The sequence below is a fragment of the Euphorbia lathyris genome, chromosome 2 (genome assembly GCF_963576675.1).
Source record: "Euphorbia lathyris chromosome 2, ddEupLath1.1, whole genome shotgun sequence".
Taxonomy (NCBI): Eukaryota; Viridiplantae; Streptophyta; class Magnoliopsida; order Malpighiales; family Euphorbiaceae; genus Euphorbia; species Euphorbia lathyris.
Genome location: NC_088911.1, coordinates 38643919 through 38716007, shown reverse-complemented (window position 1 = coordinate 38716007; position 72089 = coordinate 38643919). Strand labels below are relative to the sequence as shown.

General features: G+C 39.6%; 1 protein-coding gene across 5 annotated transcripts; it reads left to right on the top strand.

Annotated features, from left to right (window-relative positions):
* The first annotated feature begins 36894 nt into the window (after positions 1-36894).
* On the top strand, positions 36895-51204 carry LOC136217857 (uncharacterized). 5 transcript variants are annotated; one of them, XR_010683556.1, is made up of 17 exons: positions 36895-37156; positions 39671-39778; positions 39858-39992; positions 41593-41872; positions 41974-42179; positions 42349-42496; positions 42634-42905; positions 43075-43222; positions 43362-44009; positions 45049-45728; positions 45843-45928; positions 46023-46241; positions 46852-46980; positions 49088-49456; positions 50137-50252; positions 50436-50598; positions 50888-51204. XR_010683556.1 is itself a non-coding variant. In XM_066004532.1 (17 exons), the coding sequence occupies exons 1-17, from the start codon at positions 37046-37048 to the stop codon at positions 50540-50542; spliced, it is 3660 nt and encodes a 1219-aa protein (XP_065860604.1). In that variant the 5' UTR covers positions 36895-37045; the 3' UTR covers positions 50543-50727. The 5 variants fall into 5 exon arrangements, 4 of the variants coding, with proteins under 4 accessions (XP_065860604.1, XP_065860603.1, XP_065860602.1 ...); XM_066004532.1 differs by lacking the exon at positions 50888-51204 and having other exon boundaries at positions 41593-41671; positions 41774-41872; positions 50436-50727; XM_066004531.1 differs by lacking the exon at positions 50888-51204 and having other exon boundaries at positions 43362-43976; positions 45055-45728; positions 50436-50727.
* The last annotated feature ends 20885 nt before the right edge of the window (positions 51205-72089 follow it).

The following is a 72089-nucleotide window of genomic DNA, read 5'->3' as shown; positions in this document are numbered from 1 at the left end:
ACATGGTAAAGGGCCTCCATCCTTTTCCCATCCACCAATGCTAACTGTTCATACCGCTTCTTCACCCATTCCGTCTCGGGAATCTCTGCTTCTACTGCGATTCTCAACGATCGCTTTTCAACCTCAATCGGGAGAACGGCTTCTGCACCGTATACCAAGGAGAACGGCGTTGCCCTAGTTGACGTTCTAACTGTCGTGCGATAAGCCCATAAAGCGAGCAGAAGTTGTTCGTGCCAGTTCCGATGCGATTCTACTGTCTTTTCGAGAATCCTTTTAAGGTTCTTATTAGCTGCCTCTACTGCGCCATTAGCTTGCGGACGATACATAGAAGACCTATGATGTTCAATACCGTACTCTTGGAATAGACTTTTCACTTCTCCTTGAAACTGGACCCCATTATCCGTGATCATATGATGAGGCACTCCGAACCTGGTGATCAAGTGCTTTTCAATGAACTTCCTCATCTGTTTAGACCCCAACTTGCTAAATGATTCTGCCTCCACCCACTTGGTGAAATAATCAATAGCGACTACAATGAATTTGTGCCCGTTTGAAGCATTAGGCCTCACCTCTCCGATAATATTAATGCCCCAAGCCGCAAACGGCCAAATGGGTGCTAACACGTGCAGTTCCATAGCTGGTAAATGATTATAATCTCCGTGGATTTGACAATCATGGCATTTCTTCGCATATTCGTTACAATCTCTTTCCATGGTGAGCCAATAGAAGCCTTGCCTTATGATTTTCTTTGCCAATACCGCCCCTCCCATATGGGCTCCATAAATTCCTGAGTGTACTGACTCCATTGCCTCACGGGCTTCTCCCGCATCCAAGCACCTCAGTTGTAAACCATCGGTGTGCCTTTTGTAAAGCAAGTCGTTGTGGATGACGAACTGCTGTGCTAACCTTCTAATCACCGCCTGATCCCTAAGTTCTGATTCTGCCGGGTATGTTCCACTCTTTATGAAGTTTACGATATCGAAATACCAAGGTTTTTCATCTGCCCCCAACAGCATTACATCTTCGTAGCATGGTTTGTGAGACCTCTTCAATACCAAAGGCTTCGAGGCAAGGTTCCGAGGGTTATCCCATACTGATACCAAAGTGGCCAAAGCATCCGCTGCCTGGTTCTGTGCTCGAGGAATGTGAGAAAAACGACATTCATTGAATCTTTGTGCCAACCCTTCTAGCTGATCTAAGTATGGACGTAACCTTTCTTCCCTTACTTCCCAGTTTCCTTGTGCATGTTCGATGATCAGCTTTGAGTCGCCCCAGATTTCCACATACGATGCTCCCAATGTCGTTAGCGACTCTAACCCGTAGATGCATGCTTCATACTCGGCCATATTATTGGTGAGAGGGAAGGATAGCTTCTTTGCCATTGGGATCCTTTCTCCTTCTGGTGAGATGAGTAACACTCCTACTCCGGCTCCATTCGAATTAACTGCTCCATCAAAGAACATTTTCCATGGTATAACTTCTATTGCGTTTAAGTGCTCATCGGGGAAATCATAGTTTACCTCTTCCTCTTCTGCATTCAGAGGTTGGTTGGCCAGGAATTCTGCTACGGCTCTCCCCTTGATAACCTTCTTCGTTACATATTCGATATCAAATTCGGACAAAAGCAACAACCATCGGGCTAGCTTCCCTGTTAGAGACGGAGTTCGGTACAGATACTTCACGGGATCCATCCGGGAAATAATGATCACTTTGTAAGATTGGAAATAGTGCCGTAGTTTCTTTGTTAGCCATACTACTTCCACGCACGTCTTTTCGATTATGTTATACTTAAGCTCGTATTCCAGGAACTTCTTATTCAGATAATACACCGCGTGCTCCACACCGGTGTCCCCTTCCTGGGCCAGCATTGCCCCAATAGATCGCTCCTCGATCACTACATAGAGGAGAAGCGGTTTTCCAAGTTTAGGCGGTCTCAGAACCGGAGGATTAGACAAATAGTTCTGGACGCACTCCAATGCTTGCTGGCACTTATCATTCCAAACCGTGGGTTGATCTTTCCGTAGCAGCTTAAAGATCGGCTCGCAGATCGCAGTGAGTCGTGCTATGAACCGACTGATATACTGAACCTGCCCCAGAAATCCTTTCACTTCTTTCTCATTCTTGGGTGCTGGCATTTCCCGTATGGCCTTCACTTTGTCGGGATCTACCTCAATTCCCTTGTTACTGATCACATAGCCTAAGATATTCCCCGATGAAACGCCAAAGAAGCACTTTTTCAGGTTCCACCTTAGCTTGAACTCTGCAATTCGGGCCAAAAACTTTTCAATTGCCGTAAAATGCCCCTCTCTTGTCTCCGACTTGACCATCATGTCGTCCACATAAACTTCTACCTCTTTGTGTATCATATCATAGAACAGTGCCGTAGCCATCCGTTGATAAGTTGCCCCAGCATTTTTCAAACCAAACGGCATTATCCTATAGCAGTACGTTCCCCACTCAGTTGTGAACGAGGTCTTTGCCTTGTGCTTTTCTGCCATCTGAACTTGCATGTAGCCCATGAAGCCGTCAACATTCGTGTGCAAGATGCTCGATGCAGCACTGTCGATTAATACGTCGATGTGAGGCAATGCGAATTCATCTTTGGGGCACGCCTTGTTAAGATCTCTATAGTCGACGCCCATTCTCACTTTGCCGTCCTTTTTCACGATTGGCACTACATTTGCGACCCAAGGGGGATAGTCGATTACTTCGATGAACCCTGCTTCTAACTGTTTCTTTACTTCCTCTCGGATCTTATCTGCCCATTCCGGCCTCATGCGTTTGAGTTTCTATTTCACGGGCTTAGCATCGGGGTATGTCGGAATACGGTGAGTTACGATTGATTGATTGATTCCTGGCATGTCTTCGTATGTCCAAGCAAACACTATTTCGTAATTTTTTAATTATTCTCTCAAATTCTTTCCTCTCTTCAGTAGTTAATTCTTGAGCAATTTGTATAAGTTTAGGATTTTCATCCATGCCAAGATTGAAAGTTGACATTTCTATTGTATTGATTTCAAATGTAGGCATGTTATATGAATGAAAATGCATGGAATGATCAGAATCGACATCAAGCAAGTAAGCAAAATCAGAATTCGTTTCATTGATAGTATTGGTGAGTACATCATCAGATTCAAACAAAGCGGTAATCTAGTTGTCATCAACAGGGTTCTCGGGTTTCTCATAAGTCTTGGAGGTACTGGGCTCATCCACCGCTCCCACAGTGGCCTCAATAGTGATCACCTGCTCCTCGACATTAAGATCTAACATCATGATCTCCTCGATGAAACAGCTTGCTTCTCCTTTGCCCCAGTCGGTAACATCATTGAAGATCTCAAAACCTGGCAGAATCTTTCCTTCGGTGCTAGCAGCCATTTCCAGCTCATCATCAGACTCATCCCAGATATTGATCGGAACTCTCGGATTGATACCCTCCTCATCGGAGGAACTTCCCCAAATATCCACGACCATCAGATCCATTATGTGAGGGACGTTCGGATTTACGTAGGAAGGGTCCGACGATCCATACCGATCCCAGCCTATCAGTTCTTCATAGTCCCTGAGGAACACTCCATTCATTCTTCTAGCGATGAGTGGAATAGCACCCCTTCGGATACACATGAGTTGCTCCTGATCACTCAAGGTGACCCGACATGAGGCATACTTGAACCTCCATCTCCTAGCATAATCCACGAATGCTTCCTCGGGAAATTGCTTGATCCTTTCTAAATCTTCCAACGACCCAGTCCACGGGATGTACATCTCATATCTCTGCATGAAAGCCTCCATGAGGGACCCCCAGTCCCCTTTTGCCTTTGCCGAGAGCATTCGGTGCCACATCAAAGAAGAGACATATACCACACTAGTGACTCTCCCGCCAACGAGTTGCAAAACAAACTCGTGATTTCATCCTCTTTGAAGCCCAAAGGACCCATAACGGATAGGTAAAAATGCAAGTGCTCCATGGGGTCCTTGCCTTCATTATACTTGCTAACAGTCGGAAACAGACGTTTGAGAGGCCCAATTTGCATCGCGCTATGTTCCCCTGCCTGTGTTTTATCTCTTCGGTACTTCATCAAAAACAAGCTTGACATCAGTGACCAATCGTGCTTAGTCGAGTTAGGTAGCGATTGAAACCACTTCAAAGGTTCGCCCACCAGCAAAAGATAGAACCATGGAGCGACCTTTTCCACTTTGTATGACTCCCCAAACATAGCACATACGTATCCATACAAATGAGCTTCGGGGTCTTCTACCCCACTAAACGATTTCAACACAGGCATGATCCTCCGAGATGATACTTCCTCGGTTTCCTCAGTTTTAGTTATATCGTCCATCACTTCTTCCGTTGGCTCTTCCTCCAAAACAGACACGTATAAACCATTTCCCACATTTCTTTCCTCATTGGAGTCCAACAGCTCCTCCTTAAACTCGCAGAATGACTCCACCACAAAGCTCTCTTCCAACCCAGATCCAATTGCGCTCACCCTAAGGGGAGGGTTTGCTGACGATGGGTCGACTATTTTCTTTTTATCAATCAGATCCTGGATCTCATGCTTTAGCCTCACACAATTTTCAATGGTGTGCCCGTAGTTACTATGGAACTCGCAATACCCCCTGGTTATCATCCGTGGTGTGGGTCCTGTCTTGTTCTTGGGAGTAAGGGCTTTCAGCAACTCCTTTTTCTGCAATCGTTCGAAAACTTTTGCATAGGTCAGATCAAATTGAGCGAACTGCCTTTTCCCGATAGCGTTAAGTTCAAGCACTTTCACTGCGATAGGTTCTATATTAGTACTTAGCCCTCCGGCACTATACCCCGACTTCGTCCATTTAGTACAAGCTCTTTTCGGCTCTCCATCCCCCTCAACTGTCAAAGCGTAGCCATACATCTGATTAAAATCGGTGAAAGGCATGCACCGCAACTCATTCTTAACATACGGCAAAGTGTTGCTGATTACCACCCGGATCTGATCCTGCTCCGACGGCTTTTGTTTCATAACTGCTGCCTTAGCTCTCCACCTACTCACAAAGTCGGACAAAGACTCCCCAACCTGCTGCTTGGTGCTCTCTAGCTCCCTCAAAGTAACCTCAAACATAGTGTTGAAGCTAAATTGGGTGATGAATACCTTCGCTAGTTCTTTCCAATCCCTCTTCGTCACCATCGGCAATGCATGAAACCATGTGAGGGCATCCCCCTCTAGATAAGTGTTAAACAGCCCCAGGACTTGATCCTCAGTCAGGATCGTGTGCTTCATCACGGTAACATACTGATTCATGTGAGCAGTAGGATCTCCAGTTCCATCGAACTTTTTCATGTCCGGGAGCCGGAATTTCAAAGGCAAAGCAGTTGTCGATAAACAATTCTTCAAGTTATAAAAGTCTTGACTCCCGGAACTTCCCCCACGTAGATCCTGCACCTCCTAAGTGATATGTTGCTTCCACTCCTCTTCCTTAGCTTTTTCTTTCTCAAGCTGTTTCCGGATATAATCCTGATAGTCGTCCTCATTCCCAAAGCGGGGACCATCGTCCACCTCGTTCTCAGCATTCTTACTGCCACTCTTGTCATCCTTCATGGCCAACTTAGCTATCTGGGCCACTATCGCGACTAACTGCTCATTAATGTTGTTCACAGAGTTTTCCAATCCGGCCACTTTTTCGTCGGTCGCAGACATACTGACGGAAGAATGAGTATACCCGGATGAAGATGAATCAGAAGCCACAATTGCCGATTCGGAACTGTCAATCTGTAACTGATCAAACTGCCTAAATAGCCGGCTACTCTCGAGGTACCAAGACTTCTTAATGGTGACGTCTACGTAAGCAACACTCATTTCAGTATGTATGCATGATTTATATGCATGAGTCGTGGTGTGTACGTTTATTATTTTCGGATATATAAGATAAGAAGAACAAACGTCAGTCTAATTACACGTATCACAACATCTCTCTTCCACCCTTATTCCTCCACACACTCGATGGTCCAAGTTTCTTTCCTAGGATTTTAGTTTGGGGCTCACATTGCGGTCCAGGGGACGCGTGATGCCGACGATTATTGCGGAAAAATAAATCATTCATCAGACAATACAGTTCGTTTTGACGTATGAACATCCAGTGACTAAGAATCGACCAAATGGATTGTTCTTTCGAATAACTCGTCCCTCGTTATTTTTCGAGATGCATCAGTTCCGGTTTTGACACCCTTTGAACGCATCTCGGTTTTTTGACGTGGTACGAGTTATTCTTCTGGTTCAATCGTTCGTTATTGATAATGACTCGTTCCCTTTTATTCACGTGGGTTCGCGTCTCGATTTTTGGATTACGACGGGATCTTTTGGATCTATCGAGAGACGTAACCACGTGTTTATTTAGTGATGAAAGCACTTTTTATTTTAAGGAACGGACTCATCGCGTAACGTGTTTGTTTTTAGCGTTAAGAATCCGTTTGCTCGTTTTGGCTACGTAAAAAGATGGTGAGTCTTATTTGAGCGCACGGTAATCCTTCGGCTATTAACAAGTTTTTATTTCTTCCAATTTACGGGATATATCATCCTAGCGTGGTTATAGAAAGTCAACGTTTCGTTTAATCGCATGCTTGTTCGAAGCAGGGATATTACCATCCTTTTCACTTTGGCACGAACTGAACAAACACGCAGATCGGGCCATATTTCTTGTAGTTTTGGTAACGGTCGAAATGATCGAGCCATTAGTCAAATCCACAGTCTCGTCCATATGGCGCAATTATGTGGTTTGGTTTAATTCGGCTTCGTGATTTTTAAGCGGCGTATATACCAGTTCGAGGCACGTATTTAACGTCATTGGTTCATTTTCTTTAACTACTCTCGGGATTGACATATATCGTAGATACAGAAGGACTTTGGTCGTTTGTTTATTTTTGCTTTTCTTTTATTTTCTTAGTCACTTTTTGCGGATACGTCCATTTCTCTTTAGAACAACACAAGGCATAACGTAAGAGCTCGTCTTTTATTCGGAAGGGACGGGCCACGTTTGCGAAACTCTTTACGTTACAACGGGGTCGTTCAAAACAGAAATGTTCTTCGTTTTCATTTTGTCATAATCTCGTTTTATCCCAACCTATTTAAAGAATGTGAATAACGGCTACCGTTAATATAGTCTTTTGAATCGAGATATAATTATCCTTAATATCAAAGCGACTTGAACTAATACGTGCTTACGTCACAACGCATTTCCTGAACCTGTGCCTTCTTCGGGACACGGAAAGGGACCAGGCGGGTCGCACAAGTTCATTCATACGAGATGACTAAGTCGTCTTTGGTTCGAATCGTTTCGATGTTTTGGGGTAGTTTGTACATCGGTTTAAGAGTATATATTAACGTATCGTTTCATTTTCTTTATATATTTTAGGATTAGACACGTATCATGGCAATTTGAAAACATGAACTGATTCATTCATCACATAAAAAATGGTAACGGGTAATCCTATGGCAACTTCTAAGACTACTATATGCTGACATGGCTGATCGCGGGACCTCACAGGACCGCACAAATTCGCCCCTAACGAATGGATGGGGACCCTTTGGCACCTTACTGTAAGGGGGAACTTACACTAGCCTCTTTCGAGCGACGAATGGACTCTCACTAGAGGTTTCGCAGAAATTACCCAAAAGGTTTGCAATAATGCTTATGAATGCATACGAAAAGAAATAATACGATCCGTCCCCATTAAGGGCTTAATACACGCCTTCCGGAATCAAATTTCTCGCTTCCCCAGCAGAGTCGCCACTTGTTAGACGAGGTGCCGCGGCCTAATATCCCGGGCGGACCAGGGGGTGGACACCTCATGGCGACGTAAGCGGTGATTGGCGTCGAAAGCAACCAATCGTGGAATCAAGCTGCTCGGGACCGGATTAGACATACCGATGGCTTCTCTTAGTATGTTAAATTATTCACGAGCCAAAGGCTTGGTGAAGATATCTGCGAGTTGTTCATTTGTTGGTACATAAGTCAGCTTGATCTCACCCTTTAGTACGTGATCTCTGATGAAGTGATGCCTTATACTGACATGCTTCATCCTGCTGTGTTGAATAGGATTCTTGGATAGATCAATGGCACTTTTGTTGTTACATTTGATCTCTATTGTCTCAGTTCTTACTCCATAATCTTCAAGATGTTGCTTTATCCATAGGACTTGAGCTACACAGCTTCCAGCAGCAACGTACTCAGCTTCAGTTGTAGACAGAGCAACTGATGACTGCTTCTTGCTGAACCAGGATACTAGACAGCTTCCAAAGGAATGGCATCCTCCTGAAGTACTCTTACGCTCTAGCTTATCCCCTCCATAGTCAGCATCAGTGTATCCTATGAGTGTGAAATCATTTGAGGCTGGATACCATAAACCTGCATCAACTTTGCTCTGCAAATATCTAAAAATTCTTTTTACAGCAATTAAGTGAGATTCCCTCGGGTCAGCTTGATATCTTGCACAATAACATACTGAGTACTGTATATCAGGTCTACTAGCAGTGAGATAAAGTAAGGAGCCTATCATACCTCGATAAAGTTTACTATCTATTGACTTACTTTTCTCATCTTTGCATAGGACAATATCAGTACCCATAGGGGTTGATATGGGCTTACAATCTTCCATATCAAATTTCTTTAACATCTCCTTGGTGTACTTGGACTGACTAATGAAGATGTCGTTCTTACCTTGCTTTATCTGAAGTCCAAGGAAGAAGCTGAGTTCTCCCATCATAGACATTTCGAACTCAGTCTGCATCTGTTTGCTAAACTCTTGACACAAAGATTCGTCAGTAGCACCAAATATTATATCATCTACATAGATTTGTGCAAGTAGGGTATGTTTACCCTTTTTCTTAATGAACAAGGTTGTGTCAGCTTTTCCTCTGACATAATTCCTGGTCAGCAGGAAGTTGGTCAACCTTTCATACCAAGCTCTTGGAGCTTGCTTCAGGCCATATAAGGCCTTCTTAAGCTTATAAACGTGGTTTGGAAATTTTGGATCTTCAAAACCGGGAGGTTGATTAACATATACCTCTTCGTTTATAAAACCATTAAGAAATGCACTTTTAACATCCATTTGTTACAATTTAAAGTTCATGAAACTAGCATATGCACACAATATACGTATAGCTTCTAACCTAGCAACTGGTGCAAAGGTTTCACCATAATCAATGCCTTCTTGCTGACTATAGCCTTGTGCTACAAGCCGAGCTTTGTTCCTAATTACATTTCCATGCTCATCTAGTTTGTTTCTAAAAACCCACTTAGTTCCTATGGATTTTTTCCTAGGTTTAGGTACTAAATCCCATATCTCATTTCTCGTGAATTGGTCAAGCTCTTCTTGCATAGCATTGATCCAATACTCATCATGCTCAGCATCAGCAAAGTTCTTTGGTTCATGAATTGATACGAAAGCAACGTTGCTAAGGAACTTCCTAAGCTGATCTCTAGTCATTACTTTGTTGTTTGCATCATCAAGGATGGACTTTTCTGAATGTCCTCTTGGAATTTTTATCTCCTTGGGTAATGTTGAGTTGTTTGGAACAAGTGTTTCTACAATCTCTGCAGGGACAGATTGGTCAGCAAAGGTAATTTCAGTTTCGATTTTACCTTTGGTCAGTTCTTGTACTGATGACTCAGCATGTCCATTCTGGTCAGCAGGAGCTGAGTTAGGTTCTTCCTCTGTATGTTGAGTTGTTCTTCCTGCAGGGTCAGTTTCATCGAAATCTACATGGACTGACTCTTCTGCAACCTGGGTCCTTTTATTATAAATTCTATATGCTTTACTGTTTGTTGAGTATCCCAAAAAGATCGCTTCGTCAGCTTTGGCATCAAACTTTGCCAGATTATCCTTAGTGTTGAGTATAAAACATTTACACCCAAAGGCACGAAAGTATCCAATATTGGGCTTTCATCCTTTCCAAAGTTCATAAGGGGTTTTCTTTAATATAGGTCTTACCAATGCCCTATTCAATATATGACATGCTGTATTGACAGCTTCTCCCCAAAAGTACTTTGGAAGCCTATTTTCACTCAGCATTGTCCTAGCAATTTCTACTATTGTCCTATTCTTCCTTTCAACAAATCCATTCTGTTGAGGAGTTCTAGGGGCAGAGAAATTGTGGTCAATACCATTAGTTTCATAGAATTCATCAAACAATTGGTTTTTGAATTCTCCACCATTATCACTTCTAATGTGAGCTACTCTTAGGTCTTTGTCATTTTCAAGCCTTTTGACTAATGTGGTAAACATCTCAAATGTCTCATCTTTGCTACTTAGCAAGATGACCCAAGTATACCTAGAGAAATCATCTACAATAACTAAGGAAAATTTCTTACCTCCCATGCTGAGTGGCTGGATAGGTCCGAAAAGATCCAAATGTAGAAATTCCAATGGTCTTTTGGTTGAGACAACCTTTTTGCTATGAAATGACTTTTTTATTTGTTTACCTTGCTGACAAGCATTACAAAGTTGATCTTTTTCATACTTCAATTTTGGTAATCCCTCAACTAATTGCTTTCTAGCTAGTTTGGCAAGGAGGTCCATGCTGACATGCCCAAGTCTCCTATGCCATAGCCAGGAGTTGTCCTCTTTTGACACCAAACATATACTTTTTGAAAATTCCTTTTCCAAACTCAACATGTAAACATTCTCTACGAGGGGCTGTTAAAATCAAATCATTTGTTTTTCCCTCGAGTATTTGACACTTAGTATCATCAAATATAACCTTCCTTCCACTCTTGCAAAGCTGAGCTACGCTTAGAAGATTATACTTGAGACCTTTAACTAAGGAGACTGGCTCAATTTTAGGGTTACCTCCGATAGTTCCTGAGCCGACTATCTTGCCCTTCTTGTTGTCTCCAAAGCTTACACTACCTCCTCGTTTAAGCTCTAATGTGATGAACTGAGTTTCATCACCTGTCATATGTCTTGAGCATGCGCTGTCTATATACCAGAGTTTTGATTTCTCCACGCATGTCAAGCTGACCTGCATTTTAAACTATTCGTTTTTAGGTACCCAATTCTTTTTGGGTCCTTTCTTGTTAGTGTAAACAGGTGCAAAGTCATATTTTAACTTGTGACGACATACATTTGCAGTATGGCCACTTTTACCACAAAAGCCACACATAGTTACCCTTTGAGGGCGATGTTGAGTGTGGACAACATTGTTGTGCTGAGCATGCCAGCATACTTTGGTAGTATGACCTTTCTTACCACAGAAGTCACATTGGACAGTCTGTTTGTTATGCCAGCACACAGCTTTTGTGTATCCTTTCTTCCCACAGCAGTTACATTGAGTAAACTGTTTATGCTGACCAGTACCTGAGTACTCAGCATGGGGTTTATTCTTAGTTGAACCTTTTATTTGGTTCTGTAAGGTTGTGACATCCTTTCTAAGTTTCTTTGACTCAGTTTGAACCTCCGTGACAAACTTATGTAAGATTTGCATATTCGTATGCAAATCTGAGTTGTCCTGGAGGAGATATCGGAGGTCACTTAGCTTGACCTCCTCAATCTCGTCACAGCGCCTGCTGAGTGCCTTACTCCTTTTGTTACACTTCTTAGTTAGTGTATATAAGTCACTCAGGGCATTTACCATTTCGTTTCTAAGCAAAAGTAAGGATGTTACCTCATTGTTGTTTTCCTCCTGCTCAGAATCTCCAGAGAGGTCGGCTTGCTCAGATTGAGATTGGTCAGCTCCATCATCTACCATGAAACATATGTTGGCTGTTTCATTTTGCTCAGCTTCGGATGATGTTGACTCATCACTGTCACTCCACGTGGCCACCATTGTCTTTTTGCTTCCATTCTTATCTTTCTTCAGACTAGGACAGCTTGACTTAATATGCCCAGTTTGATGGCATTCATAACATGTGACAGGCTTGGAGCTGTCCTTTTTGTATCTGGTGTCACTGGACTCAGCTTTATATCTGTCTCCTCTCTTGTATGGCCGCTTACTATTTCTTTCATTTCTTCTGAACAGCTTTTTCATTTTTCTAGCAAACATGGCCATTTTCTCATCATCAGTTGACTCACCTTCTGTGGAGTCAGCTTTCATCACTAGTGATTTCTGTTTCTTATCCTCAGATTTTTCTTTAGCTTCAAAGTTTTTCATGGAAATTTCATGAGTCAGCAAGGAACCGATCAGCTCATCATATTTGTATGTGGTCAGGTCCTGAGCTTCCTCTACAGCTGTCTTCTTGGCTTGCTAGCTTTTGGGAAGGCTTCGTAAGATCTTCTTCACTTGTTCTTCTTCAGTGAAATTCTTACCGAGTCTTTTAAGCTCATTTATTATGTTGGTGAACCTGGCATTCATTGCTGAGATGTCCTCATTGTCAGTCATCTCGAACAGCTCATACAATCGCATGTGTTGGTTCACTTTGGATTCCTTGACCTTGCTGGTGCCTTCATAAGTTACTTCCAGCTTTTTCCAGATCTCCTGTGCTGACTCACAACCTGAAATCTTATTGTATTATGCAGCATCTAGAGCATAGTGAAGCATATTGATAGCCGAAGCATTATTTTGTAATTTTCTGAGGTCATCCTCTGTCCACTCAGTTTCACTCTTGATAACTTTCTCATTATCAACAGTTTTATAAGGTATATGTGGACCTTGAACTATTGCAAGCCTTGCACTCATATTTGTGGCTTGAATAAAGTTCTTCATCCTATTCTTCCAAAATGTATAATTAGACCCAAAGAATAGGGGAGGTCTAGTGATTGATAATCCCTCAGGGAGTATCTGTGTTGTTTGGTTTCATGGGAGGAAATGAGTGCTATTCTCACCCATTTTTCGGGATCAGCTCAAGATTGTTAGATCTTTGAGTAGTGAGCTTAGGCTCTGATACCACTTGTTGGTCCCTAGTAATTAGTTCCAAGGGGGGGGTTAGGAACTAATGTAACTTTTTCGCTTTTAATTATGTTGACTTAATGTTATTTTAAGAGTTTGATAACTCAGCGTGTTGGTCAGCATGAGCGTTTGATTAGTTAGACAGTTTTAGTTATATGCTGACTAAGACTGCTTGACTTGAGAGTTCGGAATTGACACTTGAGAGGTCAGCTTCCAACTTAGCACTCAGAGTTACTCAATTTCAGTTTTAACAATTTATAAGCTGAGTAAATACAACAAGCAACACACGCACATATATATATATATATATATATATATATTCAGAGAGAGAGTTTAGAAGTTACTCAGCACGACTTATCCTGGTTCGGCCTCTCTGCCTACGTCCAGTCCCCAGTTCCTCCTGGGATTTTCAATCCAATACTTAGCTCTTTCAAGGTAGAGCACAAACCCTTTACAAGGCAGTGAGCATGCAAGAGTACGTCCTCTATTCGTCTACTCAGCTCCTACTAAGTACTACAACCCAGCACTTAGATTTTTCTACCACTGAATACTTACAACCAAGTACTCAGCTCAACACTCTCAATATTCCTATTGATCACACACTTGTTCTTTTTCAACTAAAGAACACCTTATATGATTACAAAACAATCAATCTAGCATTTACACAGAGAATAAAAAAGTTGGTGTAAGATCTTTTTATATTTGAGTGCTTTCAGAATTTTCTCTCTTGTATTTTTCTTTTTGATACTTGGGCAAATGATCCAAGAACTACCATTGTCCTTTTATAGATGAATTTCTGAAGATTGGATCATTTGAGATGATTTAGCCGTTGTTAGACGAGGTGCCGCGGTCTAATCTCCCGGGCGGACCGGGGGGTGGACAACCTCATGGCGACGTAAGCGGTGATTGGCGCCGAAAGCAACCAATCGTGGAATCAAGCTGCTCGGCAGGACCGGAGCTCGGAGATATGGAAGAGTCGCCACCCACGAATGGGAAAATGAACACCGATCCCTTGCGGGAGACCGGTGTGGGTTCGGGAAACTTAGGTACGAGCCGAGAAGGCTAGCTCCTTTCCGGAGAAAGGCTACTAGGCACCCCGACATCGCCCGGTTATGAACCACCGGCCTCCTACTCAGCATGTTAGGCGATAATGGACTAATCGTATACTTCTTTAAGTTTAAAATTCATTTGAAACCCTTTTCTTTCTCTTTTTGGAAACCATTTTGAGCATATGATATTGAAGAGCCACATCAGTAAAGAATCACCCATTTATGTTTATACATACACAGAGAGGGGGAAGAAAGAAGTGATTTATTTACAACCGTATTTAAATGTTATGTTGTGTGTCTATTCTACATTAACTTATTTCCCCAAAATGATGTTTATTACATGGTTCGCACCTTAATCGCCGTTGGAACGATTTGGATGCGTTTTAAAACCCCGTTTGATAAAGCTTACCCGAATCGCCGTTGGAACGACTCGAGTAATTGCAAACGTTAAAGTAAAAGCCTTTTAATAAGAAAACGTGGTTAAACATACAAGTCAATTTTATTTTGTACAAATTCATTAAGAAAGCGATTCAAAATCTCCATTATTAACAAAGAAAACGATCTTGATTACAATGTTCGCTTAATCCGTCGTTGGAACGGACTAAGGTTTTAAAACGTGGTGTTTTGAAGACGATTTGAAATATCAACCAAAATGACTCTATTTATCTACATTAGAGATCTAAGAAAGCTCATTAGCTTAAATAATTTAATTGAAAACTCTCTTTTTGTGACTTATTTTCCCCACTTATTTAATGGACTCTCTAACTATTATAATTACATCAATAAACACATTTACGCCCAAAAATTAATTTTTCCAAGTGAAGCCCATTTGAAACATGGACTTATAAATGACCAAAAGAAATAAAGAAAATAATATAGATATATAATTACACATTCTAGCCCAAAAGACATAAAATGAGAGTAAAAGAAAATATACTAACTAATACATATATAAGAAAGAATAATGAAAATAATATATTTATACTTTAAACATAAGAAAATAGTGAATCAAATTCATAAATAAGAAAATAGAATTTATCACTCAAACTAATTTTATTTAACAATAATTAAGATAACCCAAATATACCCCAAAACTATATATATACATAACTAATATAATCCTAATGTCAAAAAGAATATATGTTCATCCCCCAATATCTACTAATTATCTCCCAAAATGCCCAAGTAAATAACATTTAAAATAGAATTTAATGTAATTTAAATGAGTAATAATAAAAAAGGAAGTAATATGTACATATATAAAAAAATTAGAATAAAAATGGAATACCAATCTCCTAAAATAATTATATATGTTAAAGTTTTAAAACAATTTGAAAAGAATATATTACATAATCATATATACTAAGGATTAAAAGTCTAAAACTTAAGAAAAAGGGACCGAAATGACATTTTTCACATTTTGGCAGATTTACCGACGGAAAATCTGTCGGTAAACAACCTTTAGTGACAGAATTGGCAAATTACAGCAGCACTCCAACATTTTCCAGATTTATTCAAAAGCATTAAATTAAATCTAATTCAATCGTTTTGGACTTCCGAACTACCAAAGATGGATCATAGTCGAAAACGGAAGTTCCTAAAACGATGTTTTTATTTTAAAACGTTATTTGGAAACCTCTTTTAAATTAAAAACTTATAATTACAACATTTTCGATACCCGAACTACCTTTTTATCGGATCACGGTTCGTATTGGGATATCTAAAACGAGGTTTTTATTTTAAAACAAAACCGAATTTTATTTAACACGAAACGAAAATTAAATAAATACGCTATCTAAATAAAACGTGACAAAATAAATAAATGACTAAAGGAATAAAAACTATAGCATAAAAAATAAATAGACGGAGAGGAATAAATTAAATAAAATAAAGAGTCTAGTCCTCGGATAATACCTTTGATTCGGTATCTGACAGTTGAAGCCGATTGATTCCACGAACCGCGAGCTCCCGATTTTAATAAAAATTTAGTAAAAATTGAACTTAGAAAATTTGGAATTTTTGAGAAAAAAAATATTTTTCTCAAAAAAATCCACTCTCTCTCTCTCTAAAAATGTTTAGAGTGAGAAAGTTTTTCCCCCAAAAAGGCCTCTTTTTCACCTTGGGATCCGTGCCTTTATATAGCGAAACGGATCCCGGAACAATGGGCGACGCCCAAAAAAAATTGGGCGTCGCCCATTGTGGTTGGGCGGCCGCCTAACATGAGTTGGGCGAGCGCCCAACGCGAGGTTGGGCGCCCGTGCCCAACCCTCGTCGGGCGTCCGCCCGACGCCTTGGGCGTTCGCCCGACGTAGTTGGGTGCCCGCCCGGCGACCCTCGGGGGGTGCCCCGCGCCGTCGGACGCGTGCACTCCGTGGCCGCCGAGCGCGCGTTCCGCACAGCTAGACGCTCGCACGTCGCGGCCGCCGAACGCGCGCCCCGCGCTGCCAGGCACGTGTGCTCAATGGCCCACGAGGGCGCGCACCGCCAGTGGTCCCAGGCATTGCTCGAGCGTCGAGAGCGTGCCACTCGCGGTGCGTCCGACGGACGTCGCGCGCACGTCTCGAGCCGTCAAGCGGGCGTTCGACCATCGTCGTCCGCGTGCGGGATGCCGTTGTGTGCCCGCACCGTGCCGTTAATTTTCCTCAGCTTATTATTCTTTATATATTTTTCAAAACTTCCGGAATCAATCGCTTCGACCGTCTTGTTTCAGGTTTTCGTCACAGGTCCTCCGACTCGGTGTCTACAGTTGCCCCTACTTTTCTATTTTGACAGTGATGTGTGTGGTTCGAAAACGTTTTTTGCTAACGTACACATGCAATGTAAAACATATAAAAGTAAAAGACACGTAACGAGTAGGAGGGAACATACCCGACCTTTGCGCTGCGCGCTCCGGCGTTGTTCTCTGACCTCTTCAGACTCTGCTTCGGGCTGCACCCTAATTCACGACTGCGGGGATAAAGGCTAAATAGCTACCCTATTTGTGACTGCGGGGATAATGGCTAAACAGCTACCCTATTTCAATATTGCGGGGATAATGGCTAAACAGCTACCCTATTTTAATATTGCGGGGATAATGGCTAAACAGCTACCCCATTTCAAGATTGCGGGGATAATGGCTAAACAGCTACCCTATTTCAAGATTGTGGGGATAATGGCTAAACAGCTACCCTATTTCAATATTGCGGGGATAATGGCTAAACAGCTACCCTATTTCAAGATTGCGGCGATAATGGCTAAACAGCTACCCTATTTTAAGATTGCGGGGATAATGGCTAAATAGCTACCCTGATTTGCGACTGCGGGTACAATGGCTAAATAGCTACCCCGATTTACGATCTTAGGTAAATATGGCTCAAAAGCAACTCCGGTGTGCGACCATGAGTCAAATGGCTCAAAAGCAACTCCGATCTGCGACCGTGAGTCAGATGGCTCAAAAGCAACTTCGGTCTGCGACCGTGAGTCAGATGGCTCAAAAGCAACTCCGATCTGCGACCGTGAGTCAAATGGCTCAAAAGCAACTCCGGTCTGGGACCGTGAGTCAGATGGCTCAAAAGCAACTTCGGTCTGCGACCGTGAGTCAGATGGCTCAAAAGCAACTCCGGTCTGCGACCGCGAGTCAGATGGCTCAAAAGCAACTCCGGTCTGCGACCGCGAGTCAGATGGCTCAAAAGGAACCCTGGTCCACAACCGCGGGTCAGATGGCTCAAAAGCAACCCTGGTCCACGACCGCGGGTAAAATGGCTCAAAAGCAACCCTGGTCTCTAAATCGACCGCAGGCAAAATGGCTCAATAGCAACCCTGGTCTCTAAATCGACCGCAGGTAAAATAGCTCTTTCTAGCGACCCTAGTCTCTAAATCGACCGCAGGCGTGTAGTGATGCATATAGATGGGTGAATGTAGCCTAGTCTATGGATGCATGTAAACACCTATGTGTGTGTGTGCAGGTGACTGTGCGTGTGTTTGAATGTGCATAAGTGTGGCTTATGTGTTTTGCTTTATGCGGATGTATGGACATGTGTGTATGCAAACTATGTATGTGTGGATGAGATGGTCGAATGGATTCCCTTTTCATAGGCTGGAGGATTTCGGTAGCTTTAGATCGATAAATGATGCTTCGGGCCATCCCCAAGGTGTGCAAGGACGAGGGTGAGGATAAGTTTGAAACCAAGGGTTATAAGGACGGGAATTTGGTTTCGATGAGCTTGTGTCAAGGAAAGGTATATGGCAATGCATAGAGATGGGTGGATGTAGCCTAATCTATGGATGCATGTAAACACTTATATGTGCGTATGCAGGTGACCGTGCGTGTGTTTGAATGTGCGCACGTGTGGCCTATGTGCTTTGCTTTATATGGATGTATGGACATGTGGGAATGCAAACTATGTACATGTGGATGAGATACTCGGATGGATTCCCTTTTCATAGGCTTGGAGGATTTTCGTAGCTTCAGATCGAGAAATGATGGTTCAGGCCGTCCCCCAGGAGTGCGAGGATGAGGGCGAGGTTAAGTTTGAAACTAAGGGTTGTAAGGATGAGGATTTGGTCTTGATGAGCTCATGTCAAAGGGCTCTCGCTTTTAACCAGAGTTTGACGTATTCATTTTCTCCCTAATTTTTGCCTGAGCTGCCCTTTTAGGGTTTTCAACTCAACGGGATCTCTCCGATATTCTCTATCTCTCCTTTTGCATGAACTGCCCCTAGGGGTTTTCAATTCATCTTTTCTATATCTCACTGATTTTCTCTATCTCTCCTTTTGCTTGGATCGCCTCTTTTGAGGTTTTCAATCCAACCTTTTTGTTCAATTTTCTTCTCCTTTTCTTTCTTTCTTGATTGTGAATGATACCGGATAGCACAGGGGGTTTATATTCACGGGCCATTTCTATGCTAATCATTTGACGATGAGTTCATGCCCGATGCCTTCGTTAATGGAGAAGCTTCCGGAGTGAGATGGACGTTGATCTGATTGTAGGGCCGTGCCCCCCCGATTAAAGTTACCGTCTTGGTGTAGGTTAGAAGTTGATGCGGGCGTATGCCCCTACCAACTCGAGGTGAGATTTCATGTGCGCCAAACTAGGGATACTGCCGTTGGGAGTAGCTATGGAGGAGAGACGCTTTGGTCGAAATTTGACCCTTGAGAGGACCACATAGGAGCAGAGGAACCCGACTTCATGGAGCATGAGAGAGAGGAACAGTCTTTTTTTTTTTTTTAGTTTTTCTTTTTTTATAGATTTTGGATCGGTTTATGGGTGTTGGGGTGATTTCAGTCGAGATGGGGTGTCTATTGATGCGGGTGTTGTCATTAGAAATGCAACCGTCTAGCTTAAATAAAGCACCTGGCAAAGATACATTGAATTGTTTACTGCTCAGTTTATTAACCACCGTCACCAAAGCATGCCCTTTCGGGTTTTCACACTTCAGTTATTTTAACTCTCTCCTTTTACCCCGGAATTTTCAAACAAGCGCCCCGTGGGGTTTTCACTTATTGGGGTGTCCCTTATTGTTGCATAGACCGTCCTTTGCGGATTTTCAACCTATCGGGATTTTCTTTCTTTCTTTTTTTTTTTTATTTTCATGAGATGGATTCCTCGGTTCCCTCGAGATTGATTAAAGTTCCGAACTTTGTTGCCGCCTTCGGCTTCCCTTGACTACGCATTTGATCTTTCTTCGTTACAGTGAGCTTTTCTCGTACATTTGATTACACATTTGTTGGACAATGTCAACCGCTCTTGCCACCTTCACGCCTCTTGGCTGATCACGTCAGCTTTTGATTTATTTTCTTTTACTTCCGATTGACTTGACTTTGCCCCAGGGCCTTTTTAGCATCATTTTTTTTCTTCTTCCTTTGTTTAACTTTGAGTCATCATAGGTCTAACCCTTTCGTTGATCCTGGAACAAAATACTTTATCGCTGATAGGTTAGTTGCCCCCGCCTCGTTCTAAATGGCGCACTCCTGTACTTGTGTCCCCCTTTGGGGGGAGAAATCTTTATCGGTGCCTCAGTGTAAGTATGGCTCTGAGGGCTTGTTGCTTGCTCCATATTTTCTTTTCTTTTTCTCTCTTTTGGACTTTGTTGATTGTCGCTCAATCTTCTTCTTGGCGAAAGCCGGTGAGAACCCTTCGTTTTATGGATCTACGTCCGACTTATCATTGTAGAGTCAGGGAATCGCTTCTCATGATTTATTTTGCTTTTTTTTATTCTCTTAATTTTCTCTCTTCAGTGGTTAAGTACTGAGCAATAAGTATATTCTAGAGCTTATGTCCGTGCCATGATAGAAGCGGGAATATCTCAATTAAGTGGATATCAAATGTAAGTACGTATGTTTAGGATAAACTTGCGGAAACGAAATTTCATTGAATTCAAAAGGAGGTTAATAACATCTTGTGGAATAGAAGATAAAATAAAAGACAAGGATAAAGACTACAAGTGCAATCCTCTCTCTCATACTACTTCAGGAAGCTTCAAGTTCTCCTGCTTCATAAGTGTCCTCAATCTAGAGAACCTCTTCTTTCGTTTATCCTGATCCGTGGTAGACCTCACCGTTCAAGGAACAAGTCGAAGACTTCATCCACTGAGAAGGATCTGGGTCACTTATCTTCCCAGCTTCGATGAGATCTTGGATTTCATGCTTCAACTTCATGCAAGTGCTTGTTTCGTGACCATATTTCTGGTGGAAGTGGCAGTAGCCCCTGCGTTTGACTAATTCAGTGGTTGGACCTCCCGTGGCTGGTAGGGGATGAAGTATATCATGCATTTGTAGAACCTCCAACACTTCTAATAAGGGTTGAGTGAAAGTGGAGAATTCCCTTCCCTCCCTTCTATACTGAGTGGGCGACGGAGGGCGAACAACCCTGGTAATCTCATGTCCCCGATGGTGTGGATCTTGTTGTGTTCATGAAATATGGTGTGAGACTACCCTTGGTGGAGTGAATGTTTGTGGATTAACTTGTGACGTGAGCTGGAACATAGGTTTCTCCATAGCAGCTTTCGGGATCTCCACGACTAGTGACTCGCTCAGGACCTCCCTGACCAACCTTTTCAGCTCTATCTTGAATTCATCTGAAGCAAGGATATCAGGAAGAACTCGCTCGATTTCTACTCTGAGATTGAAATCTCCTATCATCTCCTGGGAATTTTCAACCCCCTTATGCTTAACATTCTCCGGATCATTAAGAGCACGTTTGAACTCATTAGAAAAGATGTATTTGGCTAAAGCCCCTTGCACACGGCTCTCAAGATTATGGTTTGAATCGTTGGACTGGGCCATGAGTTGGGTTTCTAACAAGGAAAGAGAAAGGATCGATGAGTGGAGCTTTTTAGGCATTATGAATTTTGATGATGCAATGCACGTGCGATGCGAATGCTAAAGCTATCTATTTGTGCCTCCTATAGATGGATGTATGCATGATTCGTGATCTGCGCTTTATTTCTCACAACATAAACACGACTTGACTGGAGCTAAACCCCTTTTTTCTTTTTTCTTTTTATTTACCAGAGCCGTTGGCAGTACTTCGATCGTTTGTGCTAACTTACCTGTTTGGAAGTGCCGATGCTTGAAACCATTTCAACTGTTATACACACATTAGTACGAACCCTACAAGTTTACCTTGCAATGCTTTATAAGATGTACAATGTTGAATGACGCTTGACACGACTGACACTTGTGAGATTGAGACGACCCTCATGATAAGTAAAATTCCCTAGGGCGCTAGGTAAATGAGAGTGTACCCCGATGATATTCGTGACGTGTAGATACATTGGAGGGGTAGCGACATGAGCGGTGGGAATGACATACTTGGTACATTGATATGACTCACGATCTAAAAAGAACAACCTAAGCGATCATGCATGAGGTGTAGGTGAGGGATTGCCCTCCCTGGTAGTAATGACGTACTTCGAAGATACGCGGTGTTACATGGACTGATGTGACGCTCATGGTATGTCCGAGACTCAAACAGACCGTGACGGAGACATGCGGGGCACTTGTCCATAGTTTACTTGGTATTGATATTGATCACAAGTTTCCTGAAACAGGCCGGCATAGAGGGTGTGTCCTAAACTAGAAGCAAGCGGGACGAGGCCACCACATATGGGGTGTGGGTCGATGGTTAGTTTAAACCCAAGACACAAATGTGTAGACGTACCAACGGAACCTTGGCGGGCTATGCAGAAAGTGGTAACACACGGGGCGTGCCTCAAACAGGTTAAGGCATAAGGAGGACGCGAGTGACATACGTGATGTGTGCCAATTGTCAGCTTCTTTTGGAAAGCCACTATTGCAATGAAGGGTATTATTTGACGGGATAATGCACACGGAATACCTGATACTCGAGGTTCGAATAGGATGCATATGTCAACATCGAGGCATGTGCCAATTATTAATTCCTACTCGACTCACTAGTGCTTGGGCAGAGTGGTTCGAAACATGGTGCATTTAGGAAATGCGGTGACGTACGTTGTATGCCTTAGAGGTAGCCAAACGGCAGGATGGGAGTCCCACTTAATGTGCCCCCATGATTGACTTATACGCAACTGACGAACGATGTGATGGCTTGATTTTAGGATTTCAACCATCGTGGGGGAAATCCAACATGCTAGGTACGAGACACGAATAGGGTATGCATACGACACACGTATTATCTGACCAACTCTGGGTATAGATGAAGCACAAAGATGACTCGAAAGGTACCTTCTAACAACATTGGAAGTGTCAGCTACACACGATACCGACACGCATGGTGCAGTCTAAGGATTAACTTAAGCTAGAGACCCCAAATACCTCGATGAATTTGCGGACATCGGTGCGTCTGGTAGAATGAGAAGTGTCCTAATTCGATCGAGGTATCAACGAGGCGGAAACGACGACTTACCCGGTATGTGTCGAAGGTCAATTTGTTTCATAGCGCAAACCTGATGATGACATGTTTTATGAGAATCCCTAAAGATCTTATGTGGATATTTACGACGTATAGGGTTCATCACCGATATTTGAGATGACTAGGACCTATTACTATGAACAACTCGAGGAGCAACGGGGACGCACACCAAGACCTTCAAGGTAAGTGCCAAATGTTGGATTTAGCCGCGGTATGAACAACTCGATACTACTGATACGAGCGAGACCCAAATAGCGATACATAGGGCATATGTCTCAGACTCGTAAATAAGGCAATTCAGAGTTTGGGGCGCATAGACAATAATACCAAGGGTGTAAGGGGAGCGTGTCGAGGATTTGACAACGTAAACAAACCGCTGTTTGAGGCGTACTCAAGATATGAGTGACAATTTACAGGGCGTACGTCAAGAGTTTGATAGGAACCTCACGACATGAACGACTCAGTGTGTCGAGGTATGAGCGGGATGCTCGAGACGGCCCCATAGGGTACGTGCCTAAGGGTGTGACTTGGACTCGATGACATGAATCACTCTATATGATAGGTACGGGCCAAAAGTCCAACTTGAACTTGTCGATACAAATGACTCGACGTTGGGGGTGTAAGCAAGATGCACGTGATGACATATATGAACTTGCCCCGGATTCGACTGGAACTCAATGTCACGAGTGACTCGACATTTGTCATGCGAATAGGACGTACCGAACCGCGTATGTGGGTGTGTGCCACAAGCTTAACCCTGACTAGATGGTATAAACGACTCAGTCTTTGATATGTGAGTAAGGTGCGAGGGATGACATACGGAACACGCGTCAAAGGTCGGTCCAGAATTGGATAGCCTAAGGACATATTCGTGGGCTACAAATATTGTCAATGACAAGGCAACATGTGGGGCACATTTTGACAAGGCCCAACGTATGACTAAGGCACAAGCGGTGACATACGGGATATGCACCGAAAGCTGATACACGTGGCATGTCTTAGCGTGGGATATGCACCTAAGGTTTCGATCTTACAACCACGTAACTTTGGAGTATAGGTGCACGGCGCACCGACACACGTGGCATGTCTTAGCGTGCGAAGGTCATGATGGCAACCTACGAGGTGAGGGGCATGGATAATACCACAACGTAATTTGGAATCACCTAGGCATGGTGTATAGCGTGGCGACATCCGTGGGTATGTCTTGAGATACGAAAGGGAGGTGACGACGACCTGTGAGATTATGGTTCTATTTGAGATCAAGGTACCAGTCATAATCTTGAGATGTGTTGCCTAAGGCGTAGCGACATACATGGTATGTCTTGAGGCGTAAGTAGGACGTGTGTGAGACATGTGATGAATGGTTAATTCGAGTCTCGAGGGAACCGACGTCGTGATAATTTTTTTCTCTTTTTTTTTTTTGAACAACCGATATGTTGTCGGTGACATGGCGACACACCTAGTACGTATTGAGTTGACCGTGCAGACAGTGTACAGGATTTGCCCCAAGATGCGAATGTCATGATAAGCAGGGTATGACCACCAAACAAGCCTAACCACGATAGAGGGATACAGGATACATTACGACATATGGGATATGTCTTCGGATGATGTAAACACCACGGTGAAGGCGCATGTGACATGTCACGATGCACCAGGTACACTCTCTAATGGTATGAATAGGATGATAAAGACATGTGCGGTGTATCCCCCACAAAGTATAACATGGCGAAGACGTAGGGAATACCTAAAGGTCTAAAGGTGCTCCTCCGGACTAATATATGAGACACATCACAACATGCGAGGTATGTCTTCTGTTACACGGGATATGGCTCTGGACTAGTGTATCTGATATGGAAGCTGCATATGCGACCTATCGTGATGTACGACCTTGACAATACCCGAACGTACATGATGCACAGTTGTGCATCGAGCACACGTCTTGATTGGTCTATAGCTGACGTGATGGAGACGCATGGGACCTTTCACGATATGGAAGATGGGACGAGGTAAGGACGTATGGGATATGTCACGGCCCAAATGGTATGCCTTTCATCTAACGTACATAGCATGGTGAACAAGCACCTGACATGCCCTGACATATGGGGCATGCAACTCATGCCCCTCGCTTGGCACAAGGAATGAGGTGAAGATGTACAGGATGCGTTATGACACATATAGTACACCTTCTGACCGGTGTGTAATGACATGGTAGAGACACAAGGAATGGGTCATAATATATGAGGCACAACACGGAAAAGACATATGGGATATGTCACGACATAACGGGTACGCCTCTTGATCGGTGTCTGAATGATTAATGGAAGATGCATGGGGTGCGTTACGTCTCATGGAGTATGATAAAGTAAAGATGCAAGGAATACATCATCCCATGACAGGTGGGACTCACGACGGGTGGACACGTGATGATATGACGCAGCAAGGATATAGGGGATACGTCACGAGAGAACAGTACGCCTCTTGATAGGGTAAGGACATATTGGAGGTGCCGTGACATACGAGGTATGCCAAAACAAAAGCGTATATGCCATGACATAAGGGTTGTACCTTCCGACTAGTGCCTACGATACTGAAGAAACATACGAGGTACGCTACCATGCATAAGGTATGTTAAGGCAAAGACGCATAGGATACATCACGACATAATGGACATGCCTCCTCGCTAGCATACAAACGACACGGTGAAGACGTGCGAGACGTGCCAAGGACGCATAGGATGCGTCCCAACACATAGGTATGACAAGGCAAAGACGTATGGGATACGTCACGACATAACTAGTATGCCTCCTGAATGACATGCGACGCTGGGGTCGACTCTTTCTCACTTTCCTAATAAACACGTCCTAAATCTATGAAACCTAGAATGGCTGCACGCAATGCGGTTAGCATGCAATGCTCTATATGGTATGATTGCAATGATTCGTTAAGCAGAGAACACATTATAACTTAAATCTGACTCGACTGATGTACAACAAGACATAAATCTATACAAACAAACTAGTTAGCGAAAATCGTACATAATGCGTAAGTAGATCGCAATAAGAGAAAGAAAACGTTAGATAACAATCACATTCATCACATCATCTCTCTTCCATCCTTATTCCTCCACACACTCGTTGGTCCAAGTCTCTTTCCTAGGATTTTGGTATGGGCTCACATCGTGGTCCAGGGGACGCGTGATGCCGTCGATTATTGCAGAAAAGTAAATCATCCATCAGACAATACAGTTCATTTTGACGTATCCACGTTTAGTGACTAAGAAATCGACCAAGTTGGATTGTTCTTTCAGAATAACTCGTCTTTTGTCCTTTTGTGAGACGCATTAATTCGGGTTTTGACTCCCTTTGAGCGCATCTCAGTTTTTAGACATGGTTCGAGTTACTCTTCTAGTTCAATCGTTCGTTATTGTCAATGACTCGTTCCCTTTTATTCGCGTGGGTTCATGTCTCGATTTTTGGATTACAACGGGGTCTTTTGGATCTATCGAGAGACGTAACCACGTGTTTATTTAGTGATGGAATCACTTTTGGATTTTATTTTAGGGAACGGACTCATCGCGTAACGCGTTTGCTCTTAGCGTCGAGGATTCGTTTGCTCATTTTGCTACGTGAAAGACGGTGAGTCTTATTTTGAGCGCACGGTAACCTTTCGGCTAGTTACAACTCTTTGTTCCTCCCAATCCACGGGATATATCATCTCAGTGTGGTTATAGAAAATCAACGTTTCGTTGAATCGCATGTTTATTCGAAGCGAGGATATCACCGTTTTCCTTCCTTTAGGCGCGAATTTAAGCAAACACGTATATCGGGCCATATTTCTTGCAGTTTTGGTAACGGTCGAAATGATCGAGTCGTTAGTCAAAACCCGCAGTCTCGTCCATATGGCGCAATTATATGCTTTGGCTTAATTCAGCTTCGAGATTTTAAACGGGGTATACTCTCGTCCGAGGCACGTATTCAACGATATTGGTTTATTTTCTTTAACTACTCGCGGGATTAACATATATCGTAGATTCAGAATGATTTTGGTCGTTTAGTTCATTTTTTTTTTCATCTGTACGGACACATCCATTTCTCTTAAGAACGACACGAGGCATAACGTAAAAGCTCGTCTTTCATTCGGAAGGGACGGGCTACTTGTGCGAAACTTTTCACGTTACAATAAGGTCGTTCGAAACAGAAATGTTCTTCGTTTTCGTTTCGTCGTGATCTCGTTTTATCCTAATTTATTTAAAGAATGTGAATAACAGCTACCGTTAATATAGTCTTTTGTATCGAAATGTAATTATCCTTAACACCGAACCGATTCATACTAATACGTGCTTACGTCATAACGTATTTCCTGAACACGTGCCTTCGTCGGGACACCGAAAGGGACAAGGCGGGTCGCACATATTCATTCATATGAGATGACTAAGTCGTCTTTAGTTCAAATCGTTTCGATGTTTTAGGGTAATTAGTATGTCGATTCATGAGTATATATTAACGCATCGTCTCATTTTCTTTACATAGTTTAGATTTAGACACGTATCATGGCGGTTTGAAAACACGAACTGATTCATTTATCACATCAAAAATAGTAACGGGTAATCCTATGGAAACTTCTAAGGCTACTATATGCTGACACGGCTGACCGCGGGACCTCACAGGACCGCACAGATTCGCCCCTAACGAATGGATGGGGACCCTCTGGCGCCTTACTGTAAGGGGGAACTTACGCTATCCTCTTTCGAGCGACGAATGGACTCTCGCTAGAGGTTTCGCGGAAATTACCCAAAGGGTTTGCAATAATGCTCGTGAATGCATACGAAAAGAAGTAAAACGATCCGTCCCCGTTAAGGGCTTAGTGCATGCCTTCCGGAATCAAATTTCTCGCTTCCCCAACAGAGTCGCCACTTGTTAGACGAGGTGCCGCGGTCTAATCTCCCGGGCGGACCGGGGGGTGGACAACCTCATGGCGACGTAAGCGGTGATTGGCGCCGAAAGCAACCAATCGTGGAATCAAGCTGCTCGGCAGGACCGGAGCTCGGAGATATGGAAGAGTCGCCACCCACGAATGGGAAAATGAACACCGATCCCTTGCGGGAGACCGGTGTGGGTTCGGGAAACTTAGGTACGAGCCGAGAAGGCTAGCTCCTTTCCGGAGAAAGGCTACTAGGCACCCCGACATCGCCCGGTTATGAACCACCGGCCTCCTACTCAGCATGTTAGGCGATAACGGACTAATCGTATACTTCTTTAAGTTTAAAATTCATTTGAAACCCTTTTCTTTCTCTTTTTGGAAACCATTTTGAGCATATGATATTGAAGAGCCACATCAGTAAAGAATCACCCATTTATGTTTATACATACACAGAGAGGGGGAAGAAAGAAGTGATTTATTTACAACCGTATTTAAATGTTATGTTGTGTGTCTATTCTACATTAACTTATTTCCCCAAAACGATGTTTATTACATGGTTCGCACCTTAATCGCCGTTGGAACGATTTGGGTGCGTTTTAAAACCCCGTTTGATAAAGCTTACCCGAATCGCCGTTGGAACGACTCGAGTAATTGAAAACGTTAAAGTAAAAGCCTTTTAATAAGAAAACGTGGTTAAACATACAAGTCAATTTTATTTTGTACAAATTCATTAAGAAAGCGATTCAAAATCTCCATTATTAACAAAGAAAACGATCTTGATTACAATGTTCGCTTAATCCGTCGTTGGAACGGACTAAGGTTTTAAAACGTGGTGTTTTGAAGACGATTTGAAATATCAACCAAAATGACTCTATTTATCTACATTAGAGATCTAAGAAAGCTCATTAGCTTAAATAATTTAATTGAAAACTCTCTTTTTGTGACTTATTTTCCCCACTTATTTAATGGACTCTCTAACTATTATAATTACATCAATAAACACATTTAGGCCCAAAAATTAATTTTTCCAAGTGAAGCCCATTTGAAACATGGACTTATAAATGACCAAAAGAAATAAAGAAAATAATATAGATATATAATTACACATTCTAGCCCAAAAGACATAAAATGAGAGTAAAAGAAAATATACTAACTAATACATATATAAGAAAGAATAATGAAAATAATATATTTATACTTTAAACATAAGAAAATAGTGAATCAAATTCATAAATAAGAAAATAGAATTTATCACTCAAACTAATTTTATTTAACAATAATTAAGATAACACAAATATACCCCAAAACTATATATATACATAACTAATATAATCCTAATGTCAAAAAGAATATATGTTCATCCCCCAATATCTACTAATTATCTCCCAAAATGCCCAAGTAAATAACATTTAAAATAGAATTTAATGTAATTTAAATGAGTAATAATAAAAAAGGAAGTAATATGTACATATATAAAAAAATTAGAATAAAAATGGAATACCAATCTCCTAAAATAATTATATATGTTAAAGTTTTAAAACAATTTGAAAAGAATATATTACATAATCATATATACTAAGGATTAAAAGTCTAAAACTTAAGAAAAAGGGACCGAAATGACATTTTTCACATTTTGGCAGATTTACCGACGGAAAATCTGTCGGTAAACAACCTTTAGTGACAGAATTGGCAAATTACAGCAGCACTCCAACATTTTCCAGATTTATTCAAAAGCATTAAATTAAATCTAATTCAATCGTTTTGGACTTCCGAACTACCAAAGATGGATCATAGTCGAAAACGGAAGTTCCTAAAACGATGTTTTTATTTTAAAACGTTATTTGGAAACCTCTTTTAAATTAAAAACTTATAATTACAACATTTTCGATACCCGAACTACCTTTTTATCGGATCACGGTTCGTATTGGGATATCCAAAACGAGGTTTTTATTTTAAAACAAAACCGAATTTTATTTAACACGAAACGAAAATTAAATAAATACGCTAACTAAATAAAACGTGACAAAATAAATAAATGACTAAAGGAATAAAAACTATAGCATAAAAAATAAATAGACGGAGAGGAATAAATTAAATAAAATAAAGAGTCTAGTCCTCGGATAATTCCTTTGATTCGGTATCTGACAGTCGAAGCCGATTGATTCCACGAACCGCGAGCTCCCGATTTTAATAAAAATTTAGTAAAAATTGAACTTAGGAAATTTGAAATTTTTGAGAAAAAAAATATTTTTCTCAAAAAAATCCACTCTCTCTCTAAAAATGTTTAGAGTGAGAAAGTTTTTCCCCCAAAAAGGCCTCTTTTTCACCTTGGGATCCGTGCCCTTATATAGGGAAACGGATCCCGGAACAATGGGCGACGCCCAAAAAAAATTGGGCGTCGCCCATTGTGGTTGGGCGGCCGCCCAACAATGTTGGGCGATCGCCCAACTTTCGTTGGGCGAGCGCCCAACGCGAGGTTGGGCGCCCGTGCCCAACCCTCGTCGGGCGTCCGCCCGACGTGTTGGGCGTTCGCCCGACGTAGTTGGGTGCCCGTCCGGCGACCCTCGGGGCGTGCCCTGTGCCGTCGGACGCGTGCACTCCGTGGCCGCCGAGCGCGCGTTCCGCGCAGCTAGACGCTCGCACGTCGCGGCCGCCGAACGCGCGCCCCGCGCTGCCAGGCACGTGTGCTCAACGGCCCATAAGGGCGCGCACCGCCAGCGGTCCCAGGCATTGCTCGGGCTTCGAGAGCGTGCCACTCGCGGTGCGTCCGACGGACGCCGCGCGCACGTCTCGGGCCGTCAAGCGGGCGTTCGACCATCGTCGTCCGCGTGCGGGATGCCGTTGTGTGCCCGCGCCGTGCTGTTAATTTTCCTTAGCTTATTATTCTTTATATATTTTTCAAAACTTCCGGAATCAATCGCTTCGACCGTCTTGTTTCAGGTTTTCGTCACAGGTCCTCCGACTCGGTGTCTACAGCCGTTAAGTCCAAAACGGCTCTTTTAGCAGACAGCTTCTGGTCAGCTTCAGTCTGTTCCGCCATTCCCTTCCACTGTTTTCTTCAGGCGTCAGATTTTGTCTTCTTGCATCAGACTTGTCTTTTTGTGCCAGTTGTCTTTTACCAATAATCCATTGACCCATGATTCTTGGAATTAGTCTTCTTTGTATTTTCGAGGCTTCAATTATTGGTGCAGAAGATTGGCAGACTTTGTCCTTTAGTAAACGGATCCTTCATGCTGTCCTGACTGTCACTCAGCTTCATTCGTTATCTTCGAATGTTCAACTTTCATACTGAGTCCCTTTTTAGTCAGCTTCGTTATGTTTGTATATTTCTGAAGGAGTCTTCTAATTTAGTCAGCTTCGTTCTGGCAACTTTGAAGGAAGCTTCTGATGCTGAGTTCTACTTCACTCAGCTTCTATTCTTTCATGCTGAGTTCCGTTCCACTCAGCTTTTGGCTTATGCTGACTTTTGACCTGTCTTACTATATATTTTTGCACTCAATATTGAATAAACACATTAGTACAATTAAATCAAAGCATTTAAATTTAATTGCCTCTTAATCATGGATGATTTTGTCAAATCAAAATCTTGTGGAAAGGTGTTTCAACAATACTTTCTTCTTCCTCGACTTCTCTCTCTTCTCTCTGTAACTCTCTCACTCTCCTTTTCATTTTCTGCTACTTAACACACCAATCTTTAAAGCATTCGCTACAAATGAACCTAGATCAATCATCCTTGTGGTAGTTGCTAATCCAAATGCAAATTGAATTAGTTAACTAGTAGAAATAATGATTACGTCAAATAAGGGGAAAAACAAATTAAAACTTTTCACAAACATGTGGAGTTCACTGTTTAAATTTGAAAAATCCATTTAATTTCCATTTAATTTTCCATCCAAGATAATCAATATACAATACTAATTAACCACATACTATCCAACTAATTAAAAACTAATTGGAATCTCAGATCTGTCTTGAAATCTTGTGCGATTTCCCTCACCAATCTCTAGAATGGAAATTTCCTGATTAAGAGCTCAGTACTCTTCTGGTATTTTCTAATTTCTCTCAGGGCCACAGCTCCAGGCCTGAACCTGTGCGGCTTCTTTACTCCACCGGTTGCCGGGGCCTGATACCTCCGTAGCCATTTCTGTGTGTCAAGTGAAAATACAGAAATTATCTCTCTCTAAAACGAAAGAAGCCGTTGTGTAATGTGTTAGTGTGTGTATATAGAGATTCGAGAATGGAGGCGTGGCAGTTCCCAGTGAAAGAAACAGCATCATCATCGCACCTTAATCTCACCATTCAATGTTTTTACCCTTTTTTTTGCTTATACTCAATCTACCCCGATTACATTTACACCTATACTAATACAACATTTTCACATGTAACTTAAAGATCCCGATTACATTCAGATCTTCTTCTTCGTGAGATTTAAAGCCTTTTTAGAAAGAGAAAGAGATAGGGAAGACTTAGAGAGAGAAACGATGGATTTATGGAAAGGGTTAAAAGTAATTTTAAAAAGAAAACCAAATGAGGATATAAAAGTAATTGTACATGTAGTGGGTGAATTTTTGACTTTTTGACCGGTCAAACTGGTGACATGGCACGTTGACCGGTCATTTTTACCTGTTGTACACCATATTGGGAGGTCACCCATAAGGTCGTACATATTAGTGAGACAAAATGAAGGTTGTACACCAAAGTGTGAAATGGTACAAAGGTTGTACATCATTGATGAAATTTACCCAAGAACATTCTTAAGTACTTGAGAAGGACTAAAGACATGTTCCTCGTATATAGAAACAGAGAATTGAAAATTGAAGGATTTTCAGATGTTAGTCAGGATGAAAATGATTATAGATCCAAGTCAGGATACCTGTTTATCCTAAATGGGGTTCAGTCAGCTGGAAGAGTTCCAATCAAGGGAGCGTTGCTTTTTCGTCGACTGAATCAGAGTACATCACAGCTGCGGAAGTAGCAAATGAGGCAGTTTGGATTAGGAAGTTCATAACAGAACTAGGAGTGGTGCCTGACATTATGAATCTCATTACTCTGTACTGTGATAACAATGGAGCCATTACACAAGCGAAGGAACCACGGTCTCATAATGCATTCAAGCATTACCTCAAGCGATACCACCTCATTAGAGAAATTATAACCAGGGGAGATGTGGGAATAGAATGAGTGCCTACTGAGGACAATGTTGCAGATCCGTTGACCAAGCCATTGACCCAAACAACTCATGATCATCATCTTAGCTCTTCTGGAATTATTTTTAGAAATAATTGGCTTTAGGCCAAGTGGGAGAATGTTGGGGTTTATGTCATATAGCCAATTTTTTTAGGATATAAATATTAATGAATAAATTGTTTATTTAAATCGTTTGTTTTAATAAGATATAGTATGATTAACTATATATGAAGGAATTAATCTTTTATAAGTAAAAGCAATCCCAAGTTTGTTTGAAGTAGTTATAAAGTGTTTATATAAGCATGAAGTGAGACTATACTTTATAATAAATCAATAAACTTAAAATCAACCTAAGTCAAGTAATATGTTAAAGGGGTTGACATATTACTGTTGAGATTTGCATGTAACATTGTTTTCTGTCGAGACGGAGAGCTGATCTCACAAGCTTTAGATATGGAGATATCTAGACAGTTACATGGATCCGGTGAAGGAGTTCATTAGGATTGGGACCTGACTTGAGGTAACAGTATGGATAGATTTATCTAAGTGTCAACTATTCATCTCATTGGTGTTAGTAGGTATAAGTAATCCTCAGACTCAAACAACCATTAATTAGTGATCCTAGATTATGGAGTGTGATGCTTTGATTCCGTGCGAGCAGGATCCACTATAGGGGAGGCCCTGGGGTGTGTGGGAGCAGGGTTAGGTATCACATAAAGTAATTACAGGATAGTTAATGTTAGATTGAGCATTCGTCACTCCTAATAAGTAGGAGATATATCCAAAGGACCGCTTGTGGTGAATTGACTAAAATCCTTGCAAGGTGATAGAGTTAAGAGTAGAAATGAAGATTTCACTTAACTTATCTTTCAAAGTTAATTCCACCTAGACAAGTATAATAGACTCTTCGTTATATGTAACATGACAAGTTCCATGGTTATAAGAATTGTCTGAAGGATATAATTGATGAAGGATCGAATTATATTGGATTGGACCTAATACGGAAAGGTAAACGTCAGTATTCAACCTGGCTATTTATCACACTAGAGGAATGTCTAAGGTGCTGCTAGTAACAGCTCTCAGAGTCATTCCGTTATATATAAGTTGAAATTAATCAGGTTGAATTAATTCTAATAAATATATACGGCTAGTAACGATAGGAACCTAATGGGTCGTACATGGGACTTGGAACCGAAGGACGGAATTGTAATTTAGAGGGATGAATAGTATGAGCCGAAATTTATAGATTAAAGGGATAAGATAATTTAATTAATAATTATAATTGGATTATAATTGTAAATTAAATTATATGATTATGTGATAATGTTAATTAGAAGTTTTAATGTGATTATAACTCTTTTTAATTATCCCTAACATAAATTAATATCTAATTGGATTAGAATCATTATTTAATTATATTAGGATATGATTAAGATAATAATAGATATTTATTTAATTATCTAATTAGTAATCCTATTCTGAATTGGATTCTAATTAATTAATTAAACTAATACAATTAGGTTATGATTTGAGGAGACAATAAATAGCCCCTCCCCCTAGGTATTTCAGTCAACACAAGAATTGAAGGCTATAAATTCTTCTGACATCATCCCGTCTAAATTACTATTTCATTTACTCTCTCTTTGATCTCGTATCGATTCCTTTAGAGGCAATCAATTTAGATTGTTATTCATTAATCGTTTTCTTTTTTTTCTGTTATTATCATTGTTCGCGATACACGATTGAGAAGTTGTAGGTACTTTGTTTGCAATAGTAGATTGATCTTCAAAAACGGTACACTTATTTAATCCTTCTTTATATGAAATAACGATTAACGGATCTTGGAAAACGGAAATAGATAAAAAAATTTAATTCCACTCCGCCTAGGCTTGTCCATTTTCCTTCACATATCCATTATCGTTCTTTCTCTTTCTTCATCCATGGTGGCGTTCATTACTTTATGCTGATTCCTTCGGTACGTTCGTTCGATTTTTGGGTCAAAACTAAAGCAGACTAAGATTGGCTACGTGTTAGCATAAAAGAAAAGAGTATCTAGAACATCAAATCTGATTTATCGCTAATGTTGAAACTAGAATCCCCTACAACGACGCCAAAAACTCGATGCGCATAAAACGTATGCGTGCTTCTAGAACAAGTGCAACTTAACAATCAAGTAATATGGTGTACATTAGTACAAAGATCGATCCCACAAAGATTCTGTAACAAGCATTAATTATCCGAATAGATTTCTAAAGTCTAGACGAATGATTTAGAATGATTTGGTTGTGATTGAAACGAAAACTATTGTTGAAACTATTTGATGAAAACACTAGGGGTTCAGGTTCACTTCCTAAACCTGAGTTAAATGAAGTTTATTAAGATAAAACACGATAGAAGAAAACATGACTAAAGATGGTAATTTCTCCCAATGAAACTTGATGCCAAGACCTTGGTTCATCTCGTTCTAATTATTCACTATTATTTACCTAACCGGGCCAATGGTTACATAAACATAACAAGAAAGCTTAAGCTCAATGAGAAATCCTAGCAATAAAGTGCTAGAAGCCACACTGATTTGCTATCAAGTCTAAGAATGTAGTTTCCGTTAATCACTTGTTACTATGGTGAGCAAAAAGCAATTAACTAAAATGTAAGTTCTTTTGTCACAAATTCTTTTAAGTGTTTACTTAATGAAATTTCTAACTTAACTCAAGACATTAGAAAGATTCACATCATCCCTAGTTGGGAAAATTAGTTCATATTCATTGGGAAGAACTCAACTGAAATTAAATAAAACTAAATGAAACTCATTGAAAGTGGAAGCTGAAAATAAGAATGGAAAAACTTTTACTTCAAACTATAAATTCAACTTACAAAACAAAAGGGAAATGAATTTCAAAACTAGAAATAGTACTTAAAACAATAAAAACTACAAAAAATAAGCTAAAAATAAGACAATAAAAAATGCCCAAAAGCTTGGGCTACAATGGAATGATTCTTCCTCCTACACTTCATGTCTATGTATAGACAAATGATTGTTCTAATCTAGATGGAATTCTGAAATTAATGATTAGTAGCCTCTAAAAATACTGATTTGTGCATTAAATGGTCTTGAAAAGTTCAATTGAGGAGGAGCATGGGCAAGCCTTGAGATGAGGAGTCGTCTACTTGCAAGTGCAAAAAATTACAGGTCTCGCCGAGACCATGTACTGAAGAAACTTGGACTTTGTGAAATTTGGGTAGGTCTCGCCGAAACCACCCTCTGGAATTTGGTGGTTCTTTTTCTTCTAACAAGTTCTCGCCGAGACCTATGCAAGTGATCAAATTGTGTTGAATCCATTGAGATATGTCCATGTTTTGTTGTAGCTCATCATTCAATAACTTATTAATTTGTGAGGTGTGTGAAAGTGTAGGAAATATGCTGAAAACTTATAAAATTAAGTAAAAATGTGTGATATCGAGTGATTTGCCTATATGTAACGCACCAAACATTTTAGACACTTTAATTAAAAAAAATTGTAATTTACCTATATGGGGTAGACTTAGATTTTTACATTTTAACATTTTTTTTAACTGTGTTACATACTAAATATTTTAGACATAAGTGATGTTTGGAATGTCTGACATGGTAGTTAAATAACAATCAACCCAACCTTTTCAAAAATTTGGTAACATAATGCTAAACTTGATTTTACTTTAAAACATTAGAGTTAAATTTGTATTATTTCATAGTTATGACTAAATTTGCACTTCACCGAAAACTTTAGAGCTCGTTACTTTTCATACTAACACAAAAAGTGACTAGAAGTATAAAAGTAAAAGAGTGAAATTGAAAGCTTTTGAAGAATAAGGATCAAAATGACTTTCTGTTTATAGACTAGGGTAACAAATATGAAAGTAAAAGAGTTAAATTGATAAATTTTGAAGAACAAGGACCAATATGACTTTCTGTTTATAGACCAGGGATTTGTTATTAAGCCTTTCAAATAATTTCTTCATCTGCTGGAGGGAATTTGTGACATTCAATACTCTCTCTCCCGCCTTTTTCTTTCCTTTCCTTTCATTCTCTCACATTTTGCGGTCTCTGCTATTATTTTGATCGATCGACGTTTTCTAGTTTCAAGCTTCTGGATTTAATTCGTTCCTCACCGCTTTTATCAATGGCGAAATCCGCCGATGACGTAGAGGAGAAACTTGATGGTCTTGAAATAATTTCAATTGGATCTCTATACAGCGGGACATGGGACAAGAAGTACTGGAGCTCCTCTAGGGTTTGTTTTCCCCTTTCTTATATGCCTACGTTCCTTTCATTACACAGGCATTTTTTGTTGAATCTTCATAGATATTATCTTTTAAATTAGAAATTGTACGAATCTCCCCAGTGGATTTCACTCAATAAACGAAAATTATTGAAAATTAGAGAGTGTGAGGTTCACTATGCATCTCACGAGTGTAAGATATGTTGATTTCACATGAAGACCAAATTTGAGTTCACCAAGTAAACTTGCAAATTCTGGTCTGTGAACAGTGTTTAATTTAGGTGCGCTATCGAGTCATTTGAAGTAGGAGGATTGAAATGGCGTACAAATATTATCACCGTCAAGCCTGCTTGAGGTTGGAGCAAAAGAAAACATTGAAATGGTAAAATGTTGTATTTAGGACGGCGGTGGTTTTCACATAGTAAATCACCGTTAGATTTAGATTTAAGCTTATTAAAATCTTTCTGTGGTGATTAAAAGAATTCATACCTTCTAAATCTAACGGTGATCGAGTAAATTCACTTGGTAGTCACTTGCGAGGTGAAAATTACTGGAATGATTCAAAATCTAATGTTCGAACAGAAACGTATACTCTTCCTTCTTTCGTACTTAAATTTGAGTTACTTGTTTGGATTTGAGATTAATGCCTTCGCTGTTTAGAACTTAAATTTTAACGGTATTCAATGATTTTTCCTCTTCAAGGTAATCGATTTTTGGCGGTTTTAAGCTTCGTTAAAGAAAAAAAAAATCATTACGTTTCACATATCAATAAAAGTTTTATGTTCATTTCCCACACTGACCTAAAAACGATGCAAACCTGAAGTCTATCTTTTTCTGTTAGTTACACTACCTTAAGGTTTGGAGTTTTAGAATCTAGCATCTGAACTTGGTGATATTTAAGGTCAAAAGGAATGTTAAATTTGTCAAATCTGGTTGCTGGATATACGGGCTCTGAGCGAACAGAAGTTTGAAAGATGTATCCCAGGATCCGGAGGGATTAACTTGAGGACGGTTACATAATAATTCAATGTAATAAATATAAGCATGTCTATAAAGCATGGTTAGGCTGCTATAGGACTGTTATGGGTTCCTCTGGGCCTACAATGTCTCGTTGATTGAAGGAGAACATATATATTTATTGCTCTTAAGTAAAATATATCAATTTAGTCTCTTCATCTACATGATATACCATGTATTCCTAGTATATCACATGGTTCGTTGCATGGGATCAGAGCCTTGTTTTGGCTTCTGTTTTGGGCTTCTGGATTGAGATTCCAGAATTTGTTTTCGGCTTTATGAGCAGAATTTTTGGGTTTGTATTTTTGGACTGTTTCTTTCGGCATTGCTGTCTGCCTTGTGAGCAAACTGTTTGGACCTAGGGTTCCAAGTCTCAGTTGTTCTTGCACCGTCGTCGCCTCTCTGTTTCTGACCTGACTGTCCGGTTAGTTTTTCGGTGAATCTCTTTTGTGCTTTGACTTTGCTGGCAGCCTCTTGTGTGTTGCTTCAATTGCGTTTTGTTTCTCTGTTTTTGACAAAGCTTGATGTTCTGATGTCGTCTCTCCTGTCTGATTTGTTCTTCTAGACTGTGTTTCTCGGATTATATTTTTATATTCTAAAGTATCTTGATTGTATTGTCTTTAAGACATGTTATCTGTATTTGTAGCAAGCTGAGCATGATTAAAATCATGCTTCAGCTTGAGGGGTTGCGTTACATGATAATTCAATGTAATAAATGTAAGTATATCTAAGTCAACTAAAACATGCTTAGGCTGCTATAGTACTGTTATAGGCTCCTCTGGGCCTACAATCTCTCCTTGATCCAAGGATAACCTTGTATATATATATATGTATATTGCTCTTAAGTAAAATATATTAATGTAGTCTCTTAATCTACATGGTATCCCATGTATTCCTAGCGTATTACATGATCCGTTACAAGGATGAAGTCTAGGAAAATTGCCGGTATTTAGTGTTTGCAAGGACGTATCAGCTAGAAATGGAGTAAGTTAAGAGTGAATCTAAAACATCTAGATATTTTAAGGTGTTTTGCTGCTACAGACAACACAAAAATATTGTAGCAAGATTGGGCGAGTGAAGAAAAATTAGCGTTTAAACAAGACAGGAGAGAAATTTCAATCTAAGCACACATTCTTTCAAAACACAGATCACATTCTTAGTTTCCAAGTATCCATTGTTACACCTCTGAGTATTGGGACTATTCAATTCAGAACTCCTAAGTAAAAGAGGAGATGATATGGATATTACGTTAAACTTATATAACTTGGAGAAACCTAAACAACTCTAGACTCAAATTCAAGAGTCATGAAATTGAGACTTCTATTGGAAATAGCTGCTAACTTGATGATGGCTGCATAAATAGTTGTGAACAGAGGTGCAATGCTCTTGTGAATGTGAGTAGATAAGTAATTCAACAAACAAAGCATTAATTTGCAAATTTGTTTCAAGAATATTGTCGTGACATCTCATTTTTCATGCTTTGAGTTGACTGATCTTGTAATTTTGTAGGGTAAAGATCGATATCCTTATCCTGTGGGATATCAAGCTCGTCGTGCTTATAACGGAAGCGATTATAAGATGGAAATTCAGGAAGGTCTAAAAGGGCCACTATTTCTGGTTTGTGCCTGGACGTGTGGCTTTTGACCAATGCCAACTAGTTCTACGCAAAGCTAAAAATGTTATTGTGCCTTTGCAGATTAATTCTGTTGATGGACATTCGTGTTCTGGGCAAACACCAGATATTGCATGGGAGAACTTTCAGAAGAAAGGTTGCCCACGCGTTAAAATCTGGCATGGTAAAAGATTTTCTTGCAAGATAGATGGAATAGAGGTAGGCCTTAGCAATTGCCAAACATTTTGTTTTCTAGTTGCATTTGGTGCTGGTAATGGTGATGATATTAGTCGCTTTTGTTCTTGACTTTCCTATATGTACTTTCGTTTGTTAGGAACTGGGATGAAACTTAGGCTTACCATGCTTTTAGAGATAGTAAAAGAGTTTCATTATGATAATGTCGGAGAACTTGGTTTTGCTCTATATTGTGATTTCAATCAATCTATAAACACCCTTTTGAATTTGTCAAGTGTGCGCCCCTGAAATATTCATATCCACTGCAGTCAAACCGCTAAAATTTAAACCTCAATATACATTTCCTTTATTTTAATGATTAAAACCACTTAGTGTAGCTTAGCCTAGAACTACAGGAACTTCTGAAGTGCTCTCTCTGTCTTTGGGATAACCTTTATTTGGTGTAGAGGAGGAAGCAGATGCTTATAATGATCGAAATGGACGTGGAACAATTGGAATCTTATCTTTTTGCTTTAATGATTAATGGTGTAATGGTGCCAATAAAAATGCTTCTGGTTACAGGTTTAGATGCTCATTTATGTTCTTAAAGTACAAATATCTTTTGCTTGCTTTTTGTTTGAATGCGAACAAGACATGTTGGGCTTGGGAAAGATACTATTAGAATGATTAGACGTTTGACTGATACCATGGAAACATAAACCAGTGACAAAAATCTTCTTTCTCTTGTAGAAAAATTAGTGCTAGCTTGAAGCATCCAATAGTCCGTATGCCTGATAATTAATTGCAATACGTCAATTGCCTAGCATTTTAGTTCTTCAACAGCAACTTCTGAACAATGAAACTGTAATGTATTATAGCCAAAGTTACTTGATAGACCTGAATTATGTGGTTGGTGATTCTTATGTGAGAGGCTGCTTTCCGTGTTGTTTTTCAAACCTTTTAGTCATCTAATCATCACAATGGCCCTTTAATACTTACCCTTATTGATCTCCTGGTACTTGAATTTAGTGACAATTGAATATGTTATTATTAACGGCATAATAACAACTATATTGACCATGATTCCAACTAATTCATTCCTCTATCGAATATTTTTAAGTGGTTCTGCATTTTAAGAGCTCAAATGCTACCTTTATGATGCATGGTTTTTTATGGTTATTTTTTATCTAAACGTTACCTATATAATTGTTTCCTGATTTACTTGGCCAAGGGCAAAGAGTCTGGTGTAAATGTTGGATTCATATCTCCATCTTTCTTTTCTTGTATATTATCCTTGTGCTGCAAGGTTCATATAGCCAAGTAACTATATCCTTTTTGAATATCCAAGTTTGTTTCTGAAATGGGAACAAGGGTACATTAAGGAATCATGGAGTCAAAGCAGCATATGAACTTCATATCCATGCTTTTTTAGATTGATTTCAGCTGTTTAGCCTGTTTTAACTGTAGCTTTAATTGCAAGCAAGATTCTCACTTAATTCTTGTTGTATTAGAACCTTTTATTTTCTAATACGATCAGTTCCAAAAGAGTATTGTATTGGAACTGAAAGAACATGGACATTGTGCTTGGAACTGAAAGAACATGGACATTGTGCTAAGTGAAGTTTCTTATTTCTGAGATGTGCAGTTTTTTGGGTTCAGAAATCCATTTGTCCAGAGGTTACTTCGGGAGCTGGTGGCAAATGTCCATGGAATAGCAGAGCAAAGTCTGTTGTCTTCCAACTTCTGCAATGAGGCTTCTAATATAGATCACAAGAAAAAATTCCAAGATGCAAGCACATGTTCTAACCTATTACCATATTTGGCAGGACCACAGGTTACAACAAGGAAAAGTAAAAGACTTGAAATGAATGCTAATTCATTAAATACTGATGGTTCTAAAAAACAGCGTAGATATCCAACAAGCGGTGAGCCCCTGAAGTCAACTCACGGAAATCATGAACAAGTGAGTTCCTTCCTAGTTTTTGTTTTAGTAAAATTCTTGACTCTTGCGTGCTTCTATGATCAGAGCAAACATGTGAAAACTTGAAATATGAAATTGGAGAAGAAAGTAGTCACATTTCAGTGAAAAATGATTTGCACTTGAAGTCTGTTGATGATCCTGATCTTCTGAGCAAGAGAGCTGTCCCAGCTCATGAAGTAGACAAGGTTTCTGTTTCTGAAAATAATGAATCAACCAATGTCATCAACAACTCTTTTGTGGAAAAAGGATCTGTAAGTGCTCTTCTCTTTACATCTGAAATTGTCCATTTATAAAGCAATGAAATTAATAGATATCCGACAGTATTGTGAGTTGTACAAACATTCTTTATCATCTCATATTCTTAATTTACATGCACGACAAAATTTGTTTGCTATAAGAAATATTCTTAATGTCTCACAGTTTGATAGGTTACAACATGCTGAAGTGGAAGGGTTGAATTTTTCAGCATCATCTGAATTCAAAACCATAGATGTACCGCTTCCACAAGACTCTCAAAATGTCCATGATGTTGATCTTTGTGCTCCTGATACCTTAGAGTTTGAAGAAGGTATTCTATTTGTCTGCTTTTTTTTTTTTTAAGTTGGTCAAATGAGATTTCTTAAGCTCTTTCATTTTATAGTTTTGGTAATTTATGTTCATCTACAAACGTCCTTGTTTTCTATCCTTGACATTAGCTTGATGCAGATAATTCAACAAATTCTTCTCCAAGTACCTTGGTTAAAAATAATTGTGGTATCAAAGAAGACGCCATTTTAACCAACCAGAAGGCTTTGGAAGATTTAGTGAATAAATCACATCCAGAAGAGAAAACAGGCGCATCTAACTTGAAGTCTGTTGATGATCTTGATCTTCTGAGCAAGAGAGCTGTCCCAGCTCATGAAGAAGACAACGTTGCTGGTTCTGAAAATAATGAATCGCCCAGTAACATCAAAAACTCTTTTGTGGAAAAAGGATCTGTAAGTGGTCTTCTCTTTGTATCTGGAAATTTCCATTTGTAAAGCAATGAAATTGATAGATATGCGACAGTCTTGTGAGTTGTGCAAACATTCTTTTATCTTCCCGTATTCTTAATTACTTGTACAATAAAACTTGTGTGCTATGAGAAATATTGTTAATGTCTCACAGTCTGATAGGGTACAACATACTGAAGTGGAAGGGTTAAATGTTTCAGCATCATCTGAACTCAAAGCCATAGATGTATCGCTTCCACAAGACTCTCAAAGTGTCCATGATGTTGATCTTTGTGCTCCTGATACCTTAGAGTTTGAAGAAGGTATTCTACAAACTACCATCTCCTCTTTTGTTAAGTTGGTCAAATGAGATTTCTTAAGCTGTTTCATTTTATACTTTTAGTAATTTATGTTCATCTACAAACTTCCTTGTTTTCTATCCTTGACATTAGCTTGATGCAGATAATTCAACAAATTCTGCTCCAAGTACCTTGGTTAAAACTAATTGTGGCATCAAAGAAGTCATTTTAACGAATGCGGTTGTTTCGGATGATTTAGTGAATAAATCACATCCAGAAGAGGAAACAGGCACATCTAATTGGAATGTGAATTCTGAAAGGAGTGATTTTGATTCAATTGGTCAAGACATAACCAAGTCAATGATGACGTTTCTGCTTCCACAAGCTATTCCTTTGCTCAAAAAAACATCAAGCAAGAAGACAAAAGCCATTAGCTCTTCAGAAAAATTTCCTCCTGCTACCGTTGAAAAAAATACCGAACATGGCTTCTTTGTGGAGACTCAGTCTCCTGGTGTTGATTCAGTTGTACAAGGTACTGAATATACCAGGCATATTACTCTTGAGAAATTTGATAGTGGCAAATTGGGGGATCATCTAGTAAACCTATCAGCATCCTTTTCCAGTAAAGCGGAAGCTAACCAATCTTGTTTTGGTAAAGATGAATACTGTCCAAATGTTGGAAAGCAATTTTCTGATATAGATGTGAAGGAATCATTGGATTGTCATGCTGGGACTAGCAGGAGCAAAGATGCCTTGGATGATGATAAAGGCCCTTGTGGTGATGATCTCCACTTATCCGAGTCTATTTTAGGTTGTATGTCTTCCAATATGAGAATTCTCACTGAAATAAATAAGGATGTTTGTCAGCATCTGGATGAAAAGTCATTAGTTACTGGTAAAAATTCCAAGGACCTCAAACCTGTGCCTAGGGCTGTAATCGAGCCAAGCCGAGCCGAGCTTTGGCCTGTTCAAGCTCGGCTCGCTATAAAATTAACGAGCTCAAGCCCGAGCCGAGCTTGCTATAAAATTAACGAGCCGAGCTTTGGCTTGCTCAACGAGCTTGAGCCGAGCTTCGAGCTTGTTTCGAGCCCAAATTCCTTTTTTGGACTTGGTTCATTAAGAAAATTATCTAACCATGAATTGTTTGTGAGTAAATTGTTAATTATATTTGTGAAGTTTGCTCGCAAATAACTCTTTAATTGTGTACATAAACAAGCTCGCAAGCAAAGTTCGTGAATAAATAAACAAGATGCTTACAAATAGTTGGTCTATTACTAATTTATTATGTTTGTGAACGAACTCATCTAATAGCAAATGAAATAATATTAAGTTTAGATATTTGTGAACTAACACAAAACTATATAGTTTTCTACAAAACTAAAATTTGTTCATAAATGTTCTAATCGAGCCTGCTCGCGAGCTTTGGTCTGCTCAAGCTTGGCTCGTTTACGAACCGAGCCAGTAAATCATGTTCACGAGCGTCTTGTTTACAAATCGAGCCTAGTCGAGCCGATCACCGAACCGCTCATGAGCGGCTCTGTTCATTTACAGCCCTACCTGTGCCCGATTGTAAAGAAGGTAATGATGTTGACTTGGAGGAAATTCTGTACTTGTTTGTCCTAGGGAGAAAATACCTAAAGCTGACTCAGACATTAGAAATTTTATTTGGCCCAAACCTGATTTATTTTATACACTTTTTCTTATTGACAGCATTTGTGGAAACTGATATTCCTTTTCTGAATTTTCTAAGATTTCAGATCACCAACAGCGCACTGCACAAAAGTTTTTCTAATGGTGCACCAATTAAGTGATTCGAAACTATTTAACTAATCCAAGTAATTCTTTTCCAGTTGTAGGTACAAGAGATGTTACTGTAGGAACTGTTGGTCCTGCTCTATCATCAATGATGGACACTCTTACTGAAGCTGGTGCTTCCAAAATCAAGAAAATATCTAGCAGTCAAGTCTCAAAAAAAGTATATACTCGAAAAAAAGTCTTAAATACAGAATCCACAGCAGAGAAATGTCATCCTCCACTTGTAGAAGGTGTGACATGCAGAAAAGTTTTAGATGTTCATGACCTAGACACTAAAAGAACTTTGCTTGATTCACAGCTCTTCCAGATGAGCTCTAGTGTTGATGAACCACATAAAAAAGAGGGCAGTGTTGAGTGCACTGGCAGCTCTTTGATCCAGCCAACAAAATGCTTTGACAATAAGATATCAAGTACAAAGGACATTCAAGGCAGTTCAGAACCAATGATGCAGAGGGATTTAGAGCTTGACAACGAGCTAGAGGGCATGGTTGAGTTTCTGGGGTGCTATTTTCATCCCATGCCAGTTCTATCATTGGTTTTGAGAAGAAAAGGAAATGAAATATTTATTTGTGTTCTTTGTGGCCTTCTGGTAGATGAGAGCAGAACCTTGTTTGTATACAAGCTGGTAATCGAAGAGCCAAGAGCCGGTTGCCCATTATTTGTTGGCCACACATTGGTAACTTGGCCCTCTTCAACGTATGTCTTTGATAAAGAAGTAAGATACATGCGCATTTTAGTGAAATTATTATTATTGTACTTTATCTGATGATATCTTCATCTGGCGTGTTTCGACCTTTGACAAAAATTTATCATGTGTTTATTCTTTCAGCTAGCATTGGAAAGATCTGGTTTACAAATCACCCCAGATGGGCAGTGTCTTGTTTTGCTTGGTAGCATAAGAACACCTCATTGCAGGTAGAGTCATTCCATGGGCTTAATATTATAAAAAAATATACATATTGCGATAAAAACAAAATTATAAAGAAGTAATACGCCATACTTGTCCCAGGGAAGGAAAGCTAAATTGTTTGTGCTCAGCATGCAAAGCAGATCACTTCGAGAACAATGCTGTGAAGATTGTGCAAATAAAAGCTGGATATGTTTCAGTTCTGTCAAAATTGGAAACAACTGACAGTTTGTTATGTATATTGGTGTTTGAACCTGACCATCTCATTGCTGCTGGAGAGAATAGGAGATTGCATCTCTGGACCATGAATTCAAGATGGAGGTACATTTTACCGGGGCAATATCAATTTTGTTTTACATTTTTACTTCAGTTCTTAGAGGTGTATCTTTATTGAATGGATTGAAAGAAGTTCCTATGGTTCTGATAACTATAAGCAAAGTAAGTAGATCCAATACAAGTATAGGAATTAGCATGATATTTTTACGTTCATGGGAATGGCGGGGTTTTTTTTAATGGTATCTGGAGAATATATAGTTAAGCTGCTTTCTCATTTTACTGCATTTAAATTTGTGCCTCACTCCAACTCTCTGTTTAGTTGTGGGCTTAGTCTCCCCTTGAAGATCATATTTTGCATCATTAAGACTTGTGTGAATGCAAGTCATATTAGCAAAACAGTCAATGTGTATGTATAATGAACACACATAGAGCAGTACATGATCAAGAAATATCTTTCGTAGAACAATAATGAGTTATTGTTTATTGAGGTTAACCATGCTTAATGAAGCTTATATGTGATTTTGCATGCCTCTGAACTAAGATCTGATCCCCTTGATTCACGTATATGGTGCTAATGTTTCTAAATTTACGTTCCGACCTGATTGTCTATTCTCTAAACAGGGTTGCAATTTCTTTTCTGTTTTACTATTTGCAGTGCACCAACAGAAGAATCCATCATAGAGTCAAATGATTATATATGCCCTTGCATAGTGGAGATAAAGAGGATTCCAAAGTTTGATTCTCTTGTTATTGGGCATAATGGCTTTGGGGAATTTACTTTGTGGTATGATTTTTACAAAAACATTTCTTCAATTAAAAGTCATTCCTTTTGGATTTATTCTGGGCCTGTTATCTTACCAACATAGTTGTTAGAATCGTACGAGACGAGTACGAGTCGCGAGTTGACTCGTACGATTCGATTTGATTCATGAAAAATTCGAGTCGTATGTAGAGTACGACTCGAAAGCTCCATGAATCGGCCATGAATCGGTAGTGACTCGGCCGAGTCACCCGATTCGGTCGATTCAGGCCACCATTTAAAAAAAAAACTGTTTTTCAGTCTTTAATGACTCAAAAATGTACAACAGAAAAAGTTCTGAAGAAGATGATTCTTCACTTTACAAATAGTTTCAATTAGTTGACTCTTCGCTGTACAAATTCCAAAACCTTCCCTCTTCTTTTCTATTTATTTGTTATTATCTTCTTCTACTCTCTATTCTTTCTATTTTCTACGTTCTATCTCTACTTGATATAATTTCTATTTGGATATTAAAATTGCATTTTTAGACTAATATTTAAAGTTAAATATGGTTAATATTTTGATTTGATCCGAATCTTACGATTCGATTCACGAGTCCCGACTCACAAAATGAGATTTGGAGTCATGAGTTGAATCTCGATTTAACAACTATGCTTACCAACATTGCCTAAACATCTGAAGTTGGTAATATGATTGTGCTTGTACTGGTACACTTCATTTATTTATTTATTTTGTTTGCTTTGGTTATTATCTCTTGCCAAAAGCATTGGTCTGTTTATCCAGGTTAACTAGTTCAATGCTTTTCTCTTTGCATTCTACCCGAGTCTTTCTTGTCATATGTTCTATAATTCAACCGTCTGCTGCAGCAGGTCCTTCAAGTATTTTTAGGATTATAACTATGTTTTGATTTTTAATTTTACTCCTGGTAGAAATTGAAACTAGATAAAGACACATTATGTACTAAGAAAATATACCTTAAAGAATTGAAGAATTGAAGAAATAATAGAGCAGTTTGGCTTGCAAAAGGTCCGAAGTGCATGTTTTGAATGGGATTTAATTTCAACAGGGCAATAATATCGGATTTCATATTTCAAATTTCATGTGGGTTATTCTATCATGGAAATTGGAATAAGTTCTTAATTGCTATATAGGCTGACTAAAAGGTGCCTACCTCACCCTCCGGCGTTTGGTTCTCATTCTCCCACCCCAGCCTTGACAAGCTAGCACATCAATTTGTTTGCTAGCTTTATAAGTTTCAAATGGTCTTAAGCCTACTTGTCACAAAATGAACTTCTCATTGCCAAATAAACCTCAGTGTGCATCTGCTTTGAAATTTTGATGACTATTAGTTAGTTTTGAATTTATCTTTTGTAAACAATCAGATAATATGTAAATGGTCCAGCAATGTTTCTTTGTGCTACATAATGACCTCTGGTAGTAGAGGTACTTTGCTTTGGCATGTAAGTTGATTATTATGTTCTTTGACAGCTTATTACCATTAACAAGAATTTTTCCCTCTGGTATTAACATATGGTATTACAACTATCTGTTCATAGATTATAATAAAAGCTATTATAGGGCCTTAACTATCATCTTAAGCTTTTAGTTCAAACGGTTCCATGATATGGTATCCTCTTGAGATCAAATGGTTGAAATCCTAACAACCCCATTTGTTGGTGGAACTTCAACACATGGTAAGATGGGCCTATGTTGTACATGCTTAAACTTTTAGTTCAATTGGTTCATTGATAATGCACCAATTATCCAGCGGTGCCTCTGGGTATCTGGTTCAATATATAGAGTTCAGTGAAAGTTTTCTTAGTTTGCTTGCCTATAATGATTTATACTCAAATTTCTGCATCTTAACTTTATTATAAAAGAAAGAGAAATTGTAGACTCCATCTTGAGCTGGTTACTATGACAAGTTGCAAGCTTAATCTATCAATATATCCACACTTGGAAAGAAAACAAATGTAGTTTGTCAAAGGTTCTGCATGTCCTTTAAATTTTCCTGATAATTCAAAACTACCCTATTTTTCCTTTTCACCTTTCTTGCTGCAAGGAATAACTGAAGCTTGAAGGATGATAAATTTGTTTACTAGCAAGCTGTTTAATAGTTTTGTTTTTTCAGGGATATTTCAAAACGTATCTTCATCTCAAGGTTCTCTGCTCCAAGTACTTCAGTTCGTCAATTCTTTCCTATAAGCTCGTTTAGTTGGCAAACAGGAAACCATAATTTCAGATACTCAAATGTGGAGGCGCAGATTAATATGCTTATGGATGCAACAAAAATATACTTCTCGCAGCACAGCAAGAACCATTCGTTTCCTCCATTAGAGATGGAAGATATTGGCATCTGGTTTCTTGTCTCAAGTGTCTGCGACACTGATTCTCATCATGACTATGTATCAAGAGATTGCCAGACAAATCCAGCTGGATGGTGGAGGCTTGCTCTACTTGTGAAAAATACGTTGATTTTTGGAAGTGCATTGGACCCAAGGTACTTAAAGTCTTATTATCTAAAGCATTTCCACTTTCTTTCCTCAAATATTGCAATTTTTATTTTATGTGATTTAGTTTTTGGATTTAAATTGTTATTTTTTCTTGTGCTTACCTCTTTTCAGTTCATTAAAATGTGTGGAGTTCCACAAAAGTTTTGTGTTTAAGTTTCAGATTCACTCCTTTTTTGTTCTTTTCTAGATCTTTTATAGAACTTTCTTAGATCTTTTCTGCCGTGCTATGTTTATCCTTGTTCTTTATTTAAATGCCAACAGAAACAAAGCGGGTTCAGAGCATTCAAATTGCATTTTGAACGTAGACATTATGGTTCTGCTTTTCCTTCGTACACTGGAGAAATCATTTCCATTTCGAGTGATAAATTATACTTCAAATGTTTGTCAAAAGAACATCATCAGCTAGTCAGTTGCTCCTTAGTTAATGATAATATGGCATTAGCGACCTATTTTTGTATACCTTTACTTCTCATGAAATTAGTTTCATAGGGTGTAAGAAACAACCCAAATTGGTGAAATGCACACTTGATTAGTGTTAGCTAAAGCTGTTTGTGCTTGAAAAAAGGATTCTAGTTACTTAGCATAAACTGCATAAGTGCTTTTATATATCTGAGACATATCCTTCTAGTAAAGTGCCACAAGTTAAAATTTGCAGCTCACTTTGCAGGGCTGCTGCTATTGGCACATCATCTGGCGAAGGAATCATTGGTACACATGATGGCCTCGTGTATATGTGGGATTTATTGACAGGAAAGAAACTTGGCACCCTGCATAAGTTTGAAGGTATACTAAAAGTCCTTGATTATGCTTCTGTTATGTGCTATTCCATAATGGTAAAATGAGCAGCATAAATTTATGCAGTTTTTGGGTAATACAGTGACTTAGGACTTGAATATCCTAGTTGAAAATAATACTATTGGTAACTGATTCCCTTTCCTGAATTTTATACTGTGTGCTATCTATCAGGAGGTGTTTCGTGCATCGCAACAGATGATTCAGGGTCAGGTGTAATAGGTGTAGTAGATGACAGAGGTCAGTTGCTGGTTTATCAATGCCTTAAACGAGACAATTAATGCCTCTCCCTCCATTCTCTGATTCTCATATTTTCTGCTACTGAAAGCTCCACCTGGTACAGTTCCCACTCCTTTGCTTGCAGATGTAAAAATGTCCCTTTCGTTTTTCAATTAATAGGAGAAACTCATGAAAGTTGCAAATCATTCTATTCTAATAATCCCTAATGACAGATAAATTTCTAGTATGCTGAGGAAGTTTATGCCAGTAATTCCTCTATTATATACCCGTTGCCTCTTACATTAGACAATACAGAGGTTAAATATGTATTAGATGGTACACGAAACATGCAGTTGGGTAGGTAAACCCAGTTCCAAAATCTAATATACTTAATACGTCTATAAAAGGTTATCGAGAAGAGAAATAATAGAAGAGGAGGATCAACGTACTCCACAAAATCAGACATTGAAGTGACCAAGCTAGCTAAAGAATGTGATTTGCAGTCATGCACAAAATATAAATGTAACTGATAAAACCCTATAAGATGGCTAGGCCTACTTGGTCTGCCGATACAAATTGCGGGGTTGGATACCTATTCCTATTTCGGTCAAGACTCATCCTTAAATTTTGAAAATTAATGTTACTAATATTTAAATTAGATGCATGCTTCTGTCATTATTTATTTAATTATTTAATTATAAGATGTACCCAAACTATTAATGAATTTTAGATGTAGATTGTTTAGATATTAAAAAATGACATTCTCTTATTTATAAAATCAAAAAATTCTTTTTTAGCGTACTACTCTTTAGTTCTTTATACATCCCAATTTCTTATTGCTCTAGGTAACTATTTTATTTTATGCTTTCGAAAGTGCAAGATGGAGGAATTTCCATTTTGTCGACTTTGTATTTCGGTGAAGGAATTTCTATTTTATTCCATGATAACATTGTGAAAATTCTCACTATCAAGGATTCGGTCATTTGCTTGAGGAAATTCAAATTGTAGTATCGAGGATGTAGATAACCAATGAATGTTTGCCAGGTAGGGGATGTAACTCCTCTATCCATAAAAACTAGAGCTTGATTGGGTTTCAATGAGGGATTTTTCAACTCTCAAGTCAATTTTGGTCTTAAAAAAAAAGTGTAAAGAACAAATAAGAGTGTTTGGTTATGCTAAATCATATTGTATCTTTGTGAGATGAGTTCTTCTCATTTTTTATATGAGTGGAGACTAGTAGTTTAAGAGTATCTTCAATGAATTATACTACTAATTACTTAATACCCATGCTACATTATCAATTCGGGACCAATTTAATAAACATTCATTCTATTAAATTATCATCGGTAAAGTCGAAACACTACAATGGCTCAATCACGTAGGTTCTACTAATTAATTTAATAATATATTCTATAATTTTTTAATAATAATAATAATTCAAAGGCATCCTTTGAGTGCATCATTCTGCTTGGTAGGTACCAAGCAAAAGGGATAAGGAGATTTAACACTCTTCAATAGTTTCATTCTTCAATAAGGGGTTAATGAGCTTTTCATTAATCTCCATTAGAGATGCTCTAGTTAAGAGAAATATTTTTTTTATAAGGAAACAACTGAGAAATTTGAAATCCCTTGCCAAGCCTATCTACGCATGCTAAAAGAATTCCTAAATAGGATAGAATTTGACATCCTCATTCAGGAATGAATAAATTTTTGGAAGCTCGGATTGAACATCCAGGTGAAAGAAGATGATCTGACATAATTTGGATCTCCAAATCTTTGCAAAGTTTGAGTTTTTTTTTTTTTGAAAGATTGGAACGCGATTAAGAGGTTAGACATCCCAACTAGGTTGGCACCCCTAACGCACTTAACCAACCCTGAATATTATTAATAAAAAATAGAAAATTACAAAAGAGGGAGAAAATTAAAGGAAACTCAAAATATTCGCATATGTTATTTGAAGTGACTCATAAATCGAGTTTAACTTTTTTAAGGCTAGAGCAGGCATTAAGGTTTTCTGCCAAGATCTATTCACTCTTAGCATAGTCTTTTGCCCAATAACAAGATTGCACATGTTTTAAAAAAAAATCAATCGCCTTTATAAAATTTGCATTCAATTACTCTACCCAAGTTATGAAGGATTAGAATTAATACTTTCGTAATTTCAAAAGGAAAGTTGCCTGAGAAAGACGAGCTTTCTTTCAATTTGAAGTGACCATGTGATCTTTTATGCATTATAAAGGAAAAAATGGCCGTCAAATTTCTTATATAAAGTGAGGGTTTTGGATGAATAATCTTCCACCATTATTAATTCTACATCACTTAAAAGAAAGGGTTAGATAAGCATCTTTAGGGAAATTTTTCCCTGTACAATCAATAGGTTCACCTATCTATTGTCGGATCTCACATCCTCCATTCTACTTCACTGCAATATATGCCCAGCCCAAATCCACCCCAGCATATGGTGTGAGCTTATCGCTTTCGATTGGGTTTGCTGCAACATGATCTTAACAAAAAGGATATTCCACCACACAGCCCATCTGATAAGGACGGATGGAGAAGATTGCCTTTGTTTTTATAAGAAGGAGAACTATTAGCTCTTTAGCTATCTTACTATCCCATTGAAAACATAGCCTACCTAATTCTTTTTCATCAATGCTGATGACAAAACAAAAATTTTCCTATCCAGTGAAACTCGATGAGCATATATTCTAACATTCGAAAGGACAAAAGACATTATTCTAAAAAAGAAGATAAATGTATTATTATTCTTTGTTAAATTAGTAAATAACATTAGGTGGAAATGGTAAAAGAAATTAATCTCATACTTATTTTTTTTTAGTTCTGATTAAAAACGACGTTTTTTAAATATAAACTTAAAAAAAATAGAAGGCGCCCAACTCAGACTCAAAATGGTGTCATTTTGAGCCTATACCAAAAAAAAATAAAAATAGAAACAATTCGAAAGAGCTAGACATATTCTTCCTCCTCTATTGGAGGTGCTTTTCACACGCCTAGTAAAGGATTAGAGGATGTGGTTAGTGGAAGATATCACACCTTTTTAGAGGTGATATCGGCGGTTGGGGATGCTCCCCGCCTCTATAATATAATCTTTTATTGTTTCAAAATTGATTTAAATGGTTCTTTTATTGTTTTGAATATAATCTTTTATTGTTATTTTTCTTATTCACATTATTATTAAATATTTGAATCTTAATTTATCTAGGGTTTTGGATCTGTCACTACCAACATATTATATCTATAAGTTGTTGGGAAAATAATAATAACAATAAGAAAAAGAAAAAAGAAAAGCCAATTAAGATTTCGCTTCTTTTTTAAGTTTTTTTAGGTATCTTCCAATTACAACTTACCAAGATCACCTGCCAATTGATTTGTTATGACTTTTAGAAAACTATAAAAAGTCTTAGTATTGGACATAGAAAAAAGACAATCTCTTAAAGATTACAATTGTGAGAGTACGTGTTTGTGTTTGTGAGGGCGTTAGAAGTTTTGAGAGATTGGGAGCTAGGTTAGAGAGTTTAATATTTTTGTAGTACTCCAATTCTAGACGAGAATTAGAAAGATATTATATTTGTGTCTTAAGATCAACATGGCCCTCCACATTTGAAGCTTCGATCCTCACTGAAGGATGTTCCTCCAAAATCTTAACGACCTCATTCATATGAGGATCCTTTTGAGACTGGACCGCTACAATGGGAATCCCTTGTGCAAGGGTGATGAACCTTTCAGAAACAACAGTTGACTTCCACTTCGATAAAGGTTGCAGACGTTCCAATATTGGGACCTCTAGAGCTAGAGGTAGTAGTAGTAGTTGTCCCAATAGTAGAGGTCACAACCGCATCAAAATCCACTGTAACCTCGACGTTTGGTCTTCCGACCATCACACCTGTTTGCCTCCGTCTACTATCATACGAGCACAAGCACTCATAATTAGAATCCATGCATGCACCCAAAGACATAAAAAGATAGCAAAGTTAAAAGAGGAAATCGCTTTTGAGAATCTCGTCATAGTGATCCTCTCTCTATACAGATAGAGGGTTCCATCCTCATCTTTCACAACACAAAGCTCGGAAAATCCAGGATTTCTTCAAGGGATTGCTCTTCCTCCGGAGTTAAGTCTTGTATTTCCTTCCAAGTTCTCTTTTTCAACTGGATCGGGGTTCTAAGAATTTTTGAAGGGAAAGCTCCCTGGGTACGAGTTGTCGGGCAAGCCTTTCTTCGCCCCCAACCAAAACCATTTACGCTTAAAGTCTTTTATGTTGTCTACCTTGCTAGATAAGAAGGCAGCCCTTTGGCTCCTGAAGGTCCAGTAATAGACATCATCTCCCTTTTTCTTTGTGGGCTTCCAGAACCGGTAAAAAACTTACCCCGTTAACACTAAACCCAAATCGGTGCAAACAAATTTGAGGGCCACCAGCTCCAACCAAGCATTGGGGGACAATTGATAGGGGCATAAACACAATTTGTCCAAGATGTCGACAATCGGCCCTAGAAGAGGGAACCTCGTGCCTTAAAGCAATAGATGAATGTAAACTTCGATAAAGTCATTATTGCCATTGTTATAGCCATCGTTAATATGTTGGCCGAGGTCAGGTAGGTGCATCTCCATCCTACCAAGTTTTGGGTAATCTCGAGCCAAATTCACTAACTAGAGTGTCGTTAGGAACGATCCTTGTTCCCAAGCCTTGGGATTTTGCTTCTTTTCGATAACTACCTTCTTGCCTCTATCGGATCTTTCGATTTTGTTTCTTGGGAGTCACGATCTTAAAGTCTCTAGAGGAGGTTTGATCAACGACAATAAACGTCTTTGAGTTGAGAGAGTTCTTCATTCTCAAAACTTCCATACAACAAAGGAAAAACCAAAAAAGAAGTAAAACTAGTAGCTTTCTGGAAGATTGAAAGAAATGAGAGGCTCAGAAAAAATTGCAGAGAGTCGGGAAGAGGAGAATGTGTTGTCTTGGGTCTCCTTTTATAGACTCAGCTGGAGGGACTTGAAATGTTATATTCAGGGTGATCTAGGGTGGTGGAGCTTCTTGGAACTCACATGTTTTTCTTCATCCTATTTACTTTTAAGTAGAGTCTCGTGGACGCATATCACGTTTCTTATCGGAATAAGGAACGACAAAAATGACACCTACGATAGGTAACTACATGCTTTATAGGAGTTATGTCATTCTGATAGAGCATGACGAGACGTCTCGCCTATTAGGAAAATGGGAGAATCAGGTGTAGCACAAGGAACACGACGTCATATCAATAGGAACATATTCAGCATGAACATCGTATCAAACCCTAATCTAAAGTTCAAAGGACCAACGAATCAACAAATGACCAAAACACTAAAGAGCTTTTGAAACAGAAAGGACATGACATCTAATATCACATGAATATATCATAAGTATGCGTGCCTTCATCTGAAGCAAGGAAGGTTGTATGGCGCAAGGGGAACCTTCATATCAGACTGTATTGGAGTAAATAACTACTCGGGCACGTGGACCAGTAAGATACGTTTCGAATCCGCTACGAAAAAGGACCCTCGATTCATGCCTTGAATTTAGAATTACAAATTGTCATATAACAAACTGACTAAATTACACTCGTCATTCAGGTTTCTACATCTGTCCTAAAAAAATGTTAGGGCATATACCTTACACCAACTACCGAATTTGCACCTGACACACTACAAATAGAACGATACATCACAATCAAGGTACATATACATCTATTGCAATTATCGCTCAATTGCTTAGTGCTCAACTTTTTAATCTCTACTAACTTAAATATCAGAATGAGATTATGTAATCTCGACTTGCTCATTTTTTCTATCTTACTCCTATCTTACTTCAAAAAGAAAAAAAGGGTTGATTCTTAGTACTATTATTCAAATTTAATCTTATAAAATGTTATAGTAAAAAAGAAAACACTGGTATCTAAAAAGTTTTTAAATACGATACTTATTAAATGGTCCACGTCCTCTCGGGGACATCCCATAAAATTAAATGGTATAATAGATGTATGCTACGCACCGACACCGTGCAATTAAAAAAAAAATAATAAAAAAGGAAAGGGAAAAAGGAAAGGGAACGTACGGTGGCTAACTCGACGGCAGGGCTGGGCGATCTCGCCGATCGTCGCAGGAAAGGTCGGATCGCACGGCGGTGATGGCGAGGGCGACGGATCTCGCGCCGGATGGTGAAGGAGATGAGGGGTTGGGCGGTTCTCCAAGGAGGAGGCGGGAGAGCGGGGTGCCAGGGGAGTGAAGGACCGGATCCGGCAGGAGAGTTCATCGGAGAGGGTGTTTGGGAATTTTCTGGATCTGGGGTTGAGCCGGGGGAAGAAGGGCGTTTTGGTGAGTCTTCGCCGGGGCAGCGGAATCCGACCATGGCCGCATAGGCCTTACTTGCCATGAGGGCGTCGCAGCCAGCGCCTGGCTCATCCACGATGCGCAAGCCATTCGGGCCCCGCAGGACGTGCATGTCAACTTCGATTTGAATGCCGCGCAATCCGCGCAGGCTGTGCATGCCGTGCAGGCCGCGGGAAAACCTATTTCGGGCCCTGCTTCTGGGGAGTTGGGAAATCTGCGCCCAGGGGATATGCAAATGAGGGATTTGTTGCCATAGGGATACCGGCAGTTTCTATGAAAGGTCAAGTTAGGGATCGGGCTTTGGCCCCCTGCCCTAGTGCTATCCCGGGCCCGAAACAAATTACGAATTCAACTGATAATCTTGTTTTCAAGAATGCTTGGGGAAATTCCTCCTGGAGGGATAAGGTATTGGGGGTGGTTGAGGAGGAACCCATGATGGAGGAGGACACTATCGAGGATGAGTCTGAGGATTTCTTTTCCGACTCTGATATTGAGGATGGAGAGCCAGAGGACCCGCTGTGTCCTAGGATCCGTCTTTCATCTGAAGACAAGCGCGTTCTAAGATCTAAGTGGAAATTGGCTTTAATTGTCACTGTTCTAGGGAAAAGGATTAGCTTCAATTACTTTGCCCAGAGGATCCAGGCTCAATGGGCGAAGAAAGGAAAGGTCACCATTACAGACCTTGAAAATGACTATTATGTCATTAAATTTACAAGGGTTGAAGATTTCAATGCTGTTGTTAATGGTGGACCTTATATTATCTCCAATCATGTTTTGGCGCTGAGACCATGGGTCCCAAATTTTAATCCTCATGATTGTTCTGTAAACAGGATCCTTACTTGGGTTAGGTTCCCAAGCTTACCTATTGAATACTACAGTGATAGATTCTTGAATAAGATTGGTAGCCTTGTTGGGAAAGTCCACCATGTTGATAAGACTACCGTTGGGGCAGTAAGGGGCAAGTTTGCCAGGGTTTGCATTGACATTGATCTCGCTAAGCCTCTTCTGTCTAAATTCTGTGTTCAGAATAAGGTCTTTCATATTGAATATGAAGGTATACACAATATCTGCTATGAGTGTGGCATGTTTGGCCATACCTTTGATGGTTGTCCTAAAAAGAGGAAGGTGGTGGAGGAGATGGTGGAACCTATCATAGGCAGAGCTGAGGAGAGTCAAGGTGAAGGAAGGAATTTTGGCCCATGGATGCTTGCCAAAAGGTCGGTTAGAAGGAAGCCACGTGCTAATGCTGCTATGAGTCATTCTCCAGATATCAGTAAAGAGATGACATCTCTCCATATTGCTCCCGAGATCAAGGTCAGGCCCCCTAATATCAAGAGGGGAGGTGATGCTGGTGTGGATTCAGCATCCGGTTCAGGGTCGAGATTCGGTGTCTTGTCTATGGAGGAAGGACAGAACTCAGATCCTTCCAATGAGCATATGGAGTTAAGCATGCCAGGTCTGGAATCGGCCGAGCCTGCCTCCATTCTAGGTGATTCTATTAATCCACTCTTTGTCTCTAAAGCTGTTGCCAAAGGGAGTTCCCAGACATTCCTCTCAGCAGGGAAAGTGTTGAATAATAAGGTTAGTAATTTGAATCCTCTTGTTGATGTTCCAATTGGAAAAGCTATGGGAATTAATAAGTTGAATATGAAGAAACCCAAAGCTAAACCTAAAAAGAACCAAAATGGGTTGGATTCTTGGGATAAAAGGGGGCCTTCTGGTACCTCTTCTAGGCTCTCTAGAGCCCCGAATAAATACCTGATCTAGGGTATGGGCTTGTGTCAGTAGTCTTCTTTTCTGATGGACCTTTTGGTTTGGAATGTTAGAGGTGCGGCGAGCAAGGCAACCCACATCCATGTTAATGATCTTATTAAACAATTTAATCCTTCTTGTTTTGCTCTTCTGGAAACCAAGGTTAGTGGTTCCAAAGCAGATGAGGTGGTTAGAAAGTTTAAGAATTGGAGTTGTGTCAGATCGGAGGCTACTGGTCGGGCAGGGGGAATTTGGCTCTTTTGGAAGCCAGGTCAAGTCAATATTGACATTGTTAGTATGGACAGTCAATTCATCCATTGTAAGGTGTGTTACCCTGGTAATAAACCTTTCTTTGTCACTTTTGTTTATGCCGATCCTGTTTTGACTAACCGGAGAAGGCTGTGGGAGATCCTGCACTCTATTAGTACTAGCATGGTGGATGCTTGGTTGGTGGCTGGGGACTTTAATGACATTGCCCTTATGAGTGATCAGAGAGGAGGGGGTAATCATTATGTGAACCGGTGCCTTAATCACAAGCAGAGTATGGATTTATGCGGGCTGTCGGACCTGGGAGCCGCTGGTCACAAGTTTACCTGGAAAAGGAATAGTGTGTTTGTTCGGTTGGACAAGGTTTACGCTAATGTTGCGGCAATCTATAGATTTCCCGAGGTCAATGTGCTTAATCTCCCTTTCCGTCATTCTGACCATTGCCCTATCCTCATTAAGATGGTTAAATGTAATCGGCTTAAAGGGAATAGACCTTTTAGGTATCTTGTTGCTTGGGATTCACATCCCGAGTTTAAGAATTTTGTTAAAAACAATTGGCATCCTCACTCTGATGTTCTCCTTGCCGCTGAGGGGTTCAGGAGGAATGTGGTAGGATGGAATAAAAACATCTTTGGCCACATTATCAGAAGGAAAAACAAACTTTTGAGAAGGATGGAAGGCATTCAACGTTGTTTGGAGGTCCGATTCGACCACAGTCTGAATGATCATCTTAGAACTCTCCAAAACGAGTTGGAAGCAGTGCTTAGACAGGAGGAGCTTCTTTGGTTCCAGAAATCTAGGAAGGCTTGGATAAAGGACGGGAACCGGAACACCAGGTTTTTCCACCTTTCAACGATTATTAGGAGACAGAGGAATAGGATCGATGCTATCAAAGACTCCAATGGTGTTTGGACATTTGAGGAGGAAGACATTCGTTGCCTTGCCCTTGATTTCTACAAAGACCTTTTCAAAGAGGAAGCGGTGGACTTGAAGAGTGCCCATTCTGGGATCTTCTTTCCTAGGTTGGGGGAGGATGCTATTAAGGAAGCTTTCCATCCTATTGACCTGAAAGAAATTGATCTGGCTTTCTCCAGTATTGGTTCCACTAAGGCTCCAGGGATCGATGGTATCCCTGCTAGTTTCTACCATAAACACTGGGATACTGTGAAAGAGGGCATTTACAGTTTTGTTTTAGGTGTTTTTGGTGGTTCTAATGATATTAGGCTGGTTAATAAAACCCTCCTAGTTCTGATCCCTAAAGTTGATAAGCCTTCCTCCTTTCTTCAGATGAGGCCTATCAGTCTTTGCAATGTGCTTTACAAAGCTATCACTAAGATTGTGGCTAATAGAATCCGGCGGATCCTTCCGGATATTATAAGCCAGAATCAAGGGAGCTTTGTTCCTGGCATGCAAATGATGGATAATGTTGTTATTGCCCAGGAGGTGGTCCATTCCATGAAAATGAAGAAAGGTAGGAAAGGGATCGTGGCTCTCAAACTGGATCTGGAGAAAGCTTATGATCGACTAAACTGGAGCTTTCTTCTGGATAGTTTGATGAAAGCTGGTATCCCGGAGAACTGGAGGAATTTAATTGAGAATTGCATCTCCTCTCCTGTTTTCCAGGTTATGATCAATGGAGACATGTCTGATGAGTTCTCTCCCTCCAGGGGAATTCGCCAAGGAGATCCTATGAGCCCCTTCCTTTTTGTTATTGCTATGGAAAGACTGTCGCACCTGATCCAAGAGGCGGTGAGCAAGGGGATTCTCCACCCTGTTTCCATCAACAAACACTGTCCTCCTATTACCCATCTGTTCTTCGCTGACGATGTGATGCTTTTCGTGGAAGGTAATGAGGAGCAAATTAGTGTGGTAATGGATATCCTTAATTCCTTCTGTGATGCTTCTGGCCAGAAGATTAATATCCAAAAATCTCGGATGCTTTGTTCTAAGAACATGGACAATGGCATGTGTAGAAGGCTTAGTGATCTCTCCGGCATCCCCCTGACCCACTCTTTGGGGAAGTATCTTGGGATCCCTCTTCACAGCGACAGGGTCTCCAAAGCTTCTTTTAAAGATACTTTGGACAAAACTAACGGTTTGTGTGCTAGTTGGAAAGCTAATTATCTTTCCCTAGCAGGTCGTCTTACTTTAATCCAGTCTGTCAACTGCGCGGCTCTGAACCATATCATGCAAGCCTGTAGACTCCTTGAGCCGGTTCTCAACGAGCTTGATAAGATTAACCGGCGCTTCCTTTGGGGAGAGTCTGGAGAAGGGAAAAAGATTCACCTGGTTCCTTGGAAGGAGGTCTGCCAGCCGAATAGCAGGGGGGGTCTTGGTATCAGGCAAGCTAAGGACAACAATAAAGTCATTTTAATGAAGCTTCTCTGGAGAATGTGGCAATGCCCATCATCTTTTTGGGTTCGTCTTCTCTGTGGCAAGTATCGGAAAGATAAAAATTTTGGCGGCCCTAAGGAGAGAGTTGTCAGTTGTTCCTTCCTCTGGAAAGGGCTTAGCGCTGTGTTTGCTGAGTTCTGCATGGGGATTGGCCTGGAGGTGGGTAATGGTAAGTCCATTAGTTTCTGGTTTGACACTTAGATTGGTGACAACCCGCTTATTGAAGTGTGTAGTTCCCCCCCCCCCTCGCCTAGTAACTTCCGTCACTGGAGAATTGCCGATGTGGTGGACTCGGAGGGAGACTGGATCTGGTCTAAGTTTGACACTTTCTTTAGCCTGGAGACCCTTCTTAGAATTAGAGGAGTGAAGATTAGTAATCAAGAAGAAGATTAGGACAAGCATTGTTGGGCCCTGACTAATAATGGCGCTTATTCTTGTAAGTCAGCCTATGAAGCTTTTACCCCTAATAGGGCCGATCCTCTCTCGGACATTTGGAAGTCCATTTGGGCCCTTAAAATCCCTTACCGTATTAGGAGTTTCCTGTGGCTGGGAGTCAAGAACAGGTTGCTCACTAACTCGGATAGGCACAGACGGCACTTGGCGGATTCAGGAGCCTGTAGTAGATGCAGAGGCCATGTGGAAACCTTGTGCCATGCTCTGAGGGATTGCCCCAAAAGTAAAGTGATTTGGGAGAAGATTCTCCCTCACCACACTCTCCCTTCCTTTATGGCTCATTCTGAGGTTGACTGGTTCTCTGATGGTGCTAGTGGGAAATTATTGGCCAACATGGAACACAGTGACATTTTCTTTGCTATCATCTGTCACCAAATTTGGAAGTGGAGGAACGAGGAGTTATTTGCTGATAATACTGTCTTTATTCCTGACTTACTTGATTTCTTCTCGAAAAAACTCTCTATTATTACTGAGAGCTTCAAAGGGGATCCCCTTGTCAGACCTACCCAGAAAAAGAGGTCCACCTAGTCAGGGACGGATCTACAGTGGGGGCAATGGGGGCACTTGCCCCCACTGAGATTCAGAAACCTATAAAACCCCAGGCATGAATTTTCAATTGTTTGGATTTGCCCCCTCAGAAATTGCAGGAAAAGAAGCCATTAATGGTGGCTGAAGTTTACGGAAGGCTGAGGAAGAAGATTAGTCTGTTGTTTAGGTTTAACTTGCTGCACAAAACGAAAATACATAAAATACAGCAAAAAAAAAAAAATACATAACAGCAAGAAAATACATAACAATAAATACAGCAAACCGTCCCTGTTAATAACATACAAAAAATACACAAACTACAATACAGAGAAGGAATAAAAAAGAATTAGCAAATCAAAATACACACAAAAAAATACATAAAAAAGGAACAAACCAAATAAACCGACACAGCCTACTGCTGCTTTGTTCGAACCGACTGCTGAGAGAGGAGTTGTTCCAGAAAATTAGGATAGGAGACCTGGACGGACAGTGAGTGAGAGAGAGAGATCGTGAAAGAGAGGGACGATCGATTATGATTTTCAATTCGAAATTAAGAGAAGAGGAACGATTGGGGATTTTGTGAGGAGAGACTGATAGTTCCTGAAACAAAAGAAATAGGACAGAAAAGGGAGGCTTTATTGGTGGCGATAGATTAGGTTTTAAATTGAAACTTGCTGCACAAAATGAAACGACGTCGTTCCATTTAAATAGAACGACGTCGCTCCACTTAAATGGAACGACGTCGTTTCGTTTTGTGCAGCAAGTTAAACCTAGACAACAGACTAATCTTCTTCCTCAGCCTTCCGTAAACTTCAGCCACCATTAATGGCTTCTTTTCCTGCAATTTCTGAGGGGGCAAATCCAAACAATTGAAAATTCATGCCTGGGGTTTTATAGGTTTCTAAATCTCAGTGGGGGCAAGTGCCCCCATTGCCCCCACTGTAGATCCGTCCCTGTTATTAACAACATGGATAGATTGCATAATGAACTTTTCTAATCCAACCTAACAAGGAATTAGTATTTAACTAATACAACTTAATAAGGAATTAACATTTTAACATAACCCTGTTTGGGAATTAGTTGTTAGCTGATTACATTAGCTGATTTAACTATACCTGTTTGGTAAAAATTAGCTGATTGATAGTAGCGGTTTGTGCAAAAAGACAAGTAATGGCATTAATTTTGGCGCAGGAGAAGAGTGAGTAGAAGTCCATTAATTTTAATATTGCAAAACGCTAATTGAAAAAACTCCTTTTAAGAGCTTTTTCTAAATTAGCATTTTCATCCCAAAACTCTCTCCACCAAACACTCCAATCATCGGTTTCAGTGGTCAAACCTCTAAAGTTGGTCAAAACCGCTTTTTTTTTATCCCAAAACGCTCTCTACCAAACAGGGCCATAATAAACTTATCTAATCCAACTAAATTAATCTAATTTAGCATTTAACTGATCTCATCTAACTAATTTAAGCAAATTTTAGCATAATGAATTTATATGCTTAACTAAATTAATGTTGTTATTGATTTTTTGTAAATTTTTTTTTATCATATATATAGTTTGCCCCCACATTCTAGAATTCCTGGATCCGTCCCTGCACCTAGTTGGTTGGAGCAAACCTAGAGAAGGGATAGTGAAGCTGAATACGGATGGTTCATGCCTTAGTAATGGCAAAATTGCTGCCGGAGGAGTTCTTCGTGATGCGGGGGGCGCCTGGCTGGCTGGGTTTACCCATAACCTGGGAATGGGCTCATCCTTTTCGGCAGAACTTTGGGGTATTCTCTCGGGTATCAAGCTTGCCATTAGCCTGGGTGTTAAGAGGTTATCTGTGGAATCTGATAACTTGGAGGCGATTAACAGGATTTCAGATAACCAGGCTATTTGTCTTAACAGCCAAAATCTTATCAAAGCTATTTTAAGGCTTCGCCCTTCCTTTGAGTTCTTAAAGTTCAGCCACATCTATAGGGAACAGAACCGGGTTGCGGATCGCTTGGCGACAGCTGGGCATGAGGGGATGTTAGGTGTTTCTACCCTTTCTGTTCCTCCCATTTTTCTTTCGTCTATTCTTCTAGAGGATAGGATTGGGGTCAGCCTGCCTAGACTGATCCCGGGTTAGTCTTCCTTGTTTGTTTGTTTTCCTTTCCTGTTTCTAAAAAAAGAAAAAAAAAAGGAGCTGCTGGCTTTTGGCTTTTGACGAGGGAGATGATTTCAATTTACTACCTTTATTCACCTTTCACTTTCACAAATAAACCCATACAAAGACAAAATACTACTAACTACTACTATAGCTAGGGATGTAAACGGGGCGGGGGGGGCGGGGCGGGGCGGGGATTTGGTTTCCCATCCCCGTCCCCGCCTAAACGGGGATTCCCCGTCCCCGTCCCCGCCAACTAAATGGGGACAAAAACTGTCCCCGTCCCCGCCCCACGGGGATCCCCGCGGGTACGGGGAATCCCCGTTTACCCATTTAGTACAAAATTATCAAATATAAATTCAAAATCACCTAAAAATTGAAATGTACCAATACCATATTCATAATTCCATTTAAAAAAATACCAAATCACACAAATTGACACAATCACCTAAAAATACCAACAAAATCATTCATAATTCATAGTTCCATAATAACCTAAAAATACCAAAAAAATTATCCACAATTCCATTAAAAAGAAGTACCAAATTACATATAAAAAAAATATTCCTTCGTAACTTCGTTTTTTCTTGATCATTCCCGTTCATTCTTCAAGATTGACTTTCGGTTGTAATTGTTGATACCTAACATTAAAAGATTTATAAATGAAAATTAGAAACTACTATATAATAAAACAATACAATTATGGAATTGAAAGATATGTTGCAAAGAAAACCATATTAGATCTTGAGTTGAAAGATAGACCTAAAAAATGTATTCATAAAGAAGAAAAGATGCACAAGTAAGCCAACTTAAAAAAAGATATATTAAGCAAATGACATAAATATCTGCTTCACTAAGTTAAGACACGGGTAAAATCTAAAAATAAGGACATCCTTCAATTATATTATATGACTGGTTGACCTCATTCAATCACAAGTCTACTGTTCTACACGACTTGTTTTTCTTTTTTATTACCTTCTCCACATATCACCAAAATGACTCCATACATGCATTATAAAATGTTTTTTTATTTAAATTAACATAAAAAAGCATGCAATTAGAGGAGTTAATTATGTAGGTAGGAAAGGGCAATTAAAATATATGGAACCAAATCTTGTAGTGACACATAGTAATATATGGATCTAGGGATGCAACTGGGGCGGGGAATACCGGTACCCGTCGGGGCCCCGCCCCAACGGGGCGGGGATTCCCCGCCCCGTTTGTTGACAGGGACGGGGACCATATTGGTACCCGTAGGCGGGTACGGGGCGGGGATGGTAAGTGGTATCCCCGCCCCGCGGGGATCCCCGTACCAGTAATGTCCCGACGGGGATTCCCCGTTTAAACCCCGTTTAGGTATGAAATTGAAAAATATATATTTAAAATGTAAATGAGGAGGATCGAACCCCTGACCACTTGCAACCCAACAGAACGTCTTAACCATCCAATCCAATTCTATTTCTTGTCAACCATTCACTAATTAATTAAAACATATTAAAAAATTTAAATGTTATAATTTTTTCAAAATTCATTATTTTCTTTTGTTAACCTAAAAACACGATTCCTAGATTATCTCCTGCACTTTTCTCACAAACACTCCACCGCCGACCTCTCTCTCACACTCCTGCACTTCTCACTCCATCGTCGACTTTGCACCACTACCCCGACCTCGCACTTCTGACTCCATCGCCGCCGCCAACCTCCACCTCGCAACCGCACGACGCCACCCCGACCTCAGACTTCTCACGGCGCTGTAAACAGGAATCGGGTATGTATTTTGCTATCTTTATTTGCTAAACTCCTGCCTCTTTATTTGTTGAAAAATTAGTTGAGAATATTTATATTAAGCATGTTTGAAGTTTCTTTAACATTAATGGTTAATAAGTTTGATTTACATATTCTTGTCATAATTTGAAATTTTTTTGGAGGCTTTTGGGACAGAGTCACTGTTTGTATGTATATCTTGTTTTTTTGAGCTTTATGGTGCCGATCTATGTGAACTTCATATGCTATTTCTATTAGATGAAGTTTGGCTTCTGTTTTTGTTCTTTGTTTAACCAGTTGACATCTTGTAATTTTTGCTCGTTGTGTGTTTTCTGGTTTTGTGTTCATATTCAGATTAGCCTTCATGATAATCATATGATGTTTCATAGTTGGCATTTTCAAAGATTTTCATACCATTTGCTTAACATAAGCTTGTTCTTTATTCCAATGTATAAGTTTATGTCAGTCTATGCTCATATGGTGTCAACATCCTTTTTGTTAGAGGAAATGTGTAGCCTTTGAATTAGAATGTTGCTGTTCAATTTGCAGTAGCAGCAAACTATAGCCTGATCCCATTTTGTTTGCCCCTGCCCTGAGAAGATAATAATATTTGACTTTTCTTATATTCAAAGAACTACCACATATATCCTATATATATATATAGCAATATCTTCATGTGGGATCCATATATTACTATGTGTCACTACAAGATTTGGTTCCATATATTTTAATTGCCCTTTCCTACCTACATAATTAACTCCTCTAATTGCATGCTTTTTTATGTTAATTTAAATAAAAAAACATTTTATAATGCATGTATGGAGTCATTTTGGTGATATGTGGAGAAGGTAATAAAAAAGAAAAACAAGTCGTGTAGAACAGTAGACTTGTGATTGAATGAGGTCAACCAGCCATATAATATAATTGAAGGATGTCCTTATTTTTAGATTTTACCCGTGTCTTAACTTAGTGAAGCAGATATTTATGTCATTTGCTTAATATATCTTTTTTTAAGTTGGCTTACTTGTGCATCTTTTCTTCTTTATGAATACATTTTTTAGGTCTATCTTTCAACTCAAGATCTAATATGGTTTTCTTTGCAACATATCTTTCAATTCCATAATTGTATTGTTTTATTATATAGTAGTTTCTAATTTTCATTTATAAATCTTTTAATGTTAGGTATCAACAATTACAACCGAAAGTCAATCTTGAAGAATGAACGGGAATGATCAAGAAAAAACGAAGTTACGAAGGAATATTTTTTTTATATGTAATTTGGTACTTCTTTTTAATGGAATTGTGGATAATTTTTTTGGTATTTTTAGGTTATTATGGAATTATGAATTATGAATGATTTTGTTGGTATTTTTAGGTGATTGTGTCAATTTGTGTGATTTGGTATTTTTTTAAATGGAATTATGAATATGGTATTGGTACATTTCAATTTTTAGGTGATTTTGAATTTATATTTGATAATTTTGTACTAAATGGGTAAACGGGGATTCCCCGTACCCGCGGGGATCCCCGTGGGGCGGGAACGGGGACAGTTTTTGTCCCCATTTAGTTGGCGGTGACGGGGACGGGGACGGGGAATCCCCGTTTAGGCGGGGACGGGGATGGGAAACCAAATCCCCGCCCCGCCCCGTTTACATCCCTATATGGATCCCACATGAAGATATTGCTATATATATATATAGGATATATGTGGTAGTTCTTTGAATATAAGAAAAGTCAAATATTATTATCTTCTCAGGGCAGGGGCAAACAAAATGGGATCAGGCTATAGTTTGCTGCTACTGCAAATTGAACAGCAACATTCTAATTCAAAGGCTACACATTTCCTCTAACAAAAAGGATGTTGACACCATATGAGCATAGACTGACATAAACTTATACATTGGAATAAAGAACAAGCTTATGTTAAGCAAATGGTATGAAAATCTTTGAAAATGCCAACTATGAAACATCATATGATTATCATGAAGGCTAATCTGAATATGAACACAAAACCAGAAAACACACAACGAGCAAAAATTACAAGATGTCAACTGGTTAAACAAAGAACAAAAACAGAAGCCAAACTTCATCTAATAGAAATAGCATATGAAGTTCACATAGATCGGCACCATAAAGCTCAAAAAAACAAGATATACATACAAACAGTTACTCCGTCCCAAAAGCCTCCAAAAAAATTTCAAATTATGATAAGAATATGTAAATCAAACTTATTAACCATTAATGTTAAAGAAACTTCAAACATGCTTAATATAAATATTCTCAACTAATTTTTCAACAAATAAAGAGGCAGGAGTTTAGCAAATAAAGATAGCAAAATACATACCCGATTCCTGTTTACGGCGCCGTGAGAAGTCTGAGGTCGGGGGTGGCGTCGTGCGGTTGCGAGGTGGAGGTTGGCGGCGGCGATGGAGTCAGAAGTGCGAGGTCGGGGTAGTGGTGCAAAGTCGACGATGGAGTGAGAAGTGCAGGAGTGTGAGAGAGAGGTCGGCGGTGGAGTGTTTGTGAGAAAAGTGCAGGAGATAATCTAGGAATCGTGTTTTTAGGTTAACAAAAGAAAATAATGAATTTTGAAAAAATTATAACATTTAAATTTTTTAATATGTTTTAATTAATTAGTGAATGGTTGACAAGAAATAGAATTAGATTGGATGGTTAAGACGTTCTGTTGGGTTGCAAGTGGTCAGGGGTTTGATCCTCCTCATTTACATTTTAAATATATATTTTTCAATTTCATACCTAAACGGGGAATCCCCGTCGATGCATTACTGGTACGGGTACGAGGATCCCCGCGGGGCGGGGATACCACTTACCATCCCCGCCCTGTACCCGCCTACGGGGACCAATATGGTCCCCGTCCCTATCAACAAACGGGGCGGGGCCCCGACGGGTACCAGTATTCCCCGCTCCAGTTGCATCCCTAACTATAGCTCAGTATAACAAAGCACGGATTCCTATAAAAGCAAAAAAGAAGAAAGAAAGCCAGGATAAGGGTAAAAGTATAAATTTAACTCTAATCTGATAATTATTTAATTGTTACATGTGACTTTTTAAATAAATTTGTTGATAGATTGAAACAGTTTCGTATATTTTTAGATAAACAAATATATTAATAACATAGATGTTTGAAAAGTTAGATGTGACAATTAAATTATAAAAAAAAAAATAACTTAGAGGTAAATTTGATATTAAGAATAAATTTATATTATTTCATACGTTTAAATTTAACCCTCACTCCAGGAAAAAAGAAAAAAAACCTTTGTTTTTTTAAGAAAGAAAAACGCCGTTTTCTTTAGCTTCTCTCTCTAAACAAAACCAAAACCAAATTTTACAATGAACTGTTATGAGTGCTCCTCATGAGAGCCGTTCTCTCCTTTGTGAGGGCTAGGGTTCATATACCCTGTTATACTAAACCTTTGGGATCTTGATCTGTGGTTTTATTTATTGTTCTGTGTGGGTTTTTTGTGTTTCCTTTGTGAGTATTCTATGTGTGGCGACAGATCTGGTTTTCTGCGGATCGTTGTTTTCGTCTTCGGTTTTGTGATTCTGTCCTCGGATCTACGTGCGGCGGGTGATACGGTGAGTTGTGGCTTCCGATCTGTGTGCGGCGGGTGATTCGGTGGGTTCGGCTTCCGATCTGTGTGCGGCGACCCTTGTGTGCGGCGATCTGTGTGTTCGGCTTCCGATCCTGCTGTGTGAATCTAGATGAAATTGTTCCTAATATAGGTGGAGAATTTCTTGGCGGTGGTCCTGCTGTGTGAATCTAGATGAAATTGATTCATAGATGATATCATTTATTTCTTATTTTATTTTAGCATACACCTGTTCAAAAATTGATTCATTGATGATATTATTTATTTTCTTATTTTAGTATACACCTGGTCAAAAGATAAATCAATATTTGGACACTCTCAATTTAATTCCTTGGTGGTGAATCTATATTTCCGTCTACGGATCTGTGTTCCATCCGAGCTTTTCAGATTCTGATTTGGATCTGATCTTCTTGGCTGATCTCTGAGCGGCGGCTGCAATAATGGAAGGACTAGTGGCTCAATCGGAACAGATCGATGATGGACTTGAGTTCCCTGACATAGGAGATCAGGCGGAAGTTATTTCATATGCATTGTGTCTAGTTGGTTCGTTAATTACGGATAAAAATTTTAATTTCAATATATTTAAAAGTCGAATGGCAAGCTTGTGGAGACCGGGTAAAGGCATAACCATAACGGATTTAGGTGGGAGGCTGATTTTGTTTAGATTTTACCATAAACATGATCTCCATTGGGTGATGAAAGGTAGCCCATGGTCATTTGATAATAATGTGTTTGTGTTACAAGAAATTGGTCAAGGAGAAAAACCAAGTACAGTTCTTTTGCATTTTGTGAACATCTGGGTGCAGGTGCATGGTTTGAATGCAAGTTTATTTTCTGAAACTGTGGAGAAGGCGTTGGGAAATTTTATTGGTACATATATTGCCTCAGATAATAAAAATAAGTGGTCAGTTGAGAGAATGTTTCTCAGAATAAGGGTAAAAATTGATATCAGATTACCTCTGAAAAAAGATAAGAAGGTTAGGAGAGCTGGGGGCAATTGGTTGACAGCCACCTTTAAATATGAAAAATTGCCTTGCTTTTGCTTTATTTGTGGGATAATAGGACATATCGATAGGCATTGTGCTAAGTTTTTTGAGCAGCCATTGGATTCTGTAGTAAGAAACTGGGATGCAAGTATCCGGGCACCTAATAGACGCTTCAATGCAATTGGGGGAGAAAGATGGTTGAGAGAAGAATGTGAGAATGCTGCAGATTTTCAAGGAAGAATGGAGCAAACAATCACGCAAGTTAGTAACTTATCTTTCTTAGCCCATAACTTTGGTGTTACTGCTACTAGGAGAGAGGAAGGGATTGGATCTTCTGATGCGATGGTTATGGATGAGGTGCTAATTATCCCAGAAGAAAGGAAAAGAAGGAGGGCGGAATCAGTAGGGATAAATGTAGATGCATTGAGTGATAATGCAAACAAACCAAACAACATGATGGCGTGCGATGAACAGGATAGACATGGGAGAAACATTACAGGAAATGAGAAGATTACTAATATGGAGACCGTTCCAAAAAACGGATCACAGGCAGGCCCGATCGATGGGGTCTGCCCATCCATATGAAAATTCTGAGCTGGAATTGCCGTGGCTTGGGACATGCCAGGGCAATTCCTGTTGTTTGTGAGCTTGTTAGAGCTCACAAACCGGATGTGGTGTTTTTGTCTGAGACATTAGTGTGTAAAACACGTATTGAAGTCATTAAGAGCAAAATTAATTTTGCTGGCTGCTTTGTGGTTGACTGTGTAGGACGCAGTGGTGGGATGTGTATTCTATGGAGAGAGGCTGGGGAGTGCTCACTCTTATCTTTTTCTAATAATCACATAGATATGGAAATTATGGATTCAGTTAAAGGGAACTGGAGATTAACTGGATATTATGGATACCCGGAGAGGGCTAGAAGAAGAGTTTCTTGGGATTTATTACGCTCTATTGCTTTCGCTTCGTCATTACCATGGACGATAATTGGTGATTTTAATGATCTTCTTTCTACAGATGATAAAAAAGGTGAGCACGATCACCCTAATTGGTGTTTTCAAGGATTTAGAGAAGCGATAAGTGATTGTGGTTTACTGGATTTGCCTTTGAGGGGTTATCCATTTACATGGATCAGGCATAGAGGTAAATGGAATGAAGTGCAAGAAAAGCTTGATAGGGCAATGGCCAATTCTGACTGGCTACTACTTTTCCCTGAAGCCTCTTTGCTTAATATCATGGCGCCCTTATCGGATCACAGTCCGATTCTGGTAAACACACTTACAGATATTGAGAGTCGGCCGTGTAAGAGATTTATGTTTGAAAGGAAGTGGTTTAGAGAGGCAAC

Bases quoted from the DNA above. Each gene is read 5' to 3' on its own strand.
- LOC136217857 (XM_066004529.1), top strand. From the start codon at position 37,046: ATGGCGAAATCCGCCGATGACGTAGAGGAGAAACTTGATGGTCTTGAA. The intron at 44,010-45,048 runs GTTGTATGTCTT...ATTCTTTTCCAG, and splicing joins CTTATCCGAGTCTATTTTAG to TTGTAGGTACAAGAGATGTT. The intron at 50,253-50,435 runs GTATACTAAAAG...GCTATCTATCAG, and splicing joins CACCCTGCATAAGTTTGAAG to GAGGTGTTTCGTGCATCGCA.